This window comes from Gallinula chloropus (assembly GCF_964237585.1).
Source record: "Gallinula chloropus genome assembly, chromosome: 8".
Taxonomy (NCBI): Eukaryota; Metazoa; Chordata; class Aves; order Gruiformes; family Rallidae; genus Gallinula; species Gallinula chloropus.
The window spans coordinates 6,444,911-6,513,466 of NC_140093.1; the positions used below are offsets into that span (position 1 = coordinate 6,444,911).

General features: G+C 55.6%; 5 protein-coding genes across 6 annotated transcripts; 2 read left to right on the forward strand and 3 right to left on the reverse strand.

Moving 5' to 3' along the window:
• Positions 1-19,509: 19,509 nt before the first annotated feature.
• CRYGS (crystallin gamma S) lies at positions 19,510-26,436 on the reverse strand (the record flags this gene model as incomplete). The annotated part of the gene is made up of 3 exons (XM_084267455.1): positions 19,510-19,782; positions 21,662-21,904; positions 26,416-26,436. The coding sequence occupies 3 exons, from the start codon at positions 26,434-26,436 to the stop codon at positions 19,510-19,512; spliced, it is 537 nt and encodes a 178-aa protein (XP_084123581.1).
• Positions 26,437-28,019: 1,583 nt separating this feature from the next.
• Positions 28,020-35,401, reverse strand: TBCCD1 (TBCC domain containing 1; the record flags this gene model as incomplete). The annotated part of the gene is made up of 7 exons (XM_084267177.1): positions 28,020-28,495; positions 29,086-29,249; positions 31,499-31,996; positions 32,132-32,318; positions 33,358-33,724; positions 34,800-34,949; positions 35,048-35,401. 6 exons carry the CDS (start codon positions 35,399-35,401, stop codon positions 29,120-29,122), a joined length of 1,686 nt encoding a protein of 561 aa, XP_084123303.1. The 3' UTR covers positions 28,020-28,495; positions 29,086-29,119.
• Positions 35,402-35,889: 488 nt separating this feature from the next.
• Positions 35,890-51,013, forward strand: DNAJB11 (DnaJ heat shock protein family (Hsp40) member B11). Its single transcript, XM_084267311.1, has 10 exons — positions 35,890-36,009; positions 36,133-36,289; positions 39,788-39,885; positions 41,917-42,049; positions 42,921-43,063; positions 44,192-44,274; positions 44,860-44,917; positions 45,441-45,552; positions 46,219-46,378; positions 50,090-51,013. The coding sequence occupies exons 1-10, from the start codon at positions 35,942-35,944 to the stop codon at positions 50,152-50,154; spliced, it is 1,077 nt and encodes a 358-aa protein (XP_084123437.1). The 5' UTR covers positions 35,890-35,941; the 3' UTR covers positions 50,155-51,013.
• A 5,291-nt stretch (positions 51,014-56,304) lies between these two features.
• On the reverse strand, positions 56,305-58,612 carry PROCR (protein C receptor; the record flags this gene model as incomplete). Its single annotated transcript, XM_084267639.1, has 4 exons — positions 56,305-56,841; positions 56,926-57,192; positions 58,192-58,428; positions 58,558-58,612. 4 exons carry the CDS (start codon positions 58,610-58,612, stop codon positions 56,729-56,731), a joined length of 672 nt encoding a protein of 223 aa, XP_084123765.1. The 3' UTR covers positions 56,305-56,728.
• A 3,159-nt stretch (positions 58,613-61,771) lies between these two features.
• On the forward strand, positions 61,772-67,688 carry PFKL (phosphofructokinase, liver type; the record flags this gene model as incomplete). 2 transcript variants are annotated; one of them, XM_084267699.1, is made up of 21 exons in its annotated part: positions 61,772-61,843; positions 61,943-62,020; positions 62,129-62,318; positions 62,523-62,688; positions 62,770-62,814; positions 62,888-62,996; positions 63,289-63,384; positions 63,473-63,565; positions 63,881-64,006; positions 64,121-64,185; positions 64,328-64,391; positions 64,478-64,624; positions 64,744-64,814; positions 64,933-65,020; positions 65,169-65,321; positions 65,444-65,608; positions 65,805-65,866; positions 66,210-66,321; positions 66,403-66,502; positions 66,633-66,738; positions 66,851-67,688. In XM_084267699.1, the coding sequence occupies 21 exons, from the start codon at positions 61,772-61,774 to the stop codon at positions 66,996-66,998; spliced, it is 2,256 nt and encodes a 751-aa protein (XP_084123825.1). In that variant the 3' UTR covers positions 66,999-67,688. The 2 variants fall into 2 exon arrangements, with proteins under 2 accessions (XP_084123825.1, XP_084123824.1); XM_084267698.1 differs by having other exon boundaries at positions 66,210-66,502.
• Positions 67,689-68,556: the final 868 nt, after the last annotated feature.

Here is a 68,556-nt window from a genome sequence, read left to right on the forward strand (position 1 = left end):
CTTTCCTGTTTCCTCCATCTTTCTCCACCTCCAAGACATTCATTTTGCTCTTTTCTTTGAGGGAAGAACTAGCTCCAGCAGAGAAAGGGATAAAATAAACCCAAATAAGAAAAAAAAAAAAAAGAAAAAGAAAATAAAAATAAATCCATAGCAAACCCTTTTCAAATACTCACCCTTCAAAAGGATAAAATTATTTCAATTTTGGTCTGTCTCTTCTGCTTCCCTCCCCCCCTCGGTGTATATACATATCTGTATATTTAGAGAAGGGGTGTTTTTTTTAGCATTATTATTTAGCTAATATGAATTACAGGCCTCAAGCTGCCTCCCCTCTAAACCCAAAATGAAGATTTTTTTTTTTCTTTTTCCTTTTTTTTTTTTTTTTTCTTCTCCTTCTTCCCCTCTCTCCCCTTTTCTTTCCCCCCCTCACCAACACGATTTACATTCTCAATGTAATGTATTAAAAAGTTGACAGGGCCGAAAGGATTCACATGATGTCGGCTAAGAAACCCAATTTCCATGATGAATTGCCCGGAGCCCCTGAATCACAAACCATTTTTTCCGCTGCTCAGAAGTTGATTTTTTTTTTTTTTTTTTTTTAAATCTTCTTAAAGCTTCTCTCCTAATCTTCGGCTAGAAGAGATGGGTGAAAGGATTTTTTTTTTCTAAACTAAGGAAAGTATTAGCATCTTGGTTGTTGTGCATCAAATTTGAAAATGCAAGGTTAGTAATATTTCAAATCGGCTACGGTCCAAGCCACTTGATAAGTATGCTCGCTGCCTCGCGCTGTCTCTCTGCTCTTTCCCCCCCCCCACAACCCAACCCCACCTCCAAGTTTCCCTTGGCAGGAGCACAGCGTGACTGCAGAGATTGGGCATGCAAGTGCACACGCTGTGTGTGCAGGTAGGGTGGTGGGAAAGGGGTTTCAGCCCCCTCCCCACACGCACAACCCCCTTACGCTCTTCCTCCCCTCTTTTCTGGCATGGTTTCCCACACAGGAGAACCACACATCCCCATTCGGCGCTTACGTGGTTTGGGATGGGGCAAATGAAGCAACAGCTAAATCCAAAGCCAAATAAATGCCTACAACTATATTCCCCTTTCAGAAAGGGCTGCTGAGCTCTTCCCTGGGTTCTGGGATAGAAGCCCCAGGATGAAACTGGGTGTCCTGCAGGCACATCTATTTGTTTTTTAAATGAACTCTTTCCCTCCATGGAGCTCCTGGAAGGAACGAGTCATTTTGCCCACTCTGATGAGACACTCAGCTATTCCCAACAGCAAGGTCTTTAATGAGATTCCCCCCTCCCTGCTCCCCTCCTTCTCCAGCATATGGAAAACCAGAAGGTGATCAGTGCCTCCCCAGATGAAAGGAAGGACAGCTTCTTCCCCCAGTGTCGCTGCCATCTCTAAACCATAGCATTCCCATCTCCATCCTTTCTAGACTGCCTTGGCTGCTGACCTGCAAAAGGAGGAACTCACTAGCAGCCAGAGGATGGAAACAGGCTGTAACCAGCTGCCCAAGCACCCGAGGCTCTCACCCTTAAGTGCCAGCTGCAAACCCCAGGAAGATGGAGCAGCACAAATGTTAAGGGCTCCCAGCAGTGAGTTCTGCATATGAAGAGCAGGGTCAGAGACAGGGTTAGCATCACAAGGCTCTTCCAGGGAACACATTGAATTTTTCCCCCTTTATATTTCAAGGCAAAAGGTGTTTGCAGCTCTGGGACACTCAAAATACCACTGGCCTCAAACAGGGACTGTCCAGCCCCATCATTTGGGTCAAAAAGGACAGGAGCATACAAAGAGAGCCCAGGAGTTCATCCAGAAAAGAGTTTATCAAGAAACATGTCCTTTTGCCCACCACAAACCTCTTTCCTCACTAGTCACCCAATGCCCCTTGAACTGAAAGAGACCCCAGACTCCCCAATCTCTGAGAATGGAAAGCTGTCATACATCTGCTTCCATGGTGGTATGTCTCACCTTAACCAACCACAGCTCTCTGCACTCATGGAGAACACTCCTTCTGCATTCTCCATCTCTGGGAGATATTACCCCACACACCTAAAGGCAAGGAGTCGATTGTATCCATCATTATGCATATCAATTTCTCCCTCTGAGGAAAAAAAACACAACCAAAATAAAATAGAATCCCTCACTGGCCACCTCTAAGCCAGGATCAGCTCTGGGAGCAAAGCCAGGAGTTCAAGAGGTCACCATCAGTACATAGAGACCTGAAGGCATTATATACTTGCCATATATGGAATATATTGCATATTGGAAAGTTTACATCTAGGGAACATGAGAGAGGCCGTGGTGGGCTACATACCTCTGGGATCCATCTGCAGTTGAGTGGAAGGACTGCAATCGATGACCCTGGAGACCTCTGCCCATCAAATGGGACCAGCTAGTTGAGCAGCTGAAGAGGAAATGCCCAACTCCTCCTAGATGTAGCCTGTACTGAGAGCACAACCTTAGAACCTTGGGTTTGTTTTTAGCTGCTGTCCCACTTGTCCAGTGGATTTATCCTGCAAGGCACCCCTCTCTCTTCAAATACCATCCCTCTTAGCATGCCAGAGGCGTCTCCTTTTCTCCAAATTCAGCCTCTACATTGCAGCACCCACCCCTTGGTACCCAAAATTCTGTTCTTTTGAGGCTGACTCCTAAAGCATGTTCATAACACTCCAGACCAAGGCATCCCAGCACATTAAGCAAAGCAAAGTTTCTCTTAATTAAGCCACTTTTGTTGGTCCCACCTCAAGCAAAGCTGTAAGACTATACCCTCCCATTCACTCAACCTCTTTCTCCAGTGCTAATGCTGCTTTCACTGAGGAAGGTGATAAAGGAGTGGTAATTAGGGCCCAAAGATAAACCTGATACTACTTTCTTCCAGGTCCAGCAGCTGTTTTTCATGATTAACTGCCCAGGTGTTGGGCAGATCTTAAACTTGGGAGTGGCTTGAGCAATTCATCCCTTACAAGTTTAGGAAAAACATGGGGATTTCTGCAACTCAGCTTAGGAGCTGAGCTCTGTTCCTGCAATCACATCACCAGATATTGCTTCCCTGGATTTAGCACCAGGAACACGTATATGAAGCTGTAGCAGGAGGAGGCCGACCCAGTAAGTATTGCCAGGAGCTAATCAAGTCTACTCAAAGAGATGAAGGCCCCCTCCTGTGTCCTGAGCTCTCAATCCCTGCACAGTTCTGCTTCGCAGACCCCAAATCCCCACTGTGTTCCCCCCCCCACCTTACCCCCAGCATACATTCAGCACCCATATACCCATTGTATCCAGTGCAGATAAGGTGATGGTGCACACCTGAAGGAGCTGGGTACACAGAGACGATACAGGGAAATCAAGAGGACTATCGAGACACTTAGGAGAAGGTGAGAAACATCACCCACAGCTGCTGAAAGTTTGGGTTGACTGAAGCACTTTGGTGCAAGACAGGACACCTAATTTAAGGATTTCTCCCACCTATTCCAAGGATTTGGTCAAACCACATCAGGCAAAAAAACCTGCTCTGGAGTCACCAAATTTTTAGGAAAACACAAACCAAGCAGGTTTAAGATAGGTGTCTAGTGGGATGCCATCAGAAGCAGAAAGGTTTTCATGATGCTTGCATAAAAAGCAACTGGGAAGCACAAGTGAATCCATGTCCATGGGATAAATCAGGTCTCTCCATGTTCAACCCAGAGTTTGTTTCACATCCAAGCTTCAAGTCCGGCAGCTTTTGGAGCACACCCTGTGTAGGTTATCCTTCTCACCCTTGAACTTCAAAGTAGTGGGAACTTCTTAAATTGAAGGTTCTTCAGCGGCAGAGATGTGGGCATCAGGTCTCATTTAGTACTATGCAGCAGGTAGCAGCTCTACTGTGCTAGGTGGGATGAGTTGGGAGCCGAGAGTGACCCCAGCAAAGGCAGTGCCCTCACCCCACCATGGCACAGCCCCTCAGAGCTGAGCACTGGCAACAGGATCCATCAATGGACCCTGCCACAGTGATAGGACGGACCAGATCCACGATCTATCCATGGGGTCCCATCAGGAGCTGGGGCAGAAACAAGCCAAATACAATATATGTTCAAGACCCACACAAGAGAGAGGCCAGAGGCACAGCTGGAAACAAGGCTACCTACAGCTAGGCTCCAGCTGGGACCAACTGCCCTGGGCTGGGCTTAAATGGAGCTCCTAAGCCTATGGGTGCATGGGCCAGGCTTCCAGGTGAGCTGGTTCAGGGCAACGAAGGTTTAAGGCAGGAGTCTAGCAGGATGTCACCAGAAGACCCGCTAGTGCAGCCAGAGCCCTGGTGTCATATCGGGGGTGTCTGTAGTACCAGGGCTGTGGCCCCTTTTTAAACAGCCTCTGAGAAAATACGATGGTGACTTGTGGCTCCTGCAGACGTGGAGCAGAGACCCCTCTCCCACCCTCGGACCCCTCCCCAGCCTGCTGCCTTCTTTCCTACCAAGGCAGGAAGGACAAGGGAGGTCTCTCCCCGGTCCCCGCCGCCCCTCAGGCATCTGCCGAGCTCGGGCAGAGCTGCCAGGGACGGGAGGCAGCTGCCTGTGACTGCAAAGCCAGCAGCAGCCTCCAGCGGCCAGCTGCCAAACGGCACCAGCCGTGCCTAGTGTCCCACGGTGATGCGGGCCTCTCGCCCAGCCTCACGTCCCACGGCAAGTGCCAGGCTGCCATCACGCCCGGCATCCCCACAGCAAGCCCCATAGCGGCCTCATGCCTGGCCTCCCACTATGGCGTCCAGTCGGGCCTCACACCCCACATCCCACGGTGAACGCCAGCGTCGGCCTCATGCCCCACGTCCCGCAGTGAACGCCGGTGTGGCCTCGTGCCTGACACGCCACGGCAAGCCCACCAACACGGCCTCAGAGCAAGCACCCCATCACAAACAGAAGCGTGGCCGTGGACCCAGAGCCCTCCTGGGGCGTGGCACCACCATCCTCTCCATCGGACCGAAGCCCGTGGGGACTCACACACAACTGGCCCAAAGCCAGAAGGACAGGAATTATACCCTTTTTACCAAAAAAGCAGCTTTTCAGCAGCATCACCCGGCTTGCCCTGGTTTGGGCAGGAACAAGCCTTTTCCCTTTCTGTCCTGAAATGGTGAGGATGAGCATGGCAGGCCCTTGCCCTGGTTGCAAGGACATGCGATGCTATGATGACATCATCCCAGCAGCGAGGCGGTGTGAAGGGGTGCTCCTCTCCCACTGACCCTCACCCCAGTGCACCATCCTTGGCCAAGTGTGGTCCTGCCTACAGCTGCAAGACCCCAGGGTCTCCTTGGTGGGGGTTCCCCATTCTCCTCCAGAAGGATGGCTTTCAGACCTCAGTGTCACCATGCCACTGAGGCCATAGGTGATTTTCATGACAGAGCTTAGCCTGCCCAGTGTGCCCAGCTCCTCGCCCTTCCCCAGCATCTCACCCCACATATTGCCTGGTCATCTTCCCTGAGCTGGCACACAAAGAACATCTTGCGGAGGAGGAGCCCACCCAGGTGCCGGGAGAAGCTGCAAAATAGGAGTGGATGAGCTTGTTTTCTTGTTGTCTGCTTTCTCTTAGTCCTTTGAAATAATCACAAACACAGCAATTATTGCAGAGATAAAATAGAAGGATTATGAAATCCTCACAGGCAAAGCTCTCCATCAATTAACTAAATCAATCCTTGCTTTAAAATATAATCCACAAGAAGAAACCACAGCGAGAGACAATCAGAAAAAAAGCACCAGGAAATAAATATTTCTGTAGGATAGAAGGGTGGGAAGCAGAGAGGGGAGACTTTTATCAGAGAGCAGAACAAATGCATGTGGTTGCACGTAGCATACAAGCACCAAAGATGCCCTCAGCACAGAGCACGCTATGACATGGTGCTGAGGTTTTAGGTGAGGGGTGTCATGAGTTGTTCGGAGGTGAGCACCCAAAAAAAAGTTCTGGGGGATGATTTTTGAAAGTAGTGCAGGAAACTGGGTTCCCAGGTCCGTGTTTAAGGACATATAACTAGAAAAGCTCTCTGGGTCCAGGAAGCCCGTTCCCCCACAGCACGGACAATGCTGGTGTTCAATCCTCTTCTCCACTCACCAATCTCTGCGTGAAGCTGAGCTGCTCTCCAGGGAGGGCTGGGTCTGGGGGATGCCATGGTAGAGGGGTTCCTGCACTACCTCCTCGCTCTGCGATCAGAAACACTTTGCTAGCAGACAGCTTGAGTTTCTCCCAGTTCAACCCCATTTCTTCCAGTATCAATGTCCCCTTGTGCCTGAACCAGCTGCCAACCACTACAGTGCCTCTGTTTTGGGGTGAGGGGGAGGATAAAGCAGGCAGCCTCCATCTTGGCACCCCCGAGCCTTCTGCAGCAACTGCAGATGAGGCTGAGCAATTGCTTGCTTGCTTAATTACAATTTTAATTAAAGTTTTGCCTAGCGACTCTAGCCAAACCTCAACATCAAGAGGAGATGACAATGTCAAATCAATGACCAGACATGTGTCCTTCTGGAACACCCCAAAACCAACATATATGTTATGGACATGGGAGTGATGGGCACCAATGAGCACCATGCAAACCCCCAAGGCTTTGGAGAGATGTCCCCCAAAAGCTGTAGACACCTGTGAGGCTGATGTTTGCCCCTGTACAACAGAAGCAAATGGGTGTTGATGTGTCATAGGGCCTCAGTTCTCCTTGACTGAGGATAATCACACCCCTGAATAAGGACAAACAGCCTATCTTTGACCGGCTGGATGTGGGTTGATGGCTCAGATGCATCCACCATTTCTCTTTGTTCACCACTTCTCTGTCCTCTGCCCCACCACATGCTTTTCTCTCCGTGCCCACGTACAGCACCAAAACCAGCCACACTGGAAGAGCCTGGAGAGCCCTGGTCTTGCTGGGCAGGGAGAGCCACGTTTCAAACCTCTCCCTTGCGTGCTTTGTCTGCTGTGTGGAACTCAGGGCTCTTTGGCGGCGGCGGGGAGAAACTGAAAGAGACAATCAAGCCTGTTAATAAAAACTTGAAAACCTTCTTAAATGACAGCTTGGGCTTGAAATGTGAGTCTGCTGTTTGTTTTGCTTTGTAGCTCGACTTGAATATCCTTGCTAATTTTTCGAGTGCTGCTGCGGCGTACAGAAGAATTGCTGATGACACATTTTCCCTCACACGCGCATCACACAAAAGGAGATTATATTTTAGCCTCTTTTAGAGACTATAAAATCAGATTCATCCTAATGAAACAGCAAATAAAAAGGGTTTTTCCCTTTTCTTCCTCAATCTCTTGGCATATTTCCTCACACGGGTTTATTCTTCTCCTCACACACCCCCCAACACCTCCCCCCCCCCCTTCCTCTTTCTTACGTTATCTGTGTTTCCTGCTCATTTCAACTTGATGACATGTTGCTGGGACAACTAAGTCTCGTAACCTTCTTAACTTTGCCATTGTTCCTGCCTGGAGTGCGTTGAGGAGGAGTGTTTTAATTTCTTTTCCAAAGCACGGCGCCTGCCCCGTAGAAAGATATTAGAAATGGGAAGGGGGGGGGGGGAAGAGAGGAGGCTTTTCTTCTCTAAATGTATGCTATTCAAATCATCTCTTTTTTTATTTCCTTTAAACCCATCATTTGTATGCTGTAGGTCGCTACTTTAAAACCCGGCTCGCTGTTGCTGAAAGGATCACCCGTATAGTGATGTCATCCATATTCAACTAAGATCTCAGCGCCGCCAGAGCCCAGCGCCTCCCTCCCTTCCCCCAGGAGCCCAGCCACAGGCTCCCAACCCATCCGTGCTCTCCCAAAATGCCCCTATGGGTACGAGCGGACCCATCCGGGGATGCTGGAGGAAGGTGCATCGGGCTGACGGGGTGGCACCGCGACACGCGGGTCATCCTGTTGGAGACATCTCATTCCCAATGGTGGTGGATGGTCCTTCCTGGAGGACATCTCATGGAGGAGAAACGCTTGCTCCCATTGGGAACCAAAGTCCTGGCTCCAGCCAGGCTGTCCCAGCCCTTCCAGCCCGGGATGGGGCAGGTTTGGGGGGCCAGCGCTCGATGCTGGTAAGAAGCCCCCGCGTCTGCTCCCATTTGACTTTATTAAAAACCTAATTGCACACGTGTTGGGCACGCTGTCTCTCCAATGTCAGCTTGATGCCTCCCTGACACACTTATTGTACCTGGATCAATGCTCCTTTAACAACTAATTGATCTTTTATTAACATATAATAACTTACTTATTAAATCTAAATTAAAGACTTAATTGAGACGCTTAATCTAGAGTGGCTCGGTATATCACCCTCATAAGCATAATGTATAATTTAATTAATTGACAGAGCTGATAATAGCATGTCATCTGTCACCATTTCTCCTGACCTGGGAGCTGCTTGGTTGCAGCAGGAGAATTTTGCTACGGATGCGGACACAGGGCTCTCCCAGGGCTGGTACCAGGGGGTTTGGGTTGCTCCCCTCAACATACCAGGCACAGACATCCATGAGAAGACCCCCCCCCATCCCCTCCCAAAATAAATGCTCCGCCACCTAGGAATGCAAATTGAAATTAAAATGTTATCTATTTAGAAGAAGGAAGCATGAAGGCACTGATGGGGAAGGACCAGCTCAGCCCAGTGGAGCCCCAGGGCTGTTGCAGGGGGACACAAACATCCCTGTGCTGCCCATCCCCTCCCTCCCAGCAGAGATTTCAGCTCCTTTCCCTCCCAGCAGCTGCCCCAGGAAGAGGGGTGCAGGAAGCATCCTCCAAACAGGGGCCAAGCAGGCAGGGATTTATTTCCCCTCTGGCCCCTATTCCTTCTGCTCCAGCTAAAATTTGGCCTGGGCACCATTTTCCATATAGCCAGGCACTTGCATTTCCCCTCCACCCTCCTCAATCCCTCCCCCCCTCCCACCACCATCTCCCAGCAATAAAGAATTTCATTTAAAAAACTGAAAGATTTAATTTAAAAAAATACAAAAAATGGCAAAAGGGAGGGTTTTTTTGAAATAAAAAAATAAAGGTAAAGAGATGATGGTTGGAACAAAATGTTCCAGAAGAAAGCTGTTCCCTTGGGGTTTCTTTTCTTTAAGCTTTGCATATTACAATTTGAAATTTTTGTAAAGAGATCCCCGTTTTATATTCACACTGGTAGCCTGAATTTAAATATCTCTCTCACCTGAGATTAATACAGGCTTCACCCTGAATTACTTCCCAGCTCTGAAGTACAGCTCTGGAGAGCTCAACTCTCCACAAATTCACTTCTCTTTTAGAGGCATAAAAGCTTATGAAATATATGAAATATTAAAATAGCATGTGTGCTGGGGCAGGGATGGGGGGGAAGGGAAGGCTGGGTCGGTGCAGGGAGGGGGGGCTAGGGAGGGTGAGGGAGGGCTCCTTTGATATGAAAACACACTTTTCCTCAAATGAAACAGCAGATCTGGTAGCACAGGACAAGGGACCCTTTAAACTCCAAAGGGGAAGATTTCAGCCCAAAAAAACAATGGGTTTTGGGGGGTTGGGGTGGGGTTTTTTTTGTTTGTTTGTTTTTTATTATTATTATTATTATTTTAAATAATAAGCCCTGCAAAGGGATGAGGATACAACCTGTGCGGCCGAAATCATCGCTCCCGTCAGCGGTAGAAAAATATCGAGTTTCTCCAGAGCAAAACAACAAAGTATTCCCAGCAAATGAGGTTATAAACAAAGTTGTGAGCTCCTTGTTATGCTCCCTCAACATTAACCAAATCCACCTGATGGGGAGAAAGTACTTTGTTTTACATGCTGAGGACCCATTAGCTAATTGCCAGAGAAATCCGGGGGTTTATAGAATGATTTAACCCTCACGGAGCTGCCAGGCTGTGGTGGAAGAGGGCAGCAGGGTTGGGTTTTGGGGGGTTTTGTGTGTGACTAGGGGATTTTGATGCTGTGAGATCTTGCATCAGCCAGGGAGGCCAACAGCATCCTGGCTGGTGTCAGACCCAGCGTGGCCAGCAGGTCTGGGGAGGTGATTCTGCCCCTGCACTGGGCACCGTTGAGGCTGCACCTCGAGTGCTGGGTCCAGTTCTGGGCTCCTCACCATAAGAAGGACATGGAGGTCCTGGAGTGAGCCCAGAGAAGGGCAGCCAGGCTGGGGAAGGGGCTGGAGGGCAAATCCTCTGAGGAGCGGCTGAGGGAGTTGGGGGTGTTCAGCCTGGAGAAGAGGAGGCTGAGGGGAGACCTTCTCCCCCCCTCCACTGACCTGACAGGAGGGTGCAGAGAGGTGGGCGATGGTCTCCCCAGCCAGGGGACAGGAGATGGGACAAGGGGCAATGGGCTCAAGCTGTGCCAGGGCAGGGTCAGCTCAGATGTGAGGGAAAAGTTCTTCCCTGGCAGAGCTGTCAGTGCCTGGCACAGGCTGCCCAGGGAGGGGGCTGAGTCCCCACCCCTGGGTGTGTTTAACAGAGGGGGAGATGAGGTGCTCAGGGATCTGGGTCAGCACAGGACAGGAACAGTTGGACTCCATGAGGTTAAAGGTCTTTTACAGCCTCAGGATTCTGTGATCTTCTACAAAGAAAGCAGCTCCATCCTATCAAGGTTGTTTGCTTTGGCAAGTGATGCTCAAAGATCTGCAGGGTGCTGGTAGCCCCATCGGGCTCCCCAGCGCTGTTCCCACACCTCCTCTTCCCCCGATCCCCATCTCTCTTTCCCCTTCTCTGGGGTTTTTCTGCATCTTTTCCTCCTTGCTCGCCCCCACCAGCCCAATAACTGGATGGCAGAGAGGAGAGGAAGCTCTTGGTCCAAGACAGCTGGGATACTGCAAGATAATGACCTCCTGGAGACCCAGCGCTGCTCAGAGAGGTGGTTGGGCACGATGCAAACCCCTGTTTGCTCATGAGCCACAAGTGGGAGATGCTGGACGTTGCTGGAGGTGGATGGTGGTGGTGGGAGCAGCCCAGAAGAGCCTGAAGAGTGACTTCGGATCAAAGCTCTGCTTGCAGGCACCAGAGGAGCTCCACAGCCCATCAGCCAGTTTGGAGCCCTGCTCGTGACCACCACGGCGACTCGCCAGGGACGAGCCTTTCCTTCACACGCATGGCTCCATTCAAAACCTTTCTCAAGGGAGCATCAGCATATAAAACCCCATCAGTTTCCTCCTCCATGGCCTCTGCCAGGACACCCCATGCCATAGAAGCCCCAAAACACACCCCAGCCAAGCCCCAAAACCAAGCAGCACACCTCCAGCTTGGGACACGCCGCTCCCGGCTGCCCCGGAGACGAGCGTCGCGGCTTGCAGAGCCAACCAGGCGGGCGGATCTTGGGATGTGCTGTGACACCACGGCTTGCCCATGGCCCGTTCTCTTTTCCCAGGTGGCTCCACACCTTCCCTTCTTGGGAAGGTGCTCACGGCTGCGGCGCAGGGACTTTGGTGCTGCCGCTCCATTCCTCCAGCTGCAATAAACATCCTCTCTGGTGCTGCTCATCTGAATCCAATGTGGTTTATTTATTTCATTTTAAAAAGTCCTCTTTTTTTTTTTCCCCTCTTTTTTTTTTCCCCTCTTCTTTCTTTTTTTTTCCCAGGAAAATGAATGTTAGAGCCAGATAAGAAACTATAGTCTGCTTTCAAGAAGGTTACAAGAAAACTGCATCTTGCATTACTAATCCTTTATCTTTCATGTTAACAAAAAGATTACTGACATATTTTTGAATGAAAGAAAATAAAATAGCGAATGCATCTAAAGGACTGTGTAACTTTCATGCAACACACAAATCGGTTGTTAAACGTGAAGAAGAAGAAGAAGGAGGAGGAAAAAAATAAAAAAAAAAAAGAAAGAAATGAGGGGAATGAAGGGAAAATTCATAATGTGTTTCCCTTTGTGAAGCAAGCGAGCCAACTTTCTGTAACAGGAGGAACTAGCGGAGGACTAGAAGATGCTCCTTTCACAAATGGAGAATGATGTTCTATCTCACTGGAGCCCAGATTCAGAGGGAAGAGGAGGAAATCTGCCTTTCCCAAGGTTTTCCAGGATGGGGGTCAGGTGGTGCCCACCCCCAGGACCCCATCCTGCCCTCCTGGGCAAGCCAGGGAGCTGCACCCCTCCAGCCCCTTCCATTCACAGCCTTCACAGAATCACCAGGTTGGAAAAGCCCTTTAAGCTCATCAAGTCCAACCATTCCTGTCCTGACCCATATCCCTGAGCACCTCATCTCCCCACCTGTTAAACACACCCAGGGGTGGGGACTCAGCCCCCTCCCTGGTCAGCCTGTGCCAGGCCCTGACAACTCTTGCAGGGAAGAACTTTTCCCTCACATCTGGCCTTGGCATCACACGAGCTGTCAGTCCCACCACATGGACCATCACCCTGGGCCAGATGGTTGTGACAGGGGACCTGGGTGGTGCCTCCCTCCATGACACATCCCTCCGTGTCCCCATCCCCCCGAGCACAAATTCCACCTGGGATGAGCTTTTCTGGTGCTTCTCACCCCAAATCTCCCTGGAAATCCCAGTCCTGATCCTCAGCCCTGCTTTTCCAGCAGAAAGCATCCCCCTGCCTTGGCACAGAGTGGTTCATTAGGAAACCCATAATTGAATTCCCTGACCATTCAGTTCTAAAATCCCTTTGATCGAGAATTAGTTAATTACATTGGGCCCAGTATATTCCTTGTCACAAATTTTGCCCATGTCCCCCAGATATGCGATTGCAGGCTCCGGCGCTCCGCATTGTGTCCTTTGAAATGCATTTTACCAGCCTTTGAAGCTCTCCCCCCTTAATGATGCATTGTTCACTAATAAGCCGCCTGTAACATTTCCCCATTAGGAAGGAGCTGTCTGCAGCTCGCTTGGGCTTGAATGAGGAATAATCATCCAAATGTAATTGATAATGTCGGAGAATAAATGGGGAGAGGCACTACCTGGAGAATCGGCTCCAGCGGGGCGGAGAGGAGGTGTGCAGTTCTGGGCTCCCTGGGATAAAAAAGCCAGGGATGTCCTGGAGAGAGTCCAGAGGAGGCTACGGAGATGATGAAGGGCCTGGAGCTTCTCCCCTGTGAGGAAAGGCTGAGTGAGCTGGGGCTGTTCAGCCTGGAGAAAGAAGACTAAGGGAGGACCTTATTAATGTTTATCAATATCTTAAGGATGGGATGCAGGGGGAAATGGGCAGCCCCTTCTCAGTGTCTGTGGAGACAGGACAAGGGGCAATGGCTGCAAGTTAGAGAAGAGGAAGTTCTGCACCAACATGGGGAAGAAGTTTTACCCAGTGAGGGTGAGGGAGCCCTGGGACAGGCTGCCCAGGGGGTGTGGAGTCTCCTTCTCTGGAGAGGTTCCAGCTCCGTCTGGACACGGACCTGTGTGACCTGTCCTAGGGAGCTGCTTTGGCAGGGGGTTGGACCCGATGAGCTCTGGAGGTCCCTTCCAATCCCTGTGATTCTGTCAAGGGAAGAGCTCAGTCCGTGCCCATCTCTCCCCACCGTCAACCTTACGTCGTCGTGGTGCATCGTCCTGCCTGGAATCTGTTTGACTTTGAGACGGGGCCTGAATCAAAACTCCTGGCAGCAGATAAGAGCTGGGGAGATCACAGGTGGAGAGTCTCTGCCTGCAGCCGGGGAGAAGCGTGCCGGGGTTTCTGGGGAAGGTGAGAAGAGATAAGGGAGCATCTGGAAGCGTGGCGGCGGGAGAGAGGAAGCTGATGGGGAGATAGTGCTGAGATGGGGAGATTGTGCCTTGCTGGGCTCGGCACAGAGGGGTTTAATGAAGCAGGTCGGGGGTCTGCAGGGCAAAGGTGGCAGAGCCCCTTCCTCTCTCTCCGGTTGTGCCCTCTCCGAGCTGCAGCATCTCAACAAAAGGACTATCCCAGCCTCCTCTGAAAACACCCTTTTCCCCAAGGATTTGCCACACACACACATGCCCCAGACCTGCACCACAGCAGCAGTGTCTGCCCAAATAACAGACACCCCCTTCCTTGCTAGGGTGTCTGCCCTCCTGAGCACCCTGAATCCAGGCAAGGGGCTGCTCCCCAGAACACACAGCTCCCTGCCACGCAGATTTTTACCCTTCCTTTGTAAACAGTTGCATTCCCACCCTGCAAGTAAAACCCCAAACCAAAACCCACGGGTCTTGTCTCTGCATCCAGGTGGGAATATTGCCAAGAAAAACCTTCCCTGTGGTGCCTGCACAGATTGCTTGTCCTACAAGGTATCTGCAAGTGAGATGTGGATTCCTGCTGAGCCAGGCAGGAGCGTGCAGGGAGCGCAGCCCCTTCACCCGAGATGGTCCAGCAGCAGAGAGGTGGAAAGGATGCTCTGCCCACCTCTTCTCTGCTGCTTTCCCTCCCCAGAGCCCAACGGGGTTTCCCCTTTGCAGGGCAAGGTGGGATCCTGCGAGCAGCACCAGCCCCAGAGCAGCCCATCCCTCTGGTCAGGGTGGAGGTCGGCACCCAAAGGCTGCAGGTACCTGTGGTTATGGTGGAATTTGTTCTTTGGGGGGGGCAAGAGCACCCAGTGGGCCAGAAACCGAGCTCAGGTCAGTGGCACATATCAGCCAGGTAGGGTGCAGCCCATGCGGGGAGTTACCGGCGCCTTTCCTTCCAGCACCCTTCTCCAGGGCTGTTCAGCCATGCCCATCACAGCAGCCCTTTTCACTTAAAAACTGACCTAAAATGAAGAAATCTTAAACAAAAAGGTTAAATACCTCCTCTTCCTTCCCCATCCAAAGCCAAAGCTGTTCAGTTTGGATCTCTGAAAGGATTGCTTCGCTTTAACTGCCACTAAAATGCCCTTGGATCCCTCTGGCTTGCTCTGACCTTTTTCCCAAGCCCCCCAACGCCCCCCCCCTCCCCCCCAAACTCTGCTCTCGTTGATACATCGTCCCCCTTGCACATCCCTTCGGAGGTCGCTGGGGCTTGGGACCCGCTCCCCTTGCCCATCGCTGCCGAGGTCTGGTCTCTTCCATTTGCTTCGATTGCCCTCTGCTGGGGACCGGCAAAGGGAAGGCTCAGCCCGGCAGCGCCTTCTTCCTTTTCTTCTCCCGCTGGAGCTTCAGGGGAGCCGCAGAGCCCCAGGTTGGGGTCCCAGCACCTCCCCTCAGCAGCGATCCATCACTCCCCCATCCAAGGGTGGCAGCACTCGCCCATGGTGTTGTGCCTCCGGCTGAGAGGACACCGGAGGGATCTCCAGGGGGGACACGTGCCAGTGGGGCACGAAGCTTTGCTGCTGCTTCTGCACCTCCTTGTGCACAGCTCCAATGCTCCTCACACCCTGAGCCAGGCTGGGCTGGGCTGGGCTGGGCTGGGCTTTACACATGAGCTCCATCCTGGATGGACAGAGCCAGTCCTGACCATCACCTCCCCAAAACTCTTTGCCTGTGCAACTTCTGCGTTTCAGCAGGCGTCAAGGGGGATGTGTCTAGTGGTTGGCACATAAAAGTGAGGAAAAGAGGATGTTTGGGAGGGCTGCACTGGCAAAACCAAAGCACGGGCCATAACCACCAACCAGCACCTCCAGAGACCACCCAGGTACAGTCTGTAACAGCAGCTGAACTTAGGGGGCCTTTGGCTTCAGTGAGAAGGGCTCCAAGGAACCAAACAGCAAGGAGGTGAGGTGCTGAAGAGATATCAAATACCTTTGCTGGAGGAGGAAAGGCTCTTGCTCCAAGCCAGCTGATGCCTTGGGAGCCAAGACCAGCACCGAAGCCATGAGAAGACCCTCACAATCCCGAGGACCATGGTGGGCAGCACCAAAGCTCAGCCAGCAAGGAGGATTTCTGCCACAACCTGGGAGCATCACGGCTGGGAAGCCTGGAAGATGAGAGCAAACACAAAGCGCAGGCTCATCTCATCACACCCACCACAGCGAGGGCTCCAGCCACATCCCTGCTGTGGCTGTGGTACCAGTGAGATCGCGCTGTTAGGGCCTGGGAGCAATTTGGGGAGGGGGGGGGGGGTTATGGGGAGGGGGAATGGGGATTGGGGGGGGGGGCAGGGACAAATCTGAGCGCAGGTATCCCACCGGGGCCACGCGGCAATCTCTGCCAGCCCAGGCAGAAACCCCGAGATGCGATGCTCGGTGGCAGAGATAACCGTGCCCCACGCTGGGCTGCCACCAGCCAGCTCAGAAAAGGAACAAATTGTCAGCATTCAGAGGAATATTCTTCATTTCCCAGCATATCATTTCTGTCCTCTGGCTAAAGGCCCCCCCACCTCCCCGCCCCCTGCCCAGCTTTTTAGCAGCTTTTGCATTTCATTGGGTTGAATCTGAGGTGGAAAAGGGGAGGGAAGAAACTGGAGACCAGTTTCCTTCAGGAACTGGGAGGAGAGGGGCGTCCAGCAGCAGAGAAGTGCAGCAGGGGCAGGAGGAACAGTGTGGGTCTGCACCCCAAACTGGAGGAAAGGGACAGGCCAGCAAAAATGGGTCAAGGAGAAGGAGGGGGGGAAAGAGAAGGTCACATCCCCCCAGGTCTTGTACAGGGTGTTCTGGGGTCCCCTTAGGACAGCCAGCTTGGAGAAGGATGCTCTTCCCCCTTTCAAAGCAGGGCCACCTCACACCATCCCCCGTCCCCCCTGGACCTGCTTCTCCCCAGATGCTGGAGAAGAAGTTTGCAGGAGAGAGGCACAGGGAGGAAAAGGGGAAAAGAAAGCAGCACATCTCCCCACAGAGGCGGCTTCAAGAGCACAGAGCCAGCTTGGACCCTCCCTGAGTCATGGCCAGCACCGGACGGGCCGAGGAGGGGAGGGAAGTCCTTGCACACCCACCGGATTACAGGTGATAGAGGAGAGGGACACCTTCTACCAATTAATTCCCAAAGTGTAATTAACCCCTGGGCCAGCTCCGTGTGATCCCCAGCTGCTAATGAAGCATGGCACTGCTTTAATTCCTGCTACGCCGCACCGGCTCCTTATTAAATCCAGGAGCAGCTTCCATCACATTTCCCTTAGAGGGGAAAAAGGGAAGAGAGAGAAATGGAGCAGGATTTGTCTCAATGAAACATGATAGATTGGAGTTTGCTGGATAAAGAAAGTAGGAACAGGGCGGGGGGGAGGGAATGGAATGTGAAATTCCGTAGGCGGGCGCGGGGGCATCTGTACGTTCTCTCTCTCCATGACCTCCTTACGCCCCATCCATCAGCCTGGGGTTGGCTTACTCTAACGAGCAGCGTCTTTCCCAGTGTCTCACAGGCCCACCAGACCCAATCTGCATGCCAATTACCAGAGCAGACCCCCTGATACTGCAACATGGAAATTAGCTGTCAAGGCAGAAATGGCATCAAGCAGGCTGGGGTTGGAGCGCCGGTGCTCCCCGTTCGCTCCCCTATCCGTATGCAGCCCGCTCGGCGCGCAGCCACGACAGGGGAGCCCCCATGGAAAAAATCATCTAGGAAAATAATGAAATTTTAAAAAGTAATATTAAAAAATGATGATAATCATAATAAACCAGACACACACACACACACAGACACACAACCCGACCGGCGTATTGTATTGTGATTCATGTTGGCTGCCAGCGGTCGGGGCACAATGCAAAATTCACCAGAGGGCAAGAGCCAGGTGGAGGAGGAGGAGGAGGTGGTGAAGGAAGAGGAGGAGGAGGGAGAAGAGTTGGAATAATTGTGGTTTTGCAGTGGGTAGGTAGATGGAGCAATGTAAGAGAAGGAGGTGGAGAGGAAAGGCTGTACAGGCAAACCCAAACCAGCTCTGGTTTCTCCGTGGCAGCGGGGTGGATGTACACCAGCAGCCATGGGGCTGTGGCACCCACAAATCACAGAATCACAGAACTGTAGGGGTTGGAAGGGACCTCAAGAGATCATCAGGTCTAACCCCCAAATCTGCCTGCTTCTGTTCCAGCACCCGCTGCAGGGTACGTACCTGGGGAAGCAAGGTGCCCAGGCAGGTGTTCCCCAAAATCAGAGTGGGAGATGGGTGGAAACACACTGGTGGCCAGAGCACACCTACCTGCAGGGCTTCCCTTTCCAAACAGGGATGGCAATAGGCTCCCCGGAAATAAAACCCCATGGCCAGGCCACGCTTGAGCCAGTTTCTTGTGCAGCCAGGGGCTGGCAGCCCTCAGATGTGCTTGGAGTCAGTGAAAAATGGGAGCTGGAGCAGCGTGCTGGAGAAATATTTTAGGGAGAACTGCACCGAGACACACCTGTAACGCTGAACCAAGTGCATCCTGCATCCCACTGACCCCTGATGGAGGGGAGAGATATGGGTGGACAGAGGCTGGACAAGGAGATGCATCATCCTCTGTAGCAAAGTGCTGGAAGGGAGCAGGGGGCTAAAGTAGGGAGGGCTCAACTGCATGGTCACAACAGGAGGAGGAGGGGGAGGAAGGCAACTGTCTTCTGCCGACCTTTGTGCTGGGGGAAGCCCACGGGGCCGGAGTTGCCCCTCTCAGCTGCCCCCTTCCCACTCCCCACCGGCAGCTGTGCTCTCGGGGGGTGTCGCTGCGCCGCAGCTTGACAAGTATCACTTAACCTGCCTCCCCGCTCCGTAATAACCTCATACATCAACCGGGAGGAGCCCGCGGAGCGTGGCTGGAAGCGCTCTGCTTCTACATCCAGCGTCATTATCCCACGGCCCCTCTGCACCATATGCAAACGGGCTGGGGATCCCCAGGGTGCCCGGGAGGAGAGTGACCTGCACGGCGGACATCAGCTACTCCGGCACAACACGGGCTCAGCCTGACATCTAGTGGCACTGGGCAAAATGGGGTGCTCCAGCTGGTGGCAAACTGGGCTGACTGGGAGCCCGAGAACCTCCTCTGCTCCCTGCACGTCTCGGGTGCCTAAGGGATCTCTTCCTGCCCTTCAAGATGATGTGGTGGCAGCAGGCTGCCAGCCCCAGGAAGCTTTCAGAGGCGATCTCCATCTCTGTCTGCATCCAGCCTCTCCTTCCCCCTCCAGCAGCACAGCTTGCCGCAGAGCTCAGCCTCACTTTAAGCAGCCAGACCCATCATCTCACACCTATGAGGGGCATCCTGCCGCCGACTCTCTGGTACCCAGCACCCCTGTGGAGACTGCAGCCATCTCCCTGGGATCCCTGCCTCTCCTCTCCTGGCCCCTTGCCTCCCTTGTTGTTTCTCCAACAACAGGACCTCTGCCACCTGCCCTAGCTCTCTCTGGGGGTCTTGGACCCCCACATGGCATGGATGGAAACCTCATCCCTTCTGCAGAGCCACCACGGAGCAGCAACACAGCAAGTGGGGACTGGGCAGGGTCATGACAGACCAAGTGACCCACAGTCAGCTCCAAAAAAGGAGGGTCCCAACAGATGGGTGGGGTCCACTGCTCCACTGGACCAGCCAAACACTGGAGCAGGACCTCCAGCTTTGGGACAGCTTTTCCCTGGAGAGAAGCAGTGGGATGGAAGGGAGGGGACAGGACCAGCCCAGAGGCGACAGCAGAGAGGGAGGCAATCCAAGGGGGCGTTTCACTTGGAGGAGGCTCAGCTCCACACCAGCTCTGCCAGGGCAGGGTACCTCACACGCAGACCCGGGGAAGAAGCAGGACAAGTGGAGCTGAGCGACTCAGTTGCTTTATTGACGGCCTCTGGCACCCCAGTCACCGGGCTGCCTCACTCGGCAATGCTGCGGAAGGACTGGACGGCGGGGCTCGCCGCTCCCCACTCCACGGGTTTGCGGTACTCCCCCTTGGACAGCAGGTACTGCCTGCCCCGGTAGTTGGGATGCTCGTAGAAAACCCAGACGCCCTCCAGCACTCTGCAGGCATGGACCTCACGCATGTGCCACTCCTCCATGACGGAAGGGCAGTCCTCGGTGGCTTCGAACATCTGCCCGCCAAAGTCTCCCTTCTCAAACACCTGGATGTGGCCACGGCCTCCACTCGGCTAGAAAAAGGAGAGAGAAAATGGCAGAGGGCTGGAAGAAGGCACCAGCACATTCCCAGCTCCCACGGGAGCAGCGCTGTGGCACAGTCAGACGCCGATAAGGGACCAACCACCACCCCAACAAACCCAGATGGGGCTGAACAAGCCCAGAAGGGTCAGCGGGGAGGCAGCCAGGGAAACTCTTGACCAAGCATCATGTGCAAAGAGGACGTGAAAGCACTGAGTTAGAGCAGAGCACAAAACCCTACCACAGCCCCCATTTCAGAGGGAGGAAGGGTGCAGGGAGGGATGAAGCCGAGTGCCAGGCGCAGGGAGGGATGAGGTCATCGTCCCCATCCTGTTGCTGGCTCGAGCCCTTCAGCGACTCTGTGCGAGCTGCAGGAGGGGATGGACCCCCTCCACTCCCCACTCCTCCGGGCAACGAGGAGTTTAATGAGCTGGTGACCCCAACTGGGATGTATTACAGGCGAACGCAGCGCGGGTATTTTCCGCTGTGATTTGAAGTGCTGCGCTGCCCGGAGGCACTGCAGCAGTTTTAATCTGCAGCTGCCTGGACACCGTCTTCCCCCGCCTCCCCCAGCCCGCTCTCGTCTCCCAGCTCTGCGGGGTCCCTCGGATCCATGTGCTGACGCTTCTCCAGGACACTCTGACCTGTGAGCAGCAGGACCCTGTGTCACCTCCCCAAGTGCAGGTGGGGACCCCACAGGACAAAGCCCCTCTGCATTTCGTCCCCATGGTGGGAGGTGTGCTGCCGTTACATCCCGCGTGTTTTGGCTCCGGCCCTTACACCAGATCAGTGCTGACCTGGCTACAAGCTCTCCCTGCCCTCTACAAAGGGATTTAGACCCAGCTCAACCCCAGAACATGCTCAAAATGGTGTTACACCTCCAGAGTTAAAGGCAAACCCTGTTCTCAACCGTGAGACCCACTCCACACAAAGGGAAACCACAGCTGGTTTCCCACTCAAGCCAGTGCCACACAGATCCTCACCAGCATCCACCCCGCTGCTGGCAAAGGCACAGCAGCAGCACTCAGCATCTCAACCTCAAACATCCCTGCTCCCATCCCAACCAGTTTTTAAAGGGTGCTTCTCCCCCTAGGCTTCCCAAAAAGGTGGTTCCCCCTGCCCCTTGCTCCCCCCAGCACTTCCACACGATGCAAACACTGCTCACTGTCACCCTTCATTTACCCTGTCTCCTGGTAGCAGAGGGGTGGGTGCTGCCAGGGGCTGCAGGAACATCTCCCCAGCATCACACAGGAGGGGACATGCACAGTTCCTGCACTGCAGCAGGGAGACAGGCACTGCCCTGTGCTCTCCTAAAGCTGGGAGACACCTGCCTGCTCTACACACGCCCAAAGATGGTGTCAAGCGTCACTCCCACTGCTCCCAGTTCACTTTATGTCTGCTCCAGGGACTGTTCCCTTCATGTCTATGCTGCCCAGAGGGACTTGGTGACACTTGGGTTCAGTCCCCTGTGCCAGAAGGGAGACATGGGTTTGCTAGAGAGGGAAACATGTTCCGGGGGGGTTACAAGGCTCGTGTCCGCTGCCAGAGCCCAATCTGATGGAAGCAGAGCCAGGGGGAAGGCAAGTGGCAAACCTCAGAGTCCTCTGCCCGGACCCTGGAGCCCCTGGAAAAACATGGAGATAAAACTACGCTGTGGTTCCTACGGAAACTCTACTGCAAAGCCAAGGGATCCTGAGTGGAAGAGATTTCTCTCCTCCACTCACCAAACACCTTGGTGTTCCCGGAGCAGGACTGCAGGAGCAAACCCCTATTGCCACCCTCTCCAAGGGAGCTCCCACGGGCAGAGGCGGGGGGGGCACCCACAAGCACACCCGAACCCTTTCACAGCGAATCACAGTGTGTTTCACTTACTATCTGCACAGCTTTGCAGGAGCCCAGGCGGTCGTTGAGGCCCATCCAGTGGTGGTAGTCAGGGTACTCCCCGTGGGTCAGAACGTACATGTTCCCAGAGAAGTTTGGTCTCTCATAGGCCACCCAGGTGCCCCCATCCACCCGGATGGAGTTGCAGCGGCTCAGGTAGGTGTGAAAATCAGGGCAGTCGCTGTCGCACTCGTACCAACGGCCTAGGAAATTCTTGTCCTCGTAGAAGGTGACCTGAAACACAAGCAGAGGAAGGAAAGCTGGGAGGTCCCCCTTCCTCCAGCGCATGCTGCAGCCATATTCTCGCTGCTCCACGGCGTGAAATATCTGCCAACAGAGCCCTCAAGATGTCAGAAAGTCATGGAGTCCAACCACTGAGCAGGATCAGCTTCATCCCAACTCATCCTGGACACCAACTCACCAGTCTGGCCCCAGTGGCTCCAGTCCCTCCCAACTCCTTGCCCTCCCCAGCATACAGTTCTGTCCCAACCCAACCCAAAGGTCCCTTGGTGAAGCCCCTGTCCTCTTGGCAGCAAAACACAATTCAAACATTTCCTCCCCACCTTCTCCACATCAGTAGTTCCTGAATTACAGCCAAGGGAGCCGTGAGTAGTCAACAGACCCTCCGGAGCAGCATTCCAGGCTTACCTACTGAGCATTTTCAGGTAGACCTCAACTGAGAAGAGGGTGGTGGTGTCTCTTTCCTCCTGGGTCAGGACTTCTAGACCTGCAGTCCTTCACCTTGCTCTGACATCCACAATTTGCTTTCTCAAAAGTCAACACCAAAACCCAGACATCACGTGAGCTTTACTGGTGCCAAGGAAAACTAAAGGAGCTCCACGTACATGAAGGAGACACCAGTTCTTGGCACATCCCAGGACTTTCTTTGCAGTTGGTTTCTTCTGCTTTGGTTGGTGCAAGCTTGCAATACAGCTGACAAATTTCCACTCCAACACCAAGCTTCTTTCCCCAAGAGCTGCTCTACAGCCAGGCAGCTGGCTAGCAAGCAAATCCAATTCCTCCTGCCTGAGGTAACACCAACACAGCCAGGCCCAGAGAGCTGACACATGCTTTCTTCAAAAAGCCCTTCAGGGAAACATTGCCCAGCCCTAGACCCAGCCCCAGCCTCTGCACAGCCCCATCCTCCCAGACGACAACTCCTCAAGATCTACTCCTTGCACTAAGGGTTCCCGAACCATCACATCTATTTTGACTACATCCCTCACTTGCTTATGGTCCTGCACAGTCAGACCATGCCAAGGACTGCGTTAGATGTGAATTGGTCCCAGCAGATCCCTTTCAGCAGCACCCAACCACCAGCCCTTCTTCCACCTCCACAGGAGTTTGATTTCTTACTCCAAGTGTCCTCTAGAACCTTGTGTTGAACCAACCAGTGCACAGGCTGATCCAATGCAGCACCCACTCAAGGCAGCACTCCACCTTGTCCAGCCTTCCACTACAGCATCAGCCCCATTCCCGCTGCCTGAGATTGCCTCAGCCAATTCCCCCCACAGAGAAACATTCTGGCCATAGCATTTTAAACACTTAACCTGCAGAACTCCCCCATCCATTTTTCCCCATGGCTTTTCCATGGCTCAAGCACCAAACCACACAATACCCTTCCTGCTCCCAGCTGGTTGTACCAGCCTGCGGTGCTTTGGCTGCTGGCAACGATGGCAGGTCACTGCTGTTAAAAATACTGGTCGTTGTCACAGTTTCAGCCCAGGAGATAGATACAAATCTAGGGCAACCTGCTTATTATATTTTGCTTTTCATGGGTTTTGTGTTAAAAAATGGGTTAGCCACGGTTTTCCTAGAGCTGTGTGTCCCACCAGCCTGTCCAGGCATACAGGGAGTCAGGCTAACCATGCCAGGGGATTTTTGCCCTTGCTCTTGTGGCCTGTTAGTAGTCCTTTACTGGTGTAACATTACAACCCTCACATTGTCCCCTTACTTACAAGAGGCAGATCACCCATTACCAAGCAGTTGGCATGTACAAAGCACCCTGTCCCCACTTCTCCCCATCCTGAGCAAGCTCTTCCCATCCTCAGCGCAAAGGAGAGTTGGGATATCACTGCCGCCTTCCCAGTGAGCAAACAAAGGCTGTAAGAGGAACATACTCAAAATCTCCAGCTCTCCCAATGAGTCCAGTTAAACACTGCAGTCAGGGTCAGGCCTGGCCAGCCACAGCATCCCTGTGATACTCCCAGGGCAGTACACAGGGATGCATTTCTTCCTGGGACAGCTGATGAGCTCTCCTTCCTCTTCGACCTCAGAGCTCCACAGACCCTTCTGATCCGTGGCCCCACTCCTGTCTGAGCAGTGAGTGTCCAGCACAATGATGAACTCTGCCCAACGTCCATAAGACAACAGGTCTGGTCTCTGCACAGGCAGTGACAGGAAAGGGACAGGTCTCTGTCACAGGGGGTCCCAGCTCCGTGTGAGCTGCTCTGATTTCGCAGCTGGCATCCAGCAGAACCAGCTCCTCTTGCAATGCCCCATCACAGCAACTGAGCACGAATTAAGGCAGCCTTTAATTTTCTAACAGAAAAAAGAAAAGCTCATTGGGTGTTCCTTCCCCACCCAGCCTTTGCTGGAGTTCCTCAGAGGGCGTATTCCCTGTGCTCACAAAAGCACAAAGCCCAAGGAATCCAAGAGCACACTCAGGGTACAGCCAGGTCGTTTCTGGCCTTATTCTCAGATTGCCATTTTTCAGCAAGCCAGAGTGGGCTCCTGCCCACCCATTCTCCACCCTTTGCACACACCCTCCATTTGTTTCAGACCCTCACACTCAGCTTTCCAGTGGCTCAGGCACACAGAATCACAAGGTTGGAAAAGACCTTTGAAGACCATCAAGTCCAACCATTCCCATCCTAAGCTAAACCATATCCCTGAGCACCTCATCTACCCTTTTTTTGAACACATCCAGGGAAGGTGACTCAACCACATCCCTGGGCAGCCTGTTCCAGGCCCTAACTCTTTCAGTAAAAATTTTTTCCTAATGTCCAAATGTCAGACACTGAGCAGACTGCTGTTTTTCAGGATAATGACAAGTGAATTACAGACTTCAACTCCAGATTTACTGGTTCATTCTGGTCACATCTTACTCCACGATGGATGAAAGCCATCAAGGTGCTCTGCTCACAGCACTCACCCACTAACTGCTCTCTGCCCAAACTTTGCTTTTTAGGGGCTTACCTGGAAGAGATTTGCCACAGGAGATCTTTACAGGACCATAATACCCTGACTCCCTTGGCCACCTCACAGCTGCTATCACATTTCTTTCCAACAGCAACTCTGCTAGAAGGGAACTTGTACCCAACACCGGTAAGCGACAGCCAGTCGTGCCTGCTGCTTTCTAAGAAAGGGGGACAGCGATTCCTTTCTGGGGCAGACCGTTTGCTTAGGTTGTGGGAAATAAGTCTTTCATTCTCTCCTCCGCCCTTTCCTTCTCCCTAGAATGTGCCAGGCAAGAGCATGGCACAGGAAAAAGATGAGATTTGTGTTCTTCCACTGACTTAACTCCTCTCAGCCACTTTGCCGCACCGCAGCAGCACACCACCACCAAACTCCCCATAGGATGCTCACAGGGGACACTACTTTCAGCAGGGGTAAAGGCAATACATGTTTAACACTACTTTCAGCAGGGGTAAAGGCAATACATGTTTAAGCCTCCTCAAGCAAGCAGGAGACTCTAACTCAAATCAGTTATGTTTCCCCAGCAGCTTCTTTAAGTACAAGTACATACAGACCATCCCGGTTCAACCTGACAGCCACCGGGATAGAAGGAAGCAGAGCACCACGTTCCAAAGACTGCTCAGAAATAGCCACGTCACTTTGAGACAAGTTCACAGACAAAAGGTGAAGAGAAGCAGAGACTGAACACAGATCTCCCACAAGCATCAAGCCAGCACCTACAAAACCACTCTGATCTGAGCCCTCTGCCCCCTTGGATCTTACAGTCTCTGCAGGTTAACAGGAAGGTAACCCAAAAGCAAAACCAAACCACCTGCCTGCAGCCTCTTAAGAGTTGTGGGAGATTTCACAGAGACCAGCCACTAGCCCAAAGCTCTCACCCTGCTTTCCCAGCTCTTTATATCACTGTCCAGCCCCAACCCCACAGCAAGGTCCATGTGGCCAACCCTCAGCTCCCCTAACCGCAGGACTGAAGAGCGCAGCTGGATCCCCATCCGATGTGAATCACCCCAGCTGGAGTGGAGCTTCCTGATCTACCTCCTCTGATGGTTATCACCAGACCAGTTTGGGGAATGCTATCACCTGCGGCGCTGCGGTCACCATTCAGGTGCCTTTGTGTCACAGCACACCCTTTGCTCCACCACAGAAGGTGGCTGCTGCCAGTGCTGGGACTCAGGTCCTCCCCAGGAAGCGCTCCTCAAGACTCTGCAAACACAGCTCATCACGTTCATCCACCATCAATTCACGAGGCATCGGGTCCTGGTGTGTTTTAAAACATCCCCTCACCAGCCACCGCGCTCGAGCCCGTCCTCTCGCAGAGCCACACCTAGAGGAAACAGCCAGGATCTGGGAAAAGACTAGGGAGGGCTCAGCTCCGGCTTCCCTCTGTTTGAGAAGGGATTTTGAGCATCTCCTCTTTGCCAGCAGACTGGCAGAGTGGGGGGGAAAGCTGTCAGGAGAACAAAGGAACCAAAGTTTCTCCACCACTTATCCCTGATAAATTCTGTATTCCTAAGTCACAATTATGACTAGTCTGCAAATGAACCTACCTTGGTTCCAGCCCTGGACATTTTCTGCTCCAGCCAAGCTCCCCAGTGCTGGAGGAACGTCAGAAGCTGTTACAAGCAGCCAGGATGTGAGGCGCCCTTTTTATAATGGGCTTGTTTTAAACCAGACAGCCGCTTTGTCATGAGAATAGGATCCAAAAATTGAGTCAGTGATTCTGAGGCTATAGCCGGTTTCCAGAAAAGCAAACAGGATTATGGAATAAAGAAGGGCTTCACCATCCTCCCTTTGTTACCATTTGCTGAGTCAGAACACCAAAACTCTGCCAAACGCACTCAAAACACGCAGCTCGCTGCCAAGTCCTGAAAGACAGGGGGCAGTTTGGCTGCTCTCTCCCAGAAGGCATCCTCATCAGCATGAAAAGGCCCGTCCCCCTTTGTAAGGAAGAGCCACAACATTTACTGGAGAGCATTCCCATGCAGTGAAGGATGCAGCTGGGAAAGGGAGAACACATGCCCAGGACAGACACCGTAGGCTTGCGAAGAACCACCTCGGTGTAGAAGCTCTGCTTGCAAAGCTCACAGAGGAAACATCCTCACAGCAAAGAGGCTGCCTGTTCTTATAGCTCAGCCTCAGCTGAAGCTACGTTGCTCCAAATGACACCCAACACAGAGGGAGAAGTCCTCAGCCTGGCCACACACACCCCCAGCGAATGATTCCACACATCCAATAGGAAAGAACACCACACAGATATCTGACCCTTATCTGCTGGTGTCACAAATTCAACCCAAAACTCTTACACCACTGTCCAAGCTTTGAGCAAAAGCGCTTTACTTTTAGCCACGCTCCAGCCCGCTGAGCAGGGAGAACGATTCCTGGCTCAGGCACCCCAACACACACACAGCCCCCCCCAGCCAGTGCATTGTGAACAAACACCTCTGCAGCTATTCACTGCAGCAGCCCAAAGGCTTAGCAGAACAAAGGGGAATGAATTTGGCACAGCAGCGCCCGCAACACTCAGACCCTGTATCAAATCTGTCAGGACAAGCAGTCTCACAACAGCAGCTCTGTGTGCCACCCCATGTACACTGCCACAGCTCTAGATGACTGCTGTGGAGAGCGTCAGTCTCAGGCTATCTCATCTTCCCACCTTTAAAAGTGGGTTAAATAGAATAAACTCACCTTGCCAGGCATCAGCTGCCTCCCCAGGGGCCAAGAGAGACCTTCAGAAAACCTCTGGCATCAGACTGCAGTGTAAACCAGAGCACAGAGTGTGCCAGCCTCCCTCTCACCCTCAGCCCAGAGAGCTCTCCGCAAGGCACGCGCGAGCCGCTGCCTCCGCTCCGCCATGCAACACCTCTGCCTCATCTTGCCCAGGTAATTTAGGTGCTCAGCTATGACCTCAGCTCCCACAGCAGACAAGAAGGATACTCATTGGGGCTGATAACTCTTTGCAAGAGATATTACAGGTAGGAAGCAGCGTCTGTATCCAAGTGCTGGGCCAGGGCAGCCTTCAAAACTTTCAGCTCCACGGCTGTTAATGAGCACTCTCGTTAAGCACATCACATCCCTCTAACACCCACTGTACAGGTGACACCCTCTCCCTGGGACACGTGCCAGGCTTACCAGAGAACTCTGTTTTATTGACATCTGTCAAAACACCCGCGCAAACGCGCACGAGATTTAATTCCATAAAACACACATCACTTAAGTGCCATCTTCACATAAAACCAAAAAAAAGCCATTGAATTTCACTCCTAAAAACACCAAACATTTCATTTCCAGGTCTATAAAAGCACTGCAGCTGGTGGTTGGCAGGGGCCCAGCACCCAGCCCTGCACCAGGAAGGGCAACTTCGCCGGATACCTGCCCGGCACGGGCACTACCTGCGACGAGAGCCTCCCCACTGAAGGATGGCATCCTCCAGCCACGTGTGTTTCCTCAGTTACCAACACAAGAGTTACAGCACATTCCTGGGGCAGCGATTAGAAATCCTAAACCAGATGGACAGTCCAATCCACACAGCAGCCAGGCCTCAGGTCCACATCAAGCATGTCCAGTTGGGGCGGCTGCAAAGTTTCATTGAGAACTCTTTTCAGTGCGTCGCTGCACGTTCCTGGAATCCTGTAATAAAGGAAAGGGAGAAAATTTCACTCCCAACACTGGCAAAGGAAAAGTGACTCAAAGGGTAAAAGATAAAAAAACAACAAAACAAAAAAAAAGACTTTCTGATGGTTTGAAACATGCAGTGGTAGAAAAGCACAGTAAGGGCTTGTCTCCAGGTCCTAAACCACTTATACTTGGGAAGATAAAGCTGCTGTGAAGTAAGTATTATTTCAAGTCTCACTCCATCCCCTTAAGGAACAAGTGAGATAGGTAAGTACAGCATTAATGCACACAAGGCCTTGGAAAGAGCAGCTGTTGGGCTAATTTTTTACATCAGATCATGTACAACGGGCCTATCTGCCTGTATGGGCACACAGGCACCCCTGACAGATCAAACCCAATGCCTGCAGAGAACAAGGGAGGTGCTGAGCACACAGGGAATGGATTCAAACAGAAATGAAACTTTGCCTGCAAAATAAGAACTAAAACCAAATGCAAAGCTCTTGGGAGAACGTCCACTGAACAGCCTCCTACTTCTCCCACCTGTGCACACATGGGACAATTTTTCTGGATAGAAAAGAAACAAGAGGAACAGGCTCTCTGCTCACCCTTCTGATCCTTTTGCTACAGGGGAACACGATGCTATCCTGCTGCCTGCTTGGAGCCTACTGCAGGAGGGACAAGGCTACCCAGCTGCTGGATGTTCCCTGTCTGCACCAGCCATTCGTAGAATTTGTTTTCCACCAGGATCTGGAACTGCTTCCTCTGATTCCTGAAACCAAAAGTGAAGATCAGCAGGGAAGTACAAGAAGGTGACATTTATATATAGTATTATATACCTCTATAACCTCACCTTTGCTACCAAAACAAGCCTCCTATCTACCAGCCAAGAGCTGGGCTGGGGTCCTGAGCCACCCATGCCATGGAAGGATCAGCATGGCCATAGCAAACCCCAAAAAGCAGAAGCCAGCAGCAGCAGAACCTCCCCACCCCACTAGCACAGCAGCCCTGCTCCACAGCGCTGCCTCTGTGGTGGGGCACAGATTAAAAACTGTCTGAAAAAGGAGAGAAAGAAGATTAGTAACCAGCAGTTTAAGCCTTGAAGACACAACATTCTGTTCTGACAGCATCTCTGGAGTTTCTTAAGCCAAAGGTGCCACGGGTGCTGCATAGCTCCTGCTGGATTTTTCTCCTATGAACTTAAGACAATTCCTTTCTGAACACACATAAACCACGAACATTTTCAACATCCCCTGGAGATTTTGTGTATTTTTTGCTTTCAACCCATCCCTAATTTGATGTGTTGATCCCATCCCACAGTGGGAGAAGCAGGAAACCAGCTCTATCCCTTCCTGTACCGCTCAGGTCCAGAGGAGCCCAGTTTACCCAGAGCCTTTTCTCAAGTCAAAGGTCCCTTCTCTACTCCCTCACTCCCACTGGAGGTGTTCACTGACACGCTCCCAGGAAAGCAGGGTTCTAGGACAGAAACTAACCTAAATTCCTCCCCAGCAAACGTGAACACAAAGGCAGCCACTTCTTTCCTCTCCTAGGGGTTTATCTTCCCCAAGTGCTTTTTATATACCTTGATCTGCTACTGACCCTGAAAGACTTTCTGTCTGATACGCTTGGAAAACGAATAAACAGGATTTTCTGCTTCTGTGAGTTGTTCCTTGAGCTGTCTCACTGGTCCTGTCTTAGGAGGGCTTTACTTTCAGCCCAGCAGAATTTCCCTTCTCTTTTTTGCCCCACTTTCCTCATCCAGACAACTTCAACTTCTTGAAAGATGTCTTCTTATTTCTAACATTCTCTTTCACCTCCCTGTTCGAGCGCAGCAGCTTTTTTCTTTCTACAAGCCCAAATATCCTGTTTGCTCTAAGCTTCCTAGTTGTGTCCCTGGTTGTTCCTCTGCCTGCAGGAGACAGAGACATTTTACACTGTTAGCTGCCCAGATTCTCTTCAGGAAGCTTCTAAACTTGGCAGGTTTTTTTCCCCTTTTATGAAAGAAGACACTCCAGTAATGAGCTCTTGCCTCCTGTGAGTGCCCCAGAGGATGTTAAATCCAGGCACATCGTCTGTGTTACCTTGTGTTTCTTTTTGATGGGCCAAACGCCTTCACAAAGCCCCAGGGTGAGGAGCAGCAGCCCTGGGAGGACCATGGCTGGAGGGGAAGCAACTTAGATCAGGTCAAAAGACACCAGGGGTGACTATAGCACAAAGGTTGAAGTCTCAACTTTCCACTCTGCTGCCATGGAGGACTCAGGGCTGGGGGGTTTGAAGGCTTCTTACACCTCTACGGGATCACCTGCACTTCAGAAAGGACGAAGGGAAGCGACAGGAGCTCCTCCAACAGAAAGAATGATCAAACAGACTAGGACTCAGCCTGCTGTGACAGGAAGCATTGACAGCTTGACCCAAGAAGTCTTCATATTCTGTGTGCCCCACAGGTTAAACCCCTCTGCTCATCAGTGCCCAGTTACATGCCCACCACAAGCCATCTGCTGAGTGCAGAACAGAAAGAACATCTCCCCAGCTCAGGGAACACAACTGGTTCTCAGCTCTTTAAGCCTTTACACCGAGCAGCTGGGTTTCTATCCCCAGAGCTCCTCAACCGGTGCTGAGAAAGCCAAGGGACACCGGTAAGTGAGACTGGTGAGGGCAGGCCCAGCTAGGACAGCAAACACTGGCCAGAGGACTTGGTGTGACCTGATGGAGAGGACCTTAAAATCTACTGTCCAGGAGGTGATGTGCTGTCACAGTCCCCATGCTCACTCCCAGCTCGCTGTGACAACAGATGGGAAAACCCCTCCTCCAGAGCTACAGCTGCGAGAGCTACTCTCATCACTCACAGAGATGTCACACCCAAGGCTGGGATCCCAACCTGCCAACAACCAGCACTCTACAGGCAACGTGCAAGACGCAGCTCAGAGAAGCCAGCCCATTACCACAGCACGCTTTGTGGAACCACATGAAGTGACTCCTTGGGACGCAGCTGACGCGTTCCTGCTCCGCCACAGCACTCACTTGGTCAGGCCTGCCTCCTTCACAGCCTTCTGCCAGATCTGGACCTTCTGCTGTCGCTGACTCAGCGCCTTCTGATATGCAGAGGGGAGCCCACCCGGCGTCTCCGTGGTGTCTCCTTCCATCTCAAAAGGAATCACGAAGGTGTAGAAGTCCAAGGGCGGCAGGAGGCTGAAGACACCGGTGTCACCGCTCTCCTTGCACACCAGCATGGGGCTGTCCCAGTGGTTGGGCAGAGTGGCCAAGCCCACCTGAGCCATGTGGTCTTCCAGCATGGGATAATGGGTGTGGAAAGGGGCAAAGCTGATCGCTCGGTTCCCTGAGAGGATGAGAGGCTGGGTGGGGGTGAGGATGTAAAAAGCAGAGCCAGTGGTGGAAGCAAGGGACAGACGATGGCAGACCACAATGACCCTGACGTTGTCACAGCTGTGGACGTGAACAGATGCCTGCACAGGGCCAAGGACAAAGGTGCTATTTTGGCACTTCTCAATGGTCACAGAGCTGCAGAACAAGAGAGTGAGGAGGTGGTGAGCAGGAAAGGGGGAACCCAGCACTTTTCCAGCACTTAGTCCCTCAAACAAGAGCTTAATGCTTGAAGAAGACACCTCACTGTGCCCCAGGAGAGCACAAACTCACCGGAGAGGAGAGAGGAGATAAATGAAGGACTCGTTGCAGCGATGGATCCGGACGTGAGCCCCCACCAGCGTGTCCGAGCTCTTGGCCAGCGTCTGCTTGTACACCTGGCTCATTATCACCATGGGGAACACCTCGGGCACCACACGGGTATTGCAGGCAATCTTTGCCCTCCTGGTTGTTCCTTCAACTGCAAAATAATCACTGCATTTAAAGTTAAGATAAAATAACCAGCACAGAAAGGCTCAACACAATCCCTTACAGAGACACAGACATGATGGTTTGCCTTCCACATCACTCAGCGATCCCCTCAGCCCAAAACATCAAGGATGAGACCATCATCATACCACCCACCAACATCTACCAGGAGGTCAGCAGTAGAGAGAACTCAGAAGCTCCAGAAGTTGGTGCACACTGAAAGATCAAAACCACTCAGGGGCAGCCAAAGCCTCCCACAAGCTGCAGACAGCCCTATCCTAGGCAGCTCTGTTTCCAGGTCTGCTCCTGAGCACTAGGCAGGATAATGATACTGACAGAGGGATTGAGAGCAGCCTCAGCAAGGTGCTGATGACATCAAGCTGGGTGGTGAGGTCCGTTCTGGGACAGGATGCCATCCAGAGGGACCTGGACAGGCTAGAGAAGTGGGCACCAGTGAACCTCATGAGGTTCAACAAAGGATCCTGCACTTGGGTCAGGACAATCCCCGTTATCCATACCTCTGAAGGTCCCTTCCCATCTAATGCAGCCTGTGACTCTAAGATCCCCAGGGCTAGTTTTAAGCTGAAAGCAGGAAACAAAACCTTGGTCTGGCTTTTCTCCTAAGGTGGAAGAGGTCTCAGCTCTGCCACCACGTCCCTGCAGGAGAGGTGACACCATCCAAGACAAGGAAATGCAAAGCTCAGCTTTGCCACAACCCCTCTCATTATCCATTCCCTGTCTCCAGCTGTACTGGCATGACGAGGGGAGCAACACTGATCTGGCTCAGAGGGGTCTTTGGAAATAGAGTCGTTACTGTTTGCTCACAAAAGCAATCCAAAGACTGGGAAACCCCCCCACAGATGTCAGGCAGCACCCTCTAGCCCCCCAGACTCACCTCTAAGCTCTCACCTGCCCCATTCTCCACTGACAGCAGGATGACATGCAAGCAAGCCCTCACACTGCTGCCCTACCAGCAAGAGGAGCTGAGCCTGGAAAGTTATTTAGGAAGACAAAGGTTAGGCCTGTAGTACCTTGCTGTGCCCAGGCCAGTTTCTTCCCAGACTTGAGGCAGGCAGTCATTCCAAAAGGGTTTGTGGTCAGGCAGGACCGCAGCCAGCTCTCCAGCCTGGGGAAAGAAAAGGTTCTGGAGATCTTTGAGTAGCCATTCTGCCTGTGACAGGGCTGCCAGAGGGCAAGCTCATGCAGAGGATGGACCCTCCTGGATTTGCTCATGGTCCCTTCAAATAGAAAGCTGAGGGCACAGATGGCTTCATAGGACACCAAGCTGCTGTGGGTGGAATGAGAGGAGGGAGAGAGCTGCTCCGGCTCCAGCAGCAGTTCCAGCATGTCCAAGAGGTGGCTCTGCACGAAGGCACGGTGGTCCTGGTCATTCCAGTTCTTAGCAGGTAGAAAAAACACAGAAGGAGGAGGAGAAGGTGAGTTCTCACAGAGCTGACAAGCCCCACTGATGTTACACGCTGCAGCCTCAGTTACGCTCGCTCTAAGGAAGCCAAATATGGGGGGGTCTCCCCTGCTCTGTGGGGTCACCTCTTCACAGCGTGAGGACTGATAACCCAAAGGGGCTCAGAAAGACTCCTTAGTGCTGGAGCTGGGGGAATCCCACCCAGGCAAAGGTAACACCAGGGGAGCCAGCCTCAACCCTGTTGGGAGCAAAGTCCCCAGGAGGGGTACGACAGCACCTCATTCCTCTCCCAGGCTTCATGGATTAACAGTGGATGCTCCACAGTGCCCCCAGCTCACAGCCCGGCTCCTCTTGGTCATTTGTCCATCTGTTGAGTCCTTCAGCACAAAGCAACCCAGTCCCTATTTGTAATTCCTTTGGCCTGTCCCAAGCTGTGCTACAGCAGCTCGTACCGCTCACCCCACCCCCCCAGCAATGACAAACACCTGCCGAGGCTCACAGCCAGCCCTTATACTGACACCGGCCAGCTGCCAGCCCCTCTCTAAAGCAGAGCTGCCCACTGTGCATCAAACTCTCCTTCATTCCATCTGCCATTGGGCAGAGCACCTCAAATGTGACTCCACAGTTCATTCCTCCTGGGAACCAACCGGGAACCCTTCAACCAGCCTCGAGGTGGGACTCTAGAGCTCCCTGCCCACTTGTGCAAGGAGAGCCCTAGAACTGCACATACTTTGTTCTCACACAAGAACAAGTCAAACTCAACAAGGTTTTCTTTCCCTACTGAATTCACCAAGTCCTACCAACAGCAAATACCTTCTCACACAAGGAGAGCCCTAGAGGGGTGAGGGGCTGGAACAGGCTGCCCAGAGAGCGGGTGGGTGTCCCATCCCTGGGGGTATTCAAGGCCAGGTTGGATGGGGCCCTGGGCAACCTTGTGTAACTCCAGGCCTGGAGGTTGGTGGCCCTGCCTGTGGCAGAGGGGTTGGAGCTCTGTGATCCTTGGGGTCCCTTCCAACTCAGCCCATTCTATGATTCTAGAACTGCAAATACCTTGTTCTCACTGCTGGGTTTTCCAGTCAGGCCGGGAGCCTTGGTCCTGGGGCTGGGCCATTCCTCCCCAATCAGAGACGTTCGCAGAGAGACCTTGTTCACCTGCTGAACGTAGAGGAACAGCAGGAACTGCAGCGTGTCCACCGACAGCTAGCCGAGAGGAGGGGGGGGAAACAAAATAAACAACCCGGCGTTAGGCCGGGCAGGGCCCTCCCGCGCCCGCCCGGCCCGGGATGGGGCTCTCCTGCCTTGCTCCGCTCCTGCTCCAGCTCCTCGGCGTCGCTGCAGCCGGCCTCGGCCTCGGCCCACTCGAGGAGACGCGAGGGGTCCCGCCGGAGGAGGCTGAGGAAGAGCTCGAAGTACAGCCAGGCCAGGCCGCGGCCCAGCTGCAGCTTCCCGCAGGCGATGTGGCGCCAGCGGGGCCACGACAGCCGCGGGAAGAAGCCCTCGGCCGCCCGCGCCCGGGCGTACGCCGCCATCTTCCGCAAGTAGTGGGGGCCGAGGCGGGCGGGCGGCGGGACGGGCAGGGCGCCCACCAGGAACGGCTCCGTCCTCACCCACAGCCGCACCGCTGCCACCTCCTCCATGGCCGCCGACTCCATGGCGACCGCCCAGCTTCCGGTGCCCGCCGAGGCGCCGCGCAGAGCGGCGACCGCTCGGACCAACGAGATGCGGCCCTTCCCTCCCGCCGGTGGAGGACTCGGGCGGGCGGGGCCCCTTCCCGAGTAGCCGTTTTCGATTGGTCGGCGAAGCCAGCGCGGAGGCGGGAACAAGACGCGCGTTCTCTGATTGGCTGCCGCCGAGAGCACTCATGCTGCCGCACGGCTTAAAGCGGGGATAGGGTAAGGGCGCGGCGTGGCGTAGCGAGCCGCGATTGGCCCGGCGGTCTGCGGGCCGACGCCTTGGCGGGCGATTGGTCGGCAGCGCCGAGCCGGTGGTGAAGTGTGCGCATCCCATTGGCTGGCGGCGCGCGGCGCGCGGGGCCGCGGCGCGCTCCGATTGGCCACCTGCCGCCGCCGCCGGGCTCCCCTTCACGTCTAATGGTGGCCGGGCCGGAGCGGGTGGCTGCGGCGCTGCGGATCCCCCCGGAGAGCGCCGCTCCCTCTGCCCGCCGCCCCCCGGCCAGGCCCGGCCGCCCCGCCATGGCCCCGGGCTGGCTCGGCCGCCTCTGCCTCCTGCTGCTCTGCCTCTGCGGGGAGGCCGCCGCCGGGTGAGTGCGCCGTGCCTGCCGCTCCCCCCCTCCCTCCCCCGGGCTGCCTGTCCCCGGCGGCCGCGGCGCTGACGGGCCCCGCGCCCCCCCTGTCTCTCCCCCTCTCTCTCTCCTCCCGCGCAGGAGGGACTTCTACAAGATCCTGGGGGTGTCCCGCGGCGCCTCCATCAAGGACATCAAGAAGGCCTACCGGAAACTGGCGCTGCAGCTCCATCCCGACAGGAACCCCGACGACCCCCGGGCGCAGGAGAAGTTCCAGGACCTGGGGGCTGCCTACGAGGTGAGGCCGGGGTGGGGGGGGAGGGGAGCGGGCAGCCCCCTCCCTCTGCTCTCTGTGTCCGGCCCTGGGCGCTGTTGAGCCTGGGGAAGGGGTCGGGGGAGGCGGTGTGCCCTGCTGTAGGGAGACCCGGGAAGCCGGGCTGTGGAAGGGGGGTGTAACCCGGGGGCAGCGCGAAGCGGAGCTCAGCCTCAGCCTGCGGGGGAAGGAGGAAGCTGCTGGGAAGCGGGAGGGCCCTGGGGCTGCCCATCCACCCGATTGAGGGTGTTCCAGGAACCAGAAGCCAGAGGTGGAGCTGCCCCTGTTGCAGGCTGAGGATGGACCTTTGCTCGCTCAGTCAGGAGAAAGCAGAGGCAGCGAGCTAAAGGGGATGGGGTATTTGTTAATGGCCCTCTGAGGGGCTGAGAGGGTCACGCCAGGCACAAGTCTTGGCATGGGGAGAAGTGTGTGTGTGTGGGGGGCCTGGCTGTGAGCCTGAGCTGGCAGGGTAAAGGTGGCTGCCTCACCACTTAGGTGGGGAAAGTAGCCATGGGCCCTGCACACACACAGATTCCCACTGCCTGAGCAATGCACAAGCCCCTGATGCTAGCACAGTGTGTTCTGGAGGTAGCATGTGGATTACTGTGTTAGCTAGGTGTCTGAGACAGCTCTCTCTGCCCTATACCTGTACCTTAACACAATTTAGGCAGGGTGCTGGGATCTGGTTCTTCCCTGCTCTCTGTCCTTTTTGTCTCTGCTCTGTTGCCCATGGTCTCCACCACACCACCATGGAGCAGACAGCTCCCTGAAGAAGATGGTTCTGACCAGCAGGAATAGGTAGCAGTGTTCCCAGCAGGAGCTTGCCCTCACTGGTGGGCAGTTTGGCTGGGAGCTTTGTGTCCTTCCCATGAAACTGAGCTTCAGAAGGGGTGGGTTTGTGTTCCCACCACAGTCCTGTGGTGCCACTCAGCCTGTGGCTCCTGCTCCTGGCCCTGATGCTCCTCTGCTTTTCAGATATGCAAATTTAAAACGAATGAGGAAGCAAGAGCAACAGCTGGAACACATTCCTCCTCAGTCGGAAAGAAAACACGTCAGCTCTGTCTCTTGTGTCAGAGCTGGGGCCTCAGTTTAGGTCTGGCCTGCCTGTGACATAAGTCACTAGAACTGTCATGGGGAAGCTGGTGAATGTAAAGGATCCTTTGGTGGGGAAAAAGCATCTGCTATCTGTCACCTGCAGCATCTGGAGGCTGATGTGTGGGATCTGCTCCCAGGCTGTGAGCTTGGCAATGTTTCTGTCAGGTGGGATCTTGGCTTCTCTGCCTCTTTCCTGAGCCCTGAGTTATTCAAGCCTCTGCCACAGGAGGAGTTGAGACTGCTCTTTGAGGAGAAGAGGGTTGTGAAGTCAGTCAGCAGGGGATGTGGTGGGGAGGAGTTGAGTACTAACCCTGCTTTCCCCCTCACCAGGGCACCACAGCAGCATCCACATCCCTCAGCACAGAGCTGGAGTCCCAGTGCTAATGCAGACATGGAGCACAGCCTGTTCCTGCTTTGCACTAGGAAACCTCCCTTCAGAGGCTTCATTCCTGTGCCTCTTGCAGGAAGAGGCAACTCCCAAGTATCCCAACCCAGTGCTGACACACAGGGTTTATAAAACAGGCTCAGGAGGAGTAACACCTCAATGTCTCTGTCTCTTCAGTCAGCCAGTGCAGCCTGTGCATCCTTCTGCTAAGCCAGCTCTGAGATGCAGTGTGTTCACTTGATTGTTCTGGGTGAAAAAGCTTCCCACTCAGCACTGGTGAGGCCCCAGCTGGAGTCCTGTGTTCAGTTTGGGCCCCTCACTAACAAGGGGGACATGGAGATGCTTGAGCGTGGCCAGAGAAGGGCTACAGAGCTGGTGAAGGGTTTGAGAGACAAATCTTCTGAGGAGAGACTGGGGGAGCTGGGGTTGTGTAGTCTGGAGGAGAGGAGGCTGAGAGGAGCCCTCATCAGTCTCCACAGCTACCTAAAAGGGGTTTGTAGTGAGGTGGGGGTTGGTCTCTTCTCCCTGGGGGCCAGTGACAGGATGAGGGGAAGAAATGGCCTGAAGTTGCATCAGAGGAAGTTTAGGTTGGATATTAGGAAACATTTCTGGCCTGAAAGGGCTGTCAGATGCTGGCATGGGCTGCCTGGGGAGGTAGGTGAGCCACCAGCCCTGGAGGGGTTTAAAAGAAGAGCAGGTGTTGTGCTGGATGGCTGTGGTTTTGTGTTGGACCTGGCAGGGCTGGGCAGATGGTTGGACTCGATGATCTTGAAGGTCTTTTCCACCCAACACCATTCAGTGAGCCTGTGAATGGTGTTTCTCTCCTTGCCTGACCTGGGATGCTTTTTGCCCTGACCTCTGTCAGTGGTACCACTGCTCAGGGTTCAGCTAGCCACCACTGAGCCTCTGGGAAGATTGGTGGGGGGGAAGTAGCTTAATTAAACTGCCCCTTCACTGGAGCAGCCTGGGTGACTCCCACCCTGCAGCAGCACAGCCCTAACATGGGTGTTTGGGTTAGGGGGGAGACTGAGCCCCTGTGAGGGAGCTGAGGCTCCTCCACAAAGAGTCACCAGGCTCTGAGTGCTGTGGAGGTGGAGCTTCCATGGGGTTTTCCTTACCTTACCCAGTAGTTGCTTTGCTTTTGAGCAAGGTAACAAGGAGCAGGAACTCCCTTCCCTGCAGTGGGGGTCCCCAAAAGCCAGCAGAAAGAGGAGTGGGGAAGGGAGTGTGGTGTGTTCTTTGTTCCTTTCTTGTTCCTCTGGTACTGGCAGTGCTGGACTCTGCTGGAAGGGTTTTCCCCTGACACCAACAGCTCAGAAGGGGAAAGCTTCTCCCAGTTCCAGGGAAGGCATGCTTTAGTGTGAGATCTGGGGGGATGGAGTGAGATGTGACCTCTGGTAGCTTCTTCTCCAGGAGAAGAGACATTGGGGAGGTGGTGCTGTGCCTGTGGCTTGGGGTTGCTAGCATGTATCACTGGTTGCAACTCCAGGGTGTGTTCAGTGAGCTGCTCCCCCTGTTCCTGTTCCTCTCTAGCCTGCTGAAAGCTACCCAGGCCACTTTAACCTTCCCAAATGCAATCAGCAGGGGAGGATGGGGAAAGAAGAGTGAATGTGAACAGAAACTTCTGGATCTCTGGGACAGAGATGATACTCAGGAATTAAAATTAAAAGCAGAGCTCTACAGACTTGAAAGCTGGATGTGATTATTCCTTTCTTCAGTATCTCCTGCTCTGTAGGAGTTGGTGGGAAGGATTCCTCCTGATTCTTTGTTCAGCCCTTAGGATGAAGTCAGCACTGTCTGTATTTTCACTGTCCTAATGACCTGCCTGTGATTTTTATGGGTGTATCTGATACATGTTTAACTCTTCTAGTCCAGTGTGGCAGGTTGAGTTCTAACCAGTGCCACTGTCCCATGAAGTGTGGCTGGCTGTCCCCTGGTGAGCATCCTGAGAGCTGCACAGCCACAGCCCAGCTGAGCCTTGTCTGTTTGGATCCCTCTGCCAGGTGCTGTCAGACGAGGAGAAGAGGAAGCAGTACGATGCGTACGGTGAGGAGGGACTGAAGGATGGGCACCAGAGCTCCCATGGAGACATCTTCTCACAGTAAGGAGGACTTGCTGCTTGAGGCAGCTCTAATTTTGCTGTGGGTCATGTTTGAGGAGGGCAAACTCTAGGCCAAGGGCTTTGGCCCAGTCAGGAGGCACTGAGCTGGAGTGAGAGTTGAGGCTTTAAGGAAACACATTCACAGGGGGTATCCTGTGTGCAGCTCTGGGCTCTCTGCCCTGCCCAAGTCTTGGCTCCAGGAGCAGTGGATAGGAGCCAGCACTGTCTTCCCACGTGGGATGTTCTTGCTCAGCAAGATGCATTGTCCATGTGGGTGATTAGCATGGGCACAGCACCTTGGGGAGCACATGTGAGCTCTGGTCTGTGATCAGTGTTCAAGCTGCTGTTGTGGATCATGTTTGTGTGCTTTGGGGTCACTTTTTCTTCTGCAAAGGAATCACAGAATTACAGGGGTTGGAAGGGACCTCCAGAGCTCATCGGGTCCAACCCCTTGGCAAAGCAGCTCCCTAGGACAGGTCACACAGGTCGGCGTCCAGATGGGGCTGGAATCTCTCCAGAGGAGACTCCACACCCCCTGGGCAGCCTGTCCCAGGGCTCCCTCACCCTCACTGGGGAAAGGTTCTTCCCCATGTTGGTGCACAACTTCCTTTGCTCTAACTTGCAGCCATTGCCCCTTGTCCTGTCTCCACAGAGCACTGAAAAGGGGCTGGATGATTCCCCCTGCATCCCCTGCTTAAGATAATTACAGACATTAATTAGGTCCCCCCTTAGTCTTCTCTTCTCGAGGCTGAACAGTCCCAACTTAGCTTTTCCTCACAGGGGAGATGCTCCAGGCCCTTGATCATCTCTGTAGCCTCCTCTGGACTCTCTGTGGGAGATCCCTGGCTTTTTTATCCCAGGGAGCCCAGAACTGGACACAACACTCCAGGTGGAGCCTGACCCACTAACGCTGTAGTGGCTAGCACTGTGTTTCAGAGTAACTGTAGAATTTTGATCATTAAAATGTTGCTCAAGCAGAACCTGATTGTCTCTTTAATACCCCTCTGGTTCTCCTAGTCATAAATTTACTGAAACAATCCCTGAGATTGATCATCTCAATCGTCATCATGGGTGAGAACTCACACCATGTGCTGCTGTCTTCTGAGGAAGAGTGTGCAGACTGGTGTGGTTTTCTTTCTCGTAGCCCTTGTCCTCAGAGTACTGAAAACCAACCTGGTGGCATGCTAATCAGAGTCTGTGCCTTGTTGTAATGGTAATTGAGTAGTAGTGTGGTACAGCAAGGACTTCCCTTAGGCAGGTTTTGAGGTGCTGGCATTCAGCTCCTGCTCCAAAACTTGTTTCCTTTAGTACAGAAAACTCTGGATTGCAAAGTGTCTGCTTTGTTTGAAGGCATCAGTTTGTGTCCATGTGGCACAAGAAGCGGTGCCTGGATTCCTCCCTGGTATAAAAAAGCCAGGGATCTCCTGGAGAGAGTGAACAGAAGGGCTATGAAGATGATGAAGGGCCTGGAGCATCTCCCCTGTGAGGAAAGGCTGAGTGAGCTGGGACTGTTCAGCCTGGAGAAAAGAAGACTAAGGGGGGACCTTATTAATGTTTATAAATATCTTAAGTATGGGATGCAGGGGGAAATGGCCAGCCCCTTTTCAGTGCTCTGTGGGGACAGAACAATGGGCAATGACTGCAAGTTAGAGCATAGGAAGTTCTGCACCAACATGGGGAAGAACTTTTCCCCAGTGAGAGTGAGGGAGCCCTGGGACAGGCTGCCCCAGGGGGTGTGGAGTCTCCTTCTCTGGAGATATTCCAGCCCCATGTGGACACCAACCTGTGTGACCTGTCCTAGGGAGCTGCTTTGGCAGGGGATTGGACCCAATAGGCTCTGGAGGTCCCTTCCAACCCCTGTGATTGTGAGAGTCTGTGATTTACTCTGGTGTGGGTTTAACATAAGGCTCTTCCATGAGGGACAAGAAGCCTTTGCCAGGCAGCACGTTGGCACTGCCTGGGGTGGCTCTCTACACCAACCCTCACTTGATCTGTGTTCCCCCCTGAGCTGACTGCTGTGCTTTACTGCAGCTTCTTTGGGGACTTTGGGTTCATGTTTGGAGGGAACCCTCGGCAACAAGACCGGAACATCCCCCGAGGGAGCGACATCATCGTGGACCTGGAGGTGACACTGGAAGAGGTGTATTCAGGAAACTTCGTTGAAGTAAGTTTGGCTTGCTTGCCTCTCAGTCTTTCCAGCATGTTCTGGGGGTTGAGGTGCCTGGACACTGCTCAGGAGGATATACCCTTCCAAAAACCAACTACAATAGGTGCTTGTGTCCTCAGTATCTGGCAGTGACAGTGGAGGGTCTTGAGATGCTGTTTCCTAGTAGCTAGCTGATGAAGCAGGACCTTTATTCAGGATCTTGATTTCTCTCTGCCATCTGGCAGTGCTACCAAGGGATGCTTCTTGTGATGATGGCTTGTTTCTTGGCTCCCAGCACCTAGCTGTAGCGCTTCTCCTTGCAGCTGGAAGAGGAGTAAGTGCTCTCCCTTTCTAGAAGGTGGTGTTTAGGGGCCATTCCTGGGCTGAGAACATGTCACTTAACTCCTGCTTTAAGTCATTGCAAAACCTCACCAAGGGTTTTCTGGAGCCTCTCTACGTGGCCAGACGTGTCCCTGCAGATCTCTGCACTACCTGCTTGGTAAATCCATGCTGGCTCCTCTCTTTTCAGCAAGCTTCATTTCTGGGCCTGACAGCACCCACCGTTCTGCATGTTAGGATTTGTCTTGATTGAGTGTCTGGATAAATGGGGAAACTCCAAATAATTTTACCTGTTGTGGGGAATGGGTGGTTGTGGTGGTGTCAGGGCCAGGATTTGGGGGGTTTTCCTGATATTTTGGTGTTCAGTGTGTGGTCAGCAAGAGGTGTAGGGTGAAAACTTGTCAGTTGTGTTTTGCCAAGATCATGTGGAGCTTCTGTGCAGGCAGCAGAAAGTGCATTTAGAAAAAGAAAAGAAACCAGACTGTTCAGGCTGTTTGGGAAACCCAGGGCCCTGTGGAGCCCCAGGCTCAACCTCTCCTCTTCCACACAGGTTGTAAGGAACAAGCCGGTGGCAAGACAGGCTCCTGGCAAACGGAAATGCAACTGCCGGCAGGAGATGAGGACCACCCAGTTGGGTCCTGGACGTTTCCAGATGACTCAAGAAGTCGTTTGTGATGAGTGTCCCAATGTCAAGTGAGTTTTATGTTCTCTTCTGCTAATTCAAAACCTGCCGCTAGATGGGGGAAGTGCCTGTGCTACCAGTAAGACACGGAGAGTTCAGGCAAACCTAACAGGTCACTCGCTTCCAAGGAGCCAACCTTTCTTTATTCTTGTGCTAGACAGGCCAGCTCTGTTAGATGCAGGGCTCCCAAATTTGCCCTTTCAGCCTCTTATTCCTTGACCAAGCAGTCCTGCTATACTGGAAATTCCACAGCTCAATCTGAATAATCAAAGTCAGGGAAACCGACTGTTCCCAGCTGGGAACAGTTGGACCTGGAATAGAATCATAGACTGGTCTGGGTTGGAAGGGTCCCCAAGGATCACAGAGCTCCAACCCCCTGCCATAGGCAGGGCCACCAACCTTCAGGCCTGGAGCTACACAAGGTTGCCCAGGGCCCTATCCAACCTGGCCCTGAACACCCCCAGGGACGGGGCATCCACCCCCTCTCTGGGCAGCCTGTTCCAGCCCCTCACCACTCTCTCTGTACAGAACTTCCCCCTAATGTCTCATCTAAACCTTCCTTCAGCTTCACTCCATCCTCCTTGTCCTGCCAGTCTCTGCCCTGATTCCCCTCCTGTTCCTCTGCTCCCTTCAGGGACTGGAAGGCTGCAGTGAGGTCCCCTCACAGCCTTCTCTTCTCCAGGCTGAACCAGCCCAGCTCCCTCAGCCTCTCTCCATGGGGGAGCTGCTCCAGCCCTCTGAGCATCTTCGTGACTCCTCTGACCCCTCTCCACCAGTCCCACATCTTTCTTGTATTGGGGCCCAGCTCTGGACACAGGACTCCAGCTGGGGCCTCTCAAAGGGCAGAGCAGAGAGGGACAATCCCCTCCCTGTCCCTGCTGCCACCCCTCTAATGGAATGCTGTGGCGTGGTCATGCGTCCAGGCTCCGTCTGCGCGTTGAGGAGCTTCACTGTGCTCTCCCTGCTGGATGTGAGGGGGGGCACCCAGGAAAAGGGGGCACTCAGGAAAAGGGGGCACCCACCCTCTGGTTTCAGCTGTGAGTGTGAACTGGAGGGGGTCTCCCCATTCTGGCTCCTGGCGCAGCGCTGCCGCACGCGGTGGGCGCTCACGGCGCGCTCGCTGGCTCTTCCCTTGGCAGGCTGGTGAACGAGGAGCGGACGCTGGAGGTGGAGATCGAGCCGGGCGTGAGGGACGGGATGGAGTACCCCTTCATCGGGGAAGGTGCGTACGTGGGCGCTGCTCTGCCCCTCCGCTCTGACTGGCTCCTGTGCTGGGATGCTGGGCTGGGTTTGGTGGCACTGTGAGTGGCTGAGCTCTGCTTTGGGGTCCTGAGCTTGTGGGGGTGAGTTGAAGCTCCGTGCCCTCTCCGTGGCACTGGGTTCCAGGAGCGTGCTCTCTGCTGAGTCTTCTGAGCTCCACTCCCTTTGCTGGTGCTGGTGAGGCACAACACATGCAGAAAAGCTTTGCCTGGTGCTCTGGGTGACTCATGAGTTGGAACAGCTGTTCCATGCTTGAGGATGTGAGGGAATCCCCTCTGCCCAAGGAGATCAAGTCCTTCAACATCTAAAGGGCGTCCTTAATAGGCAGACAAGTTCAGAACAGCAGAGTGCTGTGAGCTTGGGGTGATAATCTTTAAAGCAGACCCCTGTGAGCAGGGTTTAGTCCTGGAGAGACCAACTACTTGGGGGTTTTTTTGCCCCCTTTAACACATGAGCTGCAGATCCCCGTTGTGTTGAACGTGCTGCTTGTTTCTTCAGGTGTTGGTCACTAGCTCCTTTAAACAGAGCTCTCCTTCCTTTTCCACAGGTGAACCCCACGTGGATGGGGAGCCGGGTGACTTGCGCTTCCGAATAAAAGTTCTGAAGTAAGTAACTGGCCTGCCCAGCCCCCCTCTCCCTGCTTGCTGCAGAGGCAGCTTCCATGTGGCTCTTTACCCCGAGTTGCCTGCTTGGCTAGCTTGTAGTTTACCCCTCAGAGTTGGTGCTGTCATACTCGGGGATGCACAAGATGTTTGACCCTGGTAATGCTGGATGCTGCAGGAATTCCACTTCTGTTTTGTTTGGCTTCTGCCTCAATAGCTCCCATGTGAATCACACACAGTATCTCCCTTTCCATAAGCACGCTATCTCTGTGAGGTAAGGAAGTGCACCACTAAGAGTGGAGTGAGTCACGGCTCCTTGACACGCCTCGCTGCCTGTCACCCCAGAAATAGAAAGGTCCTTTGGCCCTACCTACCTCACACAGGAAAAAGGAGCAAAATTTCATTCGTACTTCATTTCCTCTTCAAGTTGGGAATTGTCCCAACTCACAAATGGAAGGGAGGAAGGGTAGAGGACCGACTTCCCCATATGGGGAAGGGGAAAAGCTCCTGTGTCTTAACTCCACAGGCACCCGGTGTTTGAAAGAAGAGGAGACGACTTGTATACGAACGTGACGATCTCGCTGGTCGAGGCACTTACAGGCTTTGAAATGGACATTGCCCACTTGGATGGGCACAAGGTTGGCTTCCATCCCCTCCCTCTGTGTGAACAAAACGTGGCTGTGGGTCTCCTGTGCTGAGGGTCAGCTCACTTGGGCTCTGTGCAGCTGCTGTGTATGCACGCAGCATCCCCGTGCTGGAAACTTCCAGAGCAATTTCCACGGAGCAGGAACGGGAGTGACAGTGTGGGTCTGGGTTCTGGGCTGTCAAGCTCTCAGGGGTGTTAGGTCTGGCATGTGCCCCCTTGGGGAAGGGGGGGAATCCATATGGATGGAAGCTTTTCCATGGATCGGAAAGGGTGTTTGGGGTACTGGGTACACACAGGACAATCAACTGGGAATTAGCTTTCTAAAAGGGTAGATAATGGCAGGACAAGGGGGATGGGTTAAAGCTAAAGGAGGGAAGGGGTAGATAGAGATATTAGGGGGAAGTTCTGTACAGAGAGAGTGGTGAGGTGCTGGAACAGGCTGCCCAGAGAGGGGGTGGGTGTCCTGTCCCTGGGGGTGTTCAAGGGCAGGTTGGATGGGGCCCTGGGCAACCTTGTGTAGCTCTAGGCCTGGAGGTTGGTGGCCCTGCCTGTGGCAGGGGAGTTGGGACTCTATGATCCTTGGGGTCCCTTCCAACCCAGCCCATTCTATGATTCTATGATGACACCAGGAACATTCTGAGGTTTCTTTTGCCTCTAGGTTCACGTTGCTCGGGATAAAATCACAAAACCCGGGGCCAAGCTGTGGAAGAAGGGAGAAGGGCTGCCAAACTTTGACAACAACAACATCAAAGGCTCCCTAATCATAACGTTTGATGTGGAGTTCCCCAAAGAGCAACTGACAAACGAGCAACGGGAAGGTGCGTGGCTTAATCCTCTGTCGTGGCAGCAGTCAGACCAAAGCCCATAAGAAGCTGGCAGGGCTGAACTAGGTTAGGGGTCAGGAGGGGCTCTCTGCACCCCATGGCCCTTGTATGACATGACACCAGCTGATAGCCTGTGATTTAACTTTGGTTTCCCATTGAAGCAAGCAAATGTGGCTGCTGCAGGTGTAGGGAACCAGGCTGGGCTGGGAGGTGGCACTTGTCAGGTCTGCAGCTGCTTGTTTTGTCCTGGCCGCCTGTCCAAACTGAAAGACTGGCTGGGCATGGTCTCTGCCTGCTCTGCCTATGCTGGAGCAGGATCCCAAGTGGTTTTCCAGCCCCTGCTGCTGCTCTCTTGGAGGTGAGACTTGGGAAAAGCCTTCTGCTGGCAGGGGAAAAGTTGTGCAGCACCGGGGCTGTTCCTCCCCATGTCTTCTCTGACCCTGAGTGCTTTGGCTGTGTAGGGAAGAAGGGTGCAACAGAGGTGTTCCCTGGGAGAGACCTGTTTTTCTTGCCTTTGATGCTCAAATGGAAACTTGATTAAGCCATGTGGAAATCCTACAACTGAGAGGAGGGTGAATACCCCTGGCTGGGAATTCCTCCTTGTCTCAGTGGCCTCTGCATCAGGTTCTGCTGCTGACCACAAGGCAGGTGCCAAGAGCCCCCTCCTCTTGCTGTGGGCAGAGACATTCCTGGCAGCGCTCCAGAAAATTCCCATTCCCAGAACTTCTTGCTGCTGGGTTATCCTTCTTTCTTCCAGTGGATTGTGGCAGCTGGCCTGGTAGAATGTGGCCAACGTGCAGCTTTCCTGGACTCTTGGAGCTTGTAGAGGGCAGCTGAGCCCTGCGTGGGCTCTGCACCCCCCCGGTGTGTGCCGCAGCGTTACCGACACCGCGCTGAGCCGCGGCTCCGGCGCTGGCTGCTGTTCTGTGCTGCTCTGAGTGTTGTGCCTCTGGGCTGTGCTTGAGGGAACCCAGCTTGTGGTCTGACCCCTGTGTTCTGCTGCTTGTTACAAGCACCTTGTGCCCAGTGAGCGCTGCGGTGCACAGCGCGAAGTCCGCAAGGTCTCATTCCAGGCTCTGCTGTCTCCTTGAAGCTTCACAAGGTAACAGCACCTCTCCAAACACACCTGAGGCTTTCCCAGCTGTTGTTCTTGGCAGCTTGTGAAGTTGCTGGGCAGAGATCAGCAAGAAGCTTCTGTATCTGTCAGAATTGTTCGCACACCTCTGCGGATATCCCGGGAACAGAGAGACCCTGGTGCTGGCATGAGGGGCTTTTGGGCGCTTTGCTCCCCCCCAAAGCGATCCCATGCTCCCCAGGGGAGAAGTCACCCACATTTCTGTGTGCTTAGGGTGTCTCCAAACATCCAGTGACTTGAGGAGTTTCACCAGGGAAGAGGTCTACTCGCGCTGTGTGGCCGCGGCTCAGTGTACACGTTCAGAGGAAGACTGTAGGCTTCAGAATTCAAAACATCCCCTTTTTCTTCTTAGCTTTGGCTGTGGTCCTGATTTCTTATCTCCTAACTGTACATATGGCTCCATACCACTCCAGTCAAAGCTTTAGTCAGAGAGGGAACATACTCTGCTGCTGGTGTGATACCAGGGAATTCATTGCCCACTGATAGGAGGTGACTTTCTCTCTGACACATCACTCATTCATCTCTACTGACATTTGTCCCTGGTCTCTTTTGGGAGCCTTGAGCCCCACATGTTAACTCAGGGTGCCTGGAGAGCTACAGAAAATGCCTGAGGTGCAGCAGCACCAAATGTCAGGATTCCTGGCTGGAATTCCTGCTTGAACATGGGAGATATGTTGAAATTCCCTAGGTGGTGATGAGGGTGTTCTTCAGGCCAGCAGGTAGCTGCCTGGAGCTAGCTAGCAGGGAGTGAGGTATGGCAATGGTGTGAACCCCACTCTTCTCAGGGTCACTGGAGCACACCTTTCTCCAGCAACATCCCTCCTTTCAAAGAACATCCTCAAAATCCTCACATCCAGGAGGCACATCCTCAAAAAGCCATGTGTCCAGGAGGCACATCCTCTGCCCATCAGCCAGGAAGCAGCTTTGTGCCGCCTTGGGCTGTGGAGGGGAAGTGAACTGCCCTTGTGCTCCCCTGGAGAATGACCTCTCCTCAGGGATTAGCAGCTCCTGTATAGCAGGAGCTCGCTCTGCCTGGCTTCTGAGGATGTTTTGGAATGTAGGGAAGAGTTCAGGATTCTGAGCAGCAAGCAAGAGGCACGAGTGGCTCTTGCCTAGCAAAGACCCTGTTCCATCTCTGTTTTTCCAGGGCAGTTTTCCAGCATTTTAACAGAACTGCTGTGACCCTTGTGGGTCCTAAGGGCCAGCAGTATTTGTAGCCAGAATCATTGAAGGGTGCATGAGCAGGATGAGGTTTGCAGGCTTGCATCCTCCCTTTTTCCTGGGTCTCCTTGCATGCCTAAATGCTTGGGTAGGCTGGGTTGTTCAAGGGGTTGGGGTTTTTTTGTAGGTGTAAATTCGTTGATGTAGTTACAGGTCCTCTCCATGCCTACGTAGGTCATCTCTGTGCCTGTGTAACTTGCTGGAAGGTACCTACCACCACAGTATTCCCTTGTCAGCCTAATCTGGGCTGCTGTGTAGAGCACCCAGCCCCTGCTGTCTGTGGCTCTGGCTTGGGTGGAGCAGCAGAGCGAGCTGATCCGAGGCAGGACCGTCATCCTCTCTTTTGCCCCATCAGGGTATGAGCCAGTTGCAAGGCTGATGCTGTCTTGGAGACATCCAACAGCAGAGTTAGGGCAGTTTAGCTTCATTCTTGTATCATTTGAAAGCTGCCTGTGGTGCAGGGGGGGTATCTTCCCTGGTTTGGGCCCTGACAGCCCCAGCTCAGGCTTGGCAGCTTCTGGTGCCGCTGTGTTCATATGGGACCTGTGACCAAGGGTGGTGGGAGACCTGACAGTCTGCAGACAGGCTGACTTCATCAGAGGGGACTCCCTCTTTTAATCTCTAGAAAAAACAGTGTGACACATCTGTTCTTGCCAGCCTGTTTCCTCTGGTTTGGGTGGACCTGCCCTGGAAATAGCAGTGAAAACCTGCCAGCCTTTCCCTGAACGTGCTGACCCTGGGAGATGAGTTTTAATGGCTTTCAGGGCTGACTCACTCCTCTCTTATCCTGCTCTGGTAGGATTGTGATGGTGACAGGCACCTCAGAGCAGGCAGTTCTTTGAAGTGTTCTATGAATGGGCTTCAGGGAGCAGGGAAGATGGTATTTGTGAAGTCCTCTGGGCTCTGTTGTGAAACAGTGGGCTTCAAAAGGGGGTGGGAAAAATAAAAATAGGACATTCAGGTCTTCAGGAGGATGCTGAAGCGAGTCTGCTTCTCTCACTTGCCTTCAGGGACTGCTTCTAGTGTCCCCAGGCAGCACGTGCCAGTGGGCAAACCTCTGCCCTCTAACTACCCCTGAGGGTTCCTGTAGCCCTCCCTTTGCTTCAGTAGCAAAGAAACCCTGGGAGTGGGCTTTATTCCTTGCAGATCCATGAGGGTCTCCAGGTGATGTCCTGGCTTTCTCCCTGCATCCACTAGTTTTACCTGGTCCCAAGCATGCATGAAAGCATCACCGCTCATCTCAACCCTGTTTTCCCTGCTAGGCTGTGGGTTTGGAGCCATTTTAGCTTTGATTTCCTTGTTCTTGCCCCTGTCTGTGCTGCACAGTAACACTTTGCTTTCTCCTGCAGGTCTCAAACAGCTGCTGAAGCAGGGGTCAGTGCAGAAGGTGTACAACGGGCTGCAGGGATATTGATGTGCTGGGAAAACAAAATCCATCGGACTTGACTGGGAAAGGAACAGTCAGATTTATTTACAGTCCCTTCTGCCTGCTGTAGGATGGAAAAGGGGGTGGGGAGGTGGGGCAGGTGTCAAGGTATCTATAATAATTAATATTTTTTTCTTTGTGAATTGTGGAAGTGCTCAGATGAGTTTGGGGGGAAAACTCTACACACTTCAGGACATACCTGGTGCTGCCTATCACGTTCCATGTCCTGGAACAGCAAAGAGACTTCTTGAGCAGGGGGGGGAATAATAATAAGTGGGGAAAGGAGTTTTAAATTCCACACAGATTGGAATTTCTGGTTTTTAAATATATTTTGATGTGACTTTTCTTGGCCATCTCAACCTATTTTCATAGCTTCTCCTGGTTTTTACATCCTTGTGTCAGTCTCTGAGTTTCTCTTGGGTTTTTTTGACTTTGAATCCCAGTCCTTCCTCCCCTTCCCCTCTGAGTCCAGAGTGTGGGGTTGCTCCAGGGCCTGGCTCTGGGGCAGGAGTACAGGCGCTGGTGGGAGTGAACTGGCAAGAAAACGTTTACAGGAGGAAAAATGAGAGTCTCTTAGGGTTCCTGTGGAGTCCCTTTCCCCCCCTGAATTAATGCTTGGTTTTAAATCTGAAGTCAGAACACCTTAGCAAAGCCTCCTCAGGCTTTCCCAGTGGGATTTGTTTTGGAAAAGCAATGGGAATGGTTCCTCCTGGCCTTGGTTCTCCTTCCTCACTGCCCCCAAATGTAACCAACAGCTCCTCTGGAACAGCTCACTTACCTCCTGCGCTCTGTCCTCTGTGAGGACGGGTGAAGCTACCAGCACACCAATAAAGACCTTGGAGTTGGAACAGCAGCAGCTCTCTGGTTGTGTGTTTCAGCAGCCCTTGCCCTGGCAGAGCCCCCAGTCTGGTGGGGACTGAGGAGGAGGATCTGAGCTACCACGGTGGAAATTAAAACCACCAAAAACTCTGGAGCTGCTTTGTGTGAACTGAGGGCCTGGTACCCCAGTGGGGAGGAGGGGAGGCCTGAGCTGCTCTGGTAGCATGAAGCCCCTCCTGCATTAGAACATCCTCAGGGGAGACCCTTGTCTCTGTGTGCTCTTGGTCTGGTGTAGCTAAACCACCCCTCAGCCCTGGTACTGCATCAGTTGGCCTTGTGTGCTCAGGGGTGATGGCGATGTGGGCAGTGAGAGGAGCAACGCAGTGGTGGTCCTGTGCCCATCCCCTTTGCTGGGGAGCAGCAGTGGGACCCCCAAGGTAATTTGGGCTTTGGTTTTCTCTTTGCTGTGAGCTTTAAGTAGCTTAGACCTGAGCTGAGGGAGGTGGAGAGCAACTCTGGCCCTGCCCTCCTGCTCTGCCCTTGGTCCAGCGCTGTCCAGCGGGAGCTGACGCAGGGGAAGCAGCAGCACTGGGAAGGTTTCCTGTTGGATCCTTTGCATGTTTGCCTGGGCAGGGCAAAGCAGGGGTGTTGGGAACAGCTGAGAGGGGGGGTTGAGGCAAACCTGAGCCCCCAAACCCTCGCTCTGGATGCTCATCTCCCCAGCACCCTGTTAAGTGCAGGCTGCTGCGTGTAGCTGCAGCTGCTGGCTCTGGTGTCTGCCTGCCTGCTCTTCCCCAGTGACTTGGCAGCAGCTCTGTCCCCGCTCCCCACTTTAGATTTCTAGGAAACCTTATTTCCAGAACCTTCCCCTCCCCTGCCCCCCGTGCACAGGGCTGCTTCCTGTCACCTCAGCCCCTTGCATCACCTTTCCCCGTTCCTCTCTGGTTCCCCTGCCCTTGGCTGTGCCCCAGTCCTTCCCTCCAGCAGCCCCAAAACCCCCAGGGCTTCTCACCCAAACCTCAGCCTCCCCCTGGGGTCGAGTGTGGCTGGGGTGTGTAACCTGTCCTGCCTGCATCCACCTCAGGGGTGAGTGCTCCTTCCTTCCGCTGTTTAACCTTTCCCTGAGAATTCTTTTCCTTCCTCTGGGCTTTGGGGTTTGTTTTCTGTTTCCTTTTCATTGTGGGTCTGGCCCCGAGCAGCCAGCAGCCAGCCAGGAGCCCTGGGGAGCCCTGGGAAGCCCTGGCTCCCACCCGCTGGAGAAGACAAGCAGCAAAGCAAACTCTGAATCAGACCCTTTCCTTGCCCCCCACCTTGCTGTGGGGGTGTGGAGCCAGGATCTGCCGCCTCCAGCCCGAGCTCCTGGGGTTTCTCTGCTTTCTCCATGGGCAGGAGTGGCCGGGAGCACTTGTTGCCTCTGGGTCAGATGTTTCCAGGTGCCCTTGGTCTGCAGGGCTGAGGAGAGGTCTGTGGTTTCCTGGAGCATGGGAGGGGTCTGTCCCCCAGGGACCCCAGCGTGGGCTGTGGGGTCTGCAGAAGCTGTGTGAGGGCTGTGACATCCCTGATTTTGGTGACAGGTGGCTGCTGTCAGCAAGTCGTGGCCCCCAGGGCCTCCTTCATCCTCTATGGGTGCTCCTGCCCTGCCCACATCGCCTCTTCTCACAGTGGCTCCAAGCAGATGTCTCAAGGTGTAGCCCTCAGCTGGGACTCCTGTAAGGCACAGTCTCCCTTTCCAGCCCTTTCCACAAGACGCTGCCGTTCCCAGATGGGATTAAATAATTAAACCCAAAAGGGATTCCTGGTCCCCTTTTGCCCTGAGCGCTGGTGCAAGTCACAGGCCGGTGATGGCTCAAACACAGGCTCTGCGCCACGCCTGTCCTTGGATGTGTTTCTCAAAGTCCTTGTTCAAACAAAACCAGCCAGGGCCGGGTCCTTGCCTGGCTGCACTGGGATTGGGATGCTGAGCAGGCCTGTGCAGAGCATCCCTGTGCTGGGCAGGGGCTCACACCACCCCCAGCCACCAGCTTTGCCTCTCAACCATCCCTGTTCCTGGGAGGGGAGAAGCGGCCGGTGCTGGGTGGGAACTGCCCCGAAGACCCTCCCCTGGGTTTGCAGCGTTTCCGGATGCTCCAGCTCTGCCTCTGGCAGGAAGGTGAAGAGATGATTCCTCACTGGAATGTTTAACGTGGTTTCTAGGTCATGGCCTCTCTCGGGTCATGGAACAAGGCAGGGATGGCTCAGGGGGTCCCCTGGGGCAGGGTGGGAGGGGTGGTGGCCATGGGTGTCCCTTCATCCATCCCCGCTGCCATGTAGCCCTGACTGGTGTTGGCTGGGAGCCAGCTTTCTCCTCTGTTTCCTCTGGCTCAGCCAGGCACACTGACCTGGGAGGTGAGAGGAAAGGGAAGAGGGCAGCGGTGGCTCCTGAGCACCCTGCGGCGAGGGGTGTGCCAACACAGCCCCTTCCTCTGCTCTGAAAGAGTCCTGGAAGCCACTAGGAAGCAGATACCCAACAGCTTCCACCCCCCCAAAACCTCACTGCCCCCAAAATGAAAGGTAAGCATCCCTTGCTCAGGGAGGGCCGCCTGCACACCTCCCACAGCCCCGTGTCCGCAGGGATAGCCCAGCAGTGCCGGAGGCGCAGACCTGGGGCTGCGGCGCTGTGACCTCCGGGGCAGGGAGGGATGACGGAGCCCAGGAAAGCAGTGAGGACACCAGGGCTGATGAGCCACCATAATCCCCTTTTCCTGCCAGACATCAATCTGGTGCTGCCTGTTTCCTTGATAAGCGCTGAGCCTCGTGTTTATTTTTGTTACCCCAGCTCTGCCCTCCACCCCTCTCCCCCACCCTGGCTGGCACAGGAGCCCGACACCCACTGTTCAGACAGCTCCCAGAGAGGGCCAGACCTTTGCCCCTTGGGCAGGGCACCTCGGCTGCTGGCTGGGGCACGAAGCCAACGACGCCGTGTGAGCAACTGGAGCCTCCTGAAGGCCACAGCTCGGCACCACTGGCCTTGATGAGGGGATCTGATGCCCAAAAAGCAGTGAGGGGACAGCGTGTCCCTGTGAGGCAGGATGGGAACTTGCCCATCCCATCCGAAGCACCCGTGGGCGCGGGAGAAAGCCGGCTCCTGGCACGCTGGAGTAGTCTTACTGGAATAACGTTCAAGGCTGGGAGTCTTATCTCAGCCCTTATCCAAACCGGCGCTGGCGGAATCCATGGATGGAAAAGCAGCCATTGCCGTGGGTGCCTGGGCTGGTTTGTTCTTGGGGGAGATGCTGGGGGGAAACGGGGGGGGTTAAAGCCTCCAAAGGTCTGCGTGGGTGGGGTTGCTTCACCCTCTTGCAGAGAGGAATAAAATAAATAAATCCTTGGGTGAGCGCTGGCCACCAGCCCGAGCTGTGATGCAGGGCGGAAGAGCAGCTGAATTTGGGGGGGAGGAGGGGAGGAGATGGGCTGCAGATGTGGGTACCAACTCTGTGTGGGTCAGACCAGGGGTAAGGGGCAGCCTGGGTGGCTGCGTGTCCCCTTCATGCTGCTCCGGGACAAGCACTGGTGACCCCGTGATGAGAGTTTTGGGGTGAGGAAGAGACGTTTTGGGGCTGTGCTGGGGTGGGGGGTGGATGCTCCTGCTGTAATGCTGGGCTCTTGGCTGGTCACGGCTGGTGAGGGGTACAGTTTTGGGTGTGCTGCCCCCTGGCACAGCTTGGGGTGAGGCTTTTCCCTTGGAACCTTGTGGTTTCGGGGGGTCCCCGCTGCTGGGCGCTGCCCCAACCCCTTGTGATCGCTGCTGGAGAGGTGCAGCTGTCAGCAAAGCTGGCGCCTTCCCAGAGCGCTCCCCTGCTGCGACCGAAGCGCTGGGGAGGCCGGGGGGGGGCAGGGCAAAGGCCTTTCCAGAGCTGTTTCAAGTGGAGAGCTCTTCATCTGTCCAAAAGAGGATGAGTCTCAGAAGCAGAGAGCAAAACAAGCCCAGGTCTCCTGTTTCTCCAGCCCGGGTCTCTGTTGGGCGCTGTCCCTGCTGCCAGCCCACGTCCAAGGGCACTGTGCACCAGGGGCACGGATCTCCCCCCACTGAAATCCACACTCTGCCTGGGGCATGGACCTCCCCCTGGATCCACACGCTGCTCACCCAACCTCTGCAAGGAGCTGCAGCCCCGGATTGAGCATCGCTGCCACCCGTGGGACATCTGCCCCCAAAGAGGAGCCATGAACACCCTGCTGGAAATGGGCTGCAAGCATTTTGAGGTGGGGGAGGGGAGAGAACCCCACTACCCTTGACCTTCAGCATCAGCCTTGTGTCCCCCGGTGCCGGCGGCCGGGACGCAGCGCTCGGCTCGCGGCAGAGCTCTGGCCAAGGGCACTTCTTCAGAGGCCGACCCAGCGATGACGTCCCTGTGCCTCGGCCTTGTTGTTTTGGATCCTCTGACCTCTTGGCTGCCATTTCCCTCTCTCAAAGGAGCCCGCTGAAGGGTGGGGAGCGCCCCGGCCCCTGCCCTGGGACCCTGGTGGGGGCGGGGGCTGCTAAGGGTGGGGAGGGGGCCAGCAGCCAGGGCGATGAGATGTGGTCTTTGGAGACCCCATCCCTCTGCACAGACAACCCCCACGTCCCCTTCCCTTTGTGCCCCGGGTCTCTGTCCCATCTCTTACCCCTCCCCATCCCCCTTTCTCACTGCGGGCCTCAGGGAAGGGGATTTAGTAAGGAATGAGCCAGATGTTAACCCAGGAAAGCGCCTGCTCCTGTGCTCTCCCCTCCTCTGGTTTATGGGGACAAGGGGGTGTCCAGCCCAAAATGTTGCTCTGGGGGAACGGGGAACACACCCACAAATTTGTTATGGATACAACCAGGGCCTGTGTGGGTGAAGAGGCCTTGTTAGCTCGGGTCTAGGTAGCAGAGTGGGAATAAAGGCTGTGAGTGCTCTCGTGCCGTAGCAGTAACACAGCTCTGCATCCTCAGAAAGCAGGTTCTCTCCCAGCATGTCACCCCACAGCTGCCCTGCCCCTCCCCTGGCATCCCCCTGCTCCCACGTCCCCCTGGGCAGCATCCTTCGGGCACAGCGGTGGGTGTGTGGGTCTGCCCAGGAACACAGCCATCCATGTCCCCAGGGAAACAGGGAAAGAAACAAGGCGTCACCGCTGGGAAAATGGCTTGGCCGAGGAGCCCAAAGCTGCAGGTGGGAGCTGCAGAGGCCTCGCAAACTCAGCACACAGCTTGGAGCCCAGGAGCCCACCCAACGCTGGCAATGGCACCCTCCCCCCCCCCCCCCCCCAACGTGATGGACCCAGAGCCCAATGTGTGTGACACTGGAGGGGTTAAAGGAGCAAACAGAGGGCTGAAGGGTGGTTTTATTACAGACTGTCCCAAGGCAGTGTGTGACATCCTCCTCCTGGGTGCTTCTTCCCCCAGAACAGGGGCAATAGGGTTCAATGCTGCCCTTTTAACCCTTTCCAGCCTGTTTTCCCTGCCACTCCCCCTCCTCCCCACGTTTTTCCAACCCGTGCCAAGCATTTGCTGGTGTTACATCTCAGCACACGGTGCCAGCCCGGCGTGGGGACCATCCCCAGGGTGGGATGCTGGGAGCGGAGGGTCAACCCAACTGGGACCGGGCAGGGAAGCTCCCGGTGTCCTTCGGGAGCCAAGCCTGCGGCGCTGGGGAGACGCACCCCTTCAGGAGCATGGCCTTGGTGCCGGGGTGACGCTGGGTCTGGTTCCCTTGAGTCCATGGGGTGACGTGGGACGGTGCCGGCCCTGCTAGCAGCTCCCTCCCGTGCACAGGAAGATCCCCACAGCCATGCCCAGCAAGGCGAAGGTCCCCAGGATCAGGCCCAGCACCAGCGGGGCGTGTGACCGGCTGCTCTGCTTTCCTGCAAGAGGCCAGAGGGATGGAGGTGACGACTGGGGTCACCCCCCCATCACGTCCCTCCCCAAGCTCCAGCCCCGGCACCGACCTGTGGCGGGGCGCTGAGCCTGCAGGATGCTGACGCAGGTGGTGTTGAGGAAGTACTGGAGGTCCTGGGTGGTCTTGGAGTACTTCATCAGCTCCCTCTGAGCAAAGGCGGCCACCTCGTGCTTGCCGGGCCAGCGCCGCTCCCAGGTGGCGCTGGGGACGTGGAAGGTGAGGAAGGCCGTCCCGTTGAGGGTCACCTCGTAGAAGCTGTGGGACGTGCCGTTGGGGAAGAGCTGGCAGCCCAGGTGACAGCTCAGGTCCTGGGTGTCTGCGGGGAGAGCAGGCGGGGGGGCAGGGACAGTGTCAGGCTGCTCACCGCCAGCAGCACCAACCCCGTGCACCGAGTTTGCCAGGCCTCAGCCTCCCGCCACCCCACCCACCCACAGCTTTGTTTTCACTCCGTTTGGCCGCAGCCAGGACTTTTCCAGTGCCCAGACGACCCGCTGAGTTTTCCTTCCCTTATCAGCACCCAGCACAGTGTCACCTCCGCACGGAGCGAGCGGCTGTTCGGGGCTCCCACGGAGGGATGGGAGGGGGGGTGTGAGGTGAGGGGACTGTGGGGCTCACACTGGAGATGCTGAGGGGACAAAGTGCTCCCCAAGGGCCACAAAGGGAAACAGAGCAGGAGCAAAACTGGTTTGGGGGTAACCGAGGTACAACGCACCCTGGACAGGGATGTGGGAGGGAATATGGGGAGGTTGCAGAATACCACAGGCAGGAACACAATGGCATCGCTGCCAGCATCCCGTGCATGCCACGACGGGCACGGGGGCAGGTGGGATGTGGGTGGGGTACAGGCAAGGGTTGCAGGTGGGGTACAGGCAGGGGGTGCAGGTGGGATGCAGGTGGGGTACAGGCAGGGGGTGCAAGTGGGGTGCAGGCAGGATGCAGATGGGGTACAGGCAGGATGCAGGCGGGGTACAGGCAGGGGGTGCAGGTGGGATGGAGGTGGGGTACAGGCAGGGGATGCAGGTGGGGTGCAGGCAGGATGTGGGTGGGATGCAGGCAGGGTACCTATACCTCGCCCCCCCTCCCTCCCAGCTGCAACCCCCAGCCCCTTTCCCAAGGGACAGCAGGAGGGTGAGCATCTCCCTATCCCAGGGTGCAAAATTCCCAGCTCCCTTCTGTCCCAGTGCCGTTCTACACATGTACATGTCCCCATCCCTGTGCTCAGACAGTGTGGGGTCAGGGGGGGTCCTCTTCCCCAGTGGGACCCATCCCCTCCCTGAGCTGCATGTCCCTGTGCCTCCCCCGGGGTGCCACTCACAGTTGATGGGCCTCTCCTTGCTGAAGAGCTTCACCAGCTGCCCGAAGTCATCCAGGTAGGCGGTCACGTCCTGCTGCCGCCTGGCCCAGGCATCTGGGGGCTCCATCGGCAGCACCTGCGTGACATTGAGCCCCTCCAGGAGGTGGCTGAGCCGCCCATCCAGGCTGGCATTCCCGGAGAAGACGGAGCTGCCCTTGGAGACGCGGGTCCGCTGCAGCATGGTGAAGGTGAGCGGGGCTGCGGGAGACACCAGACATCACTCACCACCCCGTCCCCTCCTCGTAAGCTGGATGTGGGTGTGCTTGTGTCCCCCCTTTGCCAGCCCCAGGCCTCCCCAACCCCGCAGCCCCCCTGGCATGGCCTTACCTGCTGGGTCTGCCCCGCAGACCAGGGCCCCGCAGAGCAGCAGCAACCGGAGCATCATCGAGGGGACAGGGATGGGGACGGAATGGTGGCCCCACAGCTGGCCTGGCAGGCAGTTAAGCGGGACCGGGGAGGTGGGGCTGCGGGAGGAGGAGAGCGGGAGTCCAGCCAGGTCTCTCCCATTTCCTCAGCCCCAGCCACCCCTTCCCTGCCGGACGTGTTGGGACTTCCCGACCTCACAGCGTCCAGGGATAGGGGTGTGGGATGATGCCCTGAGCTCCGCCTGGGGCCTTCAGGACCATACAGCATCACTCCAACCGGTGGGGAGAGACAGTGTGTGCCTCAGTTTCCCCATCCCTTGCATGGGCAGGGATCCGTTCCCACTCCCCTCGGGTGCTGCAGGAGGCCAGTGGGGACACGGGTGGGGGCCGCTCAGGGAGGAGAAGGGAGGGATGGAAGGGAACAGCATCACAGCACCACATTACACCTGTCAGAGCCTGGGGTAGATATCCAGGGCTGGTGGTCCCAGCAAGCACCGGTGTGATGGGACCCTCACCCCTGGCAGGATGCAGCATCCCTTCAGCCCCCCGTAACAGGCTGGGGGGGTGGGGATGTGTCTGAGTGAGCAAACCCTGGCTGAGCTTGCTCCGTGTGTTGAGCTTTAATTATACCTGAAGTAATTACAGGACAAAAGAAAAAAAATAAGATACAATTTCTATTAAAAGACCCAGCTCGTCCCACTGGCACAGCCTGCAGCACCACACTGCCTGCGGGGCGCCATACGGCACGGCACAGCATGGCACGGCACAGCATGCTATGGCATGGTGTGGCATGCCATAGGATGGTATAGCAGGGTATGGCATGCCATAGCACGGTATGGCATGGTATGGCACACTGTAGTATGGTATGGCACATCACAGCATGGTATAGCAGGGTATGGGATAGTATGGCATGCCATAGCATGGTATGGCATGGCATGGTATGGCACACTATAGCATGGTATGGCATGGCATGGCATGCTATAGTATGGTATAGCAGGCATGCCATACCCTGCTATACCATACTATGGTGTGCCATACCATGACATACCGTGCTATGGCATGCCATAGGATTGTATAGCAGGGTACGGTGTGCCATAGCAGTCATGGTATGGCACGCTATAGCGTGCTGTGGCATGGTATGGCACACACTATAGCATGGTATGGCACGCTATAGCAGAGTATGGCATGGTATGGCATACACTATAGCAGGGTATGGCATGGTATGGCATGGTACAGCTCAGTATGGCATGGCACAGCGTGGTACGGCACAGTATAGCACCATATAGCACGGCACAGCACGCTATAGCAGGGTATGGCACGGTACAGCACGTTGTGTTATGTCATAGCATGTTATATCATGGCACAGCATGGTACATGCTGTATCATGCCACAGCACACTGTATCATGGCATATCACAGCACAGCACGGCATGTTACAGCATGCTGGGCACAGGATCGCACAGTACAACGCAGCACAGCATGGTACAGCATGGTACAGCATGTTACAGCATGTCACAGCATGTTACAGCATGTCACAGCATGCTGTATCATGCCATAGCACGCTGTGGCACAGCACAGCACAGTGCAACGCAGTATAGCGTGGCACAGTGCAGTGTGGCACAGTATATCACACCAAGCATGCTGTCTCACAGCTCAGCACGGCACGCTCTGGCACAGTACAGCATGGTGTATCATGGTTTACCACACCAAGCATGCTCTATCATGGCATGGCACGGCACAGTATATCATGGTATATCACGCCATAGCACACTGTACTGTGTCACGGTATGTCAGGGTACAGTATGGTGCATCACAGCATATGATGCCATAGCACACTGTGTCACAGCCCAGCATGGCATGGGGGTGCCAGGGCACGGCACAGCACAGTGTATCACAGTAGATCACACCATAGCATGCTATACCATGGCACAGTATAGCATGGCACAGCACAGCACGGTATATCATGGGATATAACACCATAGCATCCTGTATCACCGCACGGCACAGCACGCCAAGGCACAGCAGGGTATATTACAGTATATCACACTATATCATGCCATAGCATGCTGTATCATGGCACGGCACAGCATGGCATGCCATAGCACACTATGCCATGGCACGGCACGGCACAGCATGGTATATCACAGTGTATCACACCCTAGCACACTATACTACGGCAAAGCACGGTAAAGCATGGTGTATCACAGCATATCGTGGTGTATCATGGCATATCACGCCATAGCACACCAGATCACGCCATAGCACAGTACAGCACGGTGTATCCCGCTGTGTCACAGCGTATCACGGTGTATCACGGTGTATCACGCTGTATCACAGCGTATCACGGTGTATCACAGTGTATCGCGGTGTATCGCGCTGTATCGCGGTGCCTCCCGGCGCCCCCCGGCACCCCGCGCCGTGTGGCGGCGCGGCCCGGGGCGGGGCGGGGCCTGCCGGGCGCGGGGCGGGGGCTCCGCGGGGGCGGGGCGGCGGCGCCGGTGCCGGGAGCGCAGCGATGGCGGCGGCGGAGCTGGAGCGGCTGCGGATGGCGGGGGCCGGCATGGCCATCGCCGTGCTCACCAGCGGCGGGGACGCGCAAGGTGGGGCCCCGGGGCAGGAGGAGAAGGAAGAGGAGGAGGAGGAGGAGGGGGAGGAAAGGGGGGGGCGGCCCCGGCCCCGCCCCGTTGGGTCCCCGTGTCCGCCCGGTGCCGCGGGCGCGGCGGCGGGGCCGGAGTCCGGGGACCGGGCCCACGGTCGTCCCTGGGCGGCCGGGGCGGGGGAGCGGGGATACCCGCCCCGCCCTTCCCGCCCCGTGTTCTCTCCCCGGGGCAAAGAGGGGTCGGTGCGTGTCCCCCCCTCCCCGCCCCCGGGGCTCTCCCCCATCCCCACTTCCCCGCAGCACCCTCCGTGGAAGGTCACGGGCCCCACGCGGGACTTCCCCACCACGGTTGGGATCCCTCCCAGCCGGGGTGAGTCCCGGCCCCGGGGCAGTTGCTGACCTGCGGCTCCCACCTGTGCACTGAGTTTCCCCGGTCTCTGCCCATCTGGGTCCCATCTCCACGAGAGGACACTTGGAGGTCACCCGTGGGATCACCCGGTCCCTTACGGGGCTCCCACCCTGCATGGGGTCCCTGGGGACCGCCCCCCTTCCCCCTTCACGTCTCACCTTCCGCAGGGATGAACGCTGCCGTCCGCGCCGTCACCCGCATGGGGATATACGTGGGAGCCAAGGTCTTCCTCATCTATGAGGTGGGGGTACCCCCTGCTCCCTGACAAGAGGTTTTGGGGGAAACCACCCCCCTTCCAGTGCCAGGGCAGCCCTCACCTCCTCTCCTTGCTTCTCCACAGGGCTACGAGGGGCTGGTGGAGGGGGGAGACAACATCAAGCAAGCCAACTGGCTCAGTGTCTCCAACATCATCCAACTGGTGAGGCCCACCGGTGGGGCTGCAGGACCCCCCAGATCCCACCCTCATGCCCCCATATCTGCCTGATGAGCTCTGAGTGTGTGTGTCCCCCACGCTTCCTCTCTCCAGGGTGGGACGGTGATCGGCAGCGCCCGCTGCAAGGCCTTCACCACCCGCGCTGGCCGGCTGCGGGCCGCCCGGAACCTGGTGGAACACGGCATCACCAACCTCTGCGTCATCGGCGGCGACGGCAGCCTGACGGGCGCCGACATCTTCCGCTCCGAGTGGGGTGGGCTGCTGGACGAGCTGGTCCGAGATGGTGGGTGAGATCATTCCCCTTCTCCCAAAAAGAAGTGGCAGACATTCCTGTGGGGAATCCAGAGGTTCACCCCACCAGCACTGTGACCCCCTCAAGGAGGGGCTGGGATACTCCACTGCTGGGCAGGATCCGACCCGGTACTGGGGCTGGGGGGACAATGGGAGCACCCCCAGGTAACGGGTGGCGTGGCCATCCCCCCCACAGGGCAGATCAGCGAGGAGGTGGCGCGGGAGAACTGCCGCCTGAACATCGTGGGGCTGGTGGGCTCCATCGACAACGACTTCTGCGGCACCGACATGACCATCGGCACCGACTCGGCGCTGCACCGGATCATGGAGGTCATCGACGCCATCACCACCACGGCGCAGAGGTGAGCGGGCCGGGCGCTGGGTGCCGGGTGCACCCCAAAGCACCCCCCTTCATCTTTCTCCTCCCACCCATGTCCTTGCAGTCACCAGCGGACCTTCGTGCTGGAGGTGATGGGCCGCCACTGCGGGTAAGCCCCCCGGGTCGGGGGGGACAGGGTGCCACGCTTTGGGGCCGGTGCTGCCACTGCCATATCCCCCCAGGTACCTGGCGCTGGTGTCCGGCTTGGCCTCGGGCGCTGACTGGCTCTTCATCCCCGAGTCCCCTCCAGAGGACGGCTGGGAGGACCTCATGTGCGAGAGGCTGGGGGAGGTGAGGTGGGGGGGAGTCTCCCCTGGTCCCATCCCCCTTTTCTCCCCAGGGAGTCGCCGCAGGGACCTGGGCTGAGCCCCCCAGCCAGCACTCAGCTCCTGTTGGGAGTTCCCAGTGCTCAACCGAGCGCGAATCCAGCCCTCCTGTGCCTGAGGCTGCGCTGGCTGTGGGGCTTGGCCACCCAAAACCTGAAAACCAACCCCCTTCCCACCCCGGGAGGGGGTGGCAGGGCGAAGGATGCTCAGTGAGTTTTGGCTGAGCCACGGCAGCCGTTTCCCTCCCCTTGTGCCAGACGCGCAGCAGAGGGTCACGGCTCAACATCATCATCATCGCCGAGGGCGCCATCGACCGCAGCGGCAAACCCATCTCCTCCAACTACGTGAAGGACGTAAGCGGCTCCCGCTCCGGCACCTGCTCCGGCACCGGCAGCGTGCGGTGTGTCCCCACCCTGGGGTGACAACGTCTCTTCTCCACAGCTGGTGGTGCAACGCTTGGGTTTCGACACGCGGGTCACCGTCCTCGGCCACGTGCAGCGCGGAGGGACCCCGTCAGCCTTTGACCGCGTGCTGGTAGGTCCTGGAGGCTGGAGGGAGGTTGGGGAGGCAGATGGTGCGGGGTGTGGGGGAGTCACCCTGCAGATAGGAGCAAGGGAAGCCCACTCCTGCCTTCCCCCTGCCCATTGCCCAGGGTTTTCCAGCTGGGATGAGGATCAGATGCTGCACTGTGCCCCCGTTTCCCCTCCCCTCACTGCAGAGCTTTTAAATAACACCAGTGGCTCTGGCTGGGATTCAGAGGTGCAACCAGCCACGCGCTTCCCAAGCCCAGGGGAGCATCCCGGCTGGCACGGGGAGGGGGTCACAGGGTGGTGGGTACCCCTTTTGCAGAGCAGCAAGATGGGGATGGAGGCGGTGATGGCGCTGCTGGAGGCCACGCCGGACACCCCCGCCTGCGTGGTGAGCCTCTCCGGGAACCAGTCCGTGCGGCTGCCGCTCATGGAGTGCGTCCAGGTGGTGAGTACCAGGGGGATTTGGGGCGTGCCAGCCCACTGAGTGGATGGGGAGGGGGTTCCTGCTCCCCTCCTTGCAAGCGTCACATCCCGGTGCTGCATCTTTCCCTACCGCAAGACGAAGGATGTGCAGAAGGCCATGGATGAGAAGAGGTTTGAGGAGGCCATCCAGCTCCGTGGGAGGTGAGGAGCAGGACTGGGATGGGGGGAAAGACATCCCAAAGTGGGGGGCAAACAGGACATGCTGGGATGGGGGCTTCTGCAGCTGGGAGGGTGTGTTCAGCCCCCAGACACCCCTGAGGCCCATGGGGCCTTGTCCTTGCAGGAGCTTCGAGAACAACTGGAACATCTACAAGCTGCTGGCGCATCAGAAGCCGGCGCAGGAGAAGGTGAGGAGGGGTGAGCAGTGGCAGAGGACACCATCCCTGCCCTGGGGACATGCACAGACACGCCATGCCCTTTGCCATCCCCACAGAGCCCCTTCAGCCTGGCCATCCTGAACGTGGGTGCCCCCGCCGCCGGGATGAACGCTGCTGTCAGGTCAGCCGTGCGGATCGGGATCTGCCAGGGACACACCGTCTACGTGGTGAGCGACGGCTTCGAGGGCTTGTCCAAGGGGCAGGTGAGGAGCACAGCGAGCCTGGGTGCTGCAGGTTTCCTGGTGGGGAGAACTGATTGGGGCTTGGAGGGGGCAGTTGGGGTGCTCTCCCCGGCCCCAAAACTGAGTGCTGCTGCTTGCAGATCCGCGAGGTGGGCTGGCACGACGTGGCGGGCTGGCTGGGACGCGGCGGGTCCATGCTGGGAACCAAGCGGTAAGCACAGCCCTGGGATGGGGAGAGGGGGTGTAGGGGAGGGGACGCCGCTGTCCCTGGACATCGTGGGACCCCCCTGTCCTCACGCCGTGGTCTGTTCTCCTCTCCCCTGCTGCAGGACGCTGCCCAAGACCTGCATGGAAAAGATCGTGGAGAATGTGCGGAAGTTCAACATCCAGGGGCTGCTGGTCATCGGGGGCTTCGAGGTGCGGGGAAACCCCCGGCCCTATTTTGGCAGGGGCTGGGGCGGGCTGTCAGCACCCCGTGTGGTGCAGGCACCCCAGGCTATCCATATTGGGGTGTGGATCTAGCCCTGGGACCATTACCCCATCCCCATCCCTCGGCTGCTCGCAGGCGTACGAGGGGGTGCTGCAGCTGGTGGAGGCCCGCGGGCAGTACGAGGAGCTCTGCATCATCATGTGCGTCATCCCCGCCACCATCAGCAACAACGTTCCCGGGACCGACTTCAGCCTGGGCTCGGACACGGCCGTCAACGCGGCCATGGAGGTGAGGGATGTGCCCCTGGTGTTTTGGGATGACACAGCACGTGGGAATGCCGCAGCAACCCACCCTGGGCAGAGCCAAGGAGGGGTTTCCTGGCATGATGACTCCTCCTTCTCCCGGCACAGAGCTGTGACCGCATCAAGCAGTCGGCCTCGGGTACCAAACGCCGCGTCTTCATCGTGGAGACCATGGGGGGCTACTGCGGGTACCTGTCCACCGTCACCGGCATCGCCGTGGGTGCCGACGCCGCCTACGTTTACGAAGATCCTTTCACCATCCACGACCTAAAGGTGAGCGAGGCAGGAGCTGCTCCCTGGCAGCACCCTTTGGGGAACGTAAGAAGAGGGGAAGGGGAAGGGGAGGGCTCCCCCCAAGTCCCATGAGGCTGCTGGATGATGGTAGTGGTCTGGAGGAGAGGACCAGAAGGACCTGGGGTGGCTGCAGTGGCCTCAGGGCACCCCTGGCATCCCGGCGTTCCTCTTGCAGGCCAACGTGGAGCACCTGACGGACAAGATGAAGACGGATATCCAGAGAGGGCTGGTGCTGCGGTGAGCTGTGGACCCCCATGGATGCCCACTGAAAAACCCGGCCCCCTTGGTGGGGGACGAGGCTGGAGCTGAGCCCTCGCTGCAGGCAGAGAGCAGTCCCTGGGCACAGCAGGGTTCAGCATGATGGGCACAGGGTGCCCTGCCCAGGGACATCATGCTTGGCTAGGGGGACAGTCCTGTGCTGGATGCCTCTGCTGCCAGCCACAGGGTCTTGCAGGGGAGCCGGGCTGGGGCTCTGGGACAGCAAACCAGCTGAAAAGAGCTGTTAAGGGGCACTCATGGGACACCTCAGGGATGGCAGATGAAGAAGCAGCCCCCCAATCCCTTCCCTCTGCTCCCCCAGCAATGAGAAATGCCACGAGCACTACACCACTGAGTTCCTCTACAACCTCTACTCCTCTGAAGGCAAAGGCATCTTCGACTGCAGGATCAATGTCCTGGGCCACCTCCAGCAGGTACAGGGGACACAGGCAGCACGTGCCACTGCTGTCCCCAAGCACCAGGCAGGCTTCACATCACCATTTCTCTGTCCCCAGGGAGGAGCCCCGACCCCTTTTGACCGCAACTACGGGACCAAGCTGGGAGTGAAGGCGGTGCTGTGGATGTCAGAGAAGCTGCAGGAGGTTTATCGCAAGGGTGAGCTGAGGGCTGGGGGTCCCGGGGGGGGACGGGGGGGGTGGGGGTGCTGGTGGCACCAGGCAGCCCCTGCTTCCCCGGGTTCAGCCACTGGGCTCGGTGGCCGTGGTTGGCAGCATCCCCTTCCCAGGGCGTGTGTTTGCTAATTCGGGAGACTCCGCCTGCGTGATCGGGCTCAGGAAGAAGGTGGTGGCCTTCAGCCCTGTGACAGAGCTCAAGAAAGTCACTGATTTTGAGTAAGTGACCGTCTCCACGCCCCAGCAGTTTGTCATGGGGTGGGGAAGGAAAACCCCTCACGCCCCAGGTTGTCCCCGGGGCCACTCCAGAGCTGCGTCTCGCCCTGTGCAGGCACAGGCTGCCCCAGGAGCAGTGGTGGCTGAACCTGCGGCTGATGCTGAAGATGCTCGCCAACTACCAGATCAGCCTGACCGAGTACATCTCGGGGACGATGGAACACGTCACCCGCCGCACACTCAGCATCGAGAAGGGCTTCTAGTCCTGCCAGCCCAAGCCGTAGCTCCCCTCTGCATCCTCTCCATCCCCACACGCTGCTTGGGGAGCACCGGGTGTCCCCCCCATAACCTCTTCTTCTCAGTAGCCCCGTAGCTTTGCCACCAACAGCTTAAAGCAGGTAGAGCCCGGTCCCAGCTCCCAAAACCAGCACAATCCTGCCCCAAATTGCTGGTCCAGGGTCTGGTCCCGATGTGGATGCAGAAGAGAGGTGTTTAGCTAGCGCCCTGCTGCACAGTCCAGACCCTTAATCATCCCTTAATAGTTTATTATTCTTATTTAATGATGGGTACCTCGATTCCTTGACTGCCTGAGCCAACTGCTGCTTGTAGCCACCTGCCCTGCATGCGGGAGGGGAGCTGAGGAGGATGCGGTGCGGTCCCAGGGCGGGTAGGGGCTGGTCCTAGGGGCTCTCGGCTGTCCCATGAGCCCCGGTGAAGCTCCATCCTCCCGTGGTGTTTGCCCAGTGGGGTGTCTCGAGGGCTGAGCGCAGAGCACCAGTCCTGGCGAGCTCCTCTTTCCCTGGCCACCTCGCACGACGCTTGGCTGCGAACCATCACCCTGTAGCTCCAGGTGGCTGCACCTGTCGTCTCACTGTTGCTCTGTGACATCCATCCCCCAAATCCCGTACCGCTCGTGGTGCTGCTCTCCTCCTCTAGAGATAAAATCTGCTGGAGCCAAACCTGCCTGGCTGAAGAGTGGTCATTGCACCCCATTCCTAGGGGGAGGGAAAGGTGGGGGGGTTCAGACCTGGGATGATGAGGTCATCATCATGAGTGGGGGGGCAGACCTGGGATGAGTTCAGATGGGGATGAGCAAAGCCAAATGGTTGGGTTAGTGCTGGACCAGGATGTTCATGCGCTTTATGCATCCTAAAAAGCCTGGGAGAGTGGGACTTTGGGCAGGCTCTGCACAGCCAGGCCACAGCGGGTGTGAGGTCAGCGTTCCTCTGCGGGCAGGCTTTGTGATCCCAGGGGAAAGTTGCTTCTCCCTTGTTTTGGTTCCCACCTTCAAAGCAAGCGCAGAAGGGATCTGTCAAGGCGCTGTGTCTGTGGAAGGCAGTTTCTCAGGGCGGCTGCCAAGCGTGCCGGCTCCCGCGTGCAGCGCTCGGGCTTGGCTGAGCTCCGCCGCGCTCCACCAATGCCAGATGGTTGCATGTAGCCCCTTTTTCCCAGGCTACCTCCCTCCTGGGGCTGTCAGCTAACGGCTCCAGCCTCCGGGACATCGCCAGCAAGAGGACACATCCCGCTCTTTTGGGTCACAGAGGCGGTTTTTCTCCTCCCCTCCAGGGAACTGTTCCGAAGCGTCAAATCCCCTTTTGATTTCAGTGCTTTGCCCTTAGCTGGCCACGTTCCTTGCTTTAGGCTCTGGAGGACGATGATGATGATGATATCTTCCCTGCCAGACTTTGCTGATGGAGGCAGCATCACTGCTATCCCCGGGTGAGCATCTGCTCTGGAGACCCCAGGCAGAAAGCTGACCGCTCCTCCCAACGCCAGTGGATGGGAAACAGGCTCCTTCACCATCCCCTCTGCCACTTTGAG

Coding starts and splice junctions, on each gene's coding strand:
- DNAJB11 (XM_084267311.1), top strand. CDS start 35,942: ATGGCCCCGGGCTGGCTCGGCCGCCTCTGCCTCCTGCTGCTCTGCCTC. Junction 36,010..36,132: donor TGCGGGGAGGCCGCCGCCGG/GTGAGTGCGCCG, acceptor CCTCCCGCGCAG/GAGGGACTTCTACAAGATCC. Junction 43,064..44,191: donor GATGAGTGTCCCAATGTCAA/GTGAGTTTTATG, acceptor TTCCCTTGGCAG/GCTGGTGAACGAGGAGCGGA.